The sequence below is a fragment of the Coffea arabica genome, chromosome 2e, assembly GCF_036785885.1.
Source record: "Coffea arabica cultivar ET-39 chromosome 2e, Coffea Arabica ET-39 HiFi, whole genome shotgun sequence".
In the NCBI taxonomy this organism is placed as follows: Eukaryota; Viridiplantae; Streptophyta; class Magnoliopsida; order Gentianales; family Rubiaceae; genus Coffea; species Coffea arabica.
Genome location: NC_092313.1, coordinates 58,790,744 through 58,862,832, shown reverse-complemented (window position 1 = coordinate 58,862,832; position 72,089 = coordinate 58,790,744). Strand labels below are relative to the sequence as shown.

At 36.8% G+C, this 72,089-nt stretch overlaps 2 protein-coding genes across 24 annotated transcripts; both read left to right on the top strand.

Annotated features, from left to right (window-relative positions):
• Positions 1 to 2,692: 2,692 nt before the first annotated feature.
• LOC113732585 (uncharacterized) lies at positions 2,693 to 11,955 on the top strand. Of its 23 annotated transcripts, none has more exons than XM_072080610.1 (14): positions 2,693 to 2,874; positions 3,070 to 3,121; positions 3,253 to 3,291; positions 4,067 to 4,140; positions 4,579 to 4,615; positions 5,784 to 5,844; positions 5,933 to 5,998; positions 7,658 to 8,417; positions 8,893 to 9,030; positions 9,169 to 9,414; positions 10,598 to 10,711; positions 10,909 to 11,091; positions 11,188 to 11,405; positions 11,492 to 11,955. In XM_072080610.1, the coding sequence occupies exons 8-14, from the start codon at positions 7,818 to 7,820 to the stop codon at positions 11,820 to 11,822; spliced, it is 1,830 nt and encodes a 609-aa protein (XP_071936711.1). In that variant the 5' UTR covers positions 2,693 to 2,874; positions 3,070 to 3,121; positions 3,253 to 3,291; positions 4,067 to 4,140; positions 4,579 to 4,615; positions 5,784 to 5,844; positions 5,933 to 5,998; positions 7,658 to 7,817; the 3' UTR covers positions 11,823 to 11,955. The 23 variants fall into 23 exon arrangements, with proteins under 23 accessions (XP_071936711.1, XP_071936714.1, XP_071936703.1 ...); XM_072080613.1 differs by having other exon boundaries at positions 2,693 to 2,939; XM_072080602.1 differs by having other exon boundaries at positions 2,693 to 2,948.
• A 22,817-nt stretch (positions 11,956 to 34,772) lies between these two features.
• On the top strand, positions 34,773 to 56,514 carry LOC113729211 (uncharacterized). Its single transcript, XM_072077738.1, has 3 exons — positions 34,773 to 36,176; positions 36,292 to 36,492; positions 56,206 to 56,514. Exons 1-3 carry the CDS (start codon positions 34,773 to 34,775, stop codon positions 56,512 to 56,514), a joined length of 1,914 nt encoding a protein of 637 aa, XP_071933839.1.
• The last annotated feature ends 15,575 nt before the right edge of the window (positions 56,515 to 72,089 follow it).

Genomic DNA, 72,089 nt, shown 5'->3' with positions numbered 1-72,089 from the left:
GCTATTAAGTTGCATGATAAATCTGGCAACGTGAGATGATGAATTTCCTCTATTCGCTTCTACCTTGCCGCCTGCCTTGCACGCATCGTTCGTGAATTTTCCTGCCAACTTTCACCTTCTCTTACTGTTTTACCTCCCAAAGCTACATACAGAATCAAACTAATCCTTCGATCTTCATTCAAAATGCTCCACAACACTCTAACTGCACTGTTTGCCTTCTTCCTTCTTCACGCAAAACCATACCCCAACTATCTCCACCTAGTTTCGTGTCAATTGCTACATTGACATACCAAACCCACTTTCTTCCCTTGGTTTTGTTTTGTGCAGCTAATTCAAATTTTTAACTTGATTTTCAAAATTTCAATTCTTCCGTTTTCTCTAAATGGATCCCGTTAGGGCTAAACTTTTTCTTTTGTGGAATGGCGACGTTTTTTGCCCATCAACAGAAGTAGTTGACATGGATCATTTCTCACCTCACGTCCAATCTTGTGAGGAGACCACTTGGGAATGGTCTATCTGATGATCGTTCCCGCCCTTAATCCCTTCGTTATGGGTCCGTTACTGTCAGCACTTCTTCTATTTTTTTTACCTCCTCACTAATTCAAACGTTGTTGTTTTGGTTCCTACTGAATGTATGGCCACGTGGCCCTTCCTTGTCCGCTCCTTTGTGCTTGTGAGAGAACCTCACAACTAAAATGGATTGATGAGGACTTCCTGAGCTATGACTTTGAGTTCAACATTTAGTTGACTTGCTAAATTTGTTAAGAGAATTGTCTTCACTTTGCTTGGAATATGTTTCTGTTGTTGTATGTGTAGGTTATTAGTTAAGATATGGAGATTAAAGGACCTCATTTAAAAAATCTAACACTTCTTTAGGCTTTGTTGTTCTAGGCCCAATCAGATATCATTATATTTGCTGCTATTTGATTGTGTGGTCTGAGTTCAAATTAAGTAAATTATTTGAGAGGATGCTTAAATGTTTGGCTTGTTTTGGTTAGCAATGAGTCAAAACCCGAAGAGTGAAAGAACTCTTACCGTTTCCCTTGTATTATCATGATAGAAGTGCCATGCACCCCTAGAATCAAGATCGGAGTTATTTCTATGTTTGTCTTACGTGGATCTGCAGTGATTATTTATTCTTCATTTTTGGCTACATATAATTGTAGAAATTGTGTACCCTTTACATTTTAAATAAGAGGTTTTGTTTGTAAATATAGTGAACAATTTTTGTTTCAATGCATCATATTGTGTATATTGGATCTATTGAAGAGTTGTACTCTTAATGACACTGAATTGCATTTTTCACTCACCTTTTTAATTCAATAATTCTTTTTACTAATTATATGCCTCCTAATTGTATGACCCCGAATAATTCAACATTTATCATCACAACAATTTGTAAGTTAGATCGGCAGGATTGGACAATTTGCATGCTTTCACCGTGCGATGCATGGTGTTCCCCGCATAGTAGTATATAGTAAAGCCACTGAGGGTTGCTCAAGGATGGTCGCCTTCTCACCTGCTCGGCATGTGATTTTTTGGGATAATTCCAGAAATTTCCACTAAAGTTTGTGATAATATCACTTAGCACTCCTAAATTTTGAAAAAAATCACTTGCTTTTCTTATTTTTAACTTTTTGTAACATTGTCAACTCATTTCAAAATATATTATTAAAAAATTCTTTTGTGAATAGAGAATATATTTTTATTTCAATATTGCTCTTTTCTTGTTAACCAATTTATTTGCATAACAAATCTAGTTAATTCCTTAACTTTTAAAAACTTGGTGGATATGATTTTTTAATTAGGAATTACAAGGTATTAATAAGGTTGAAAGTTCTATTAATAATTTTTGTATCATTAGTCTAAGCAAAAAAATATAATAAAATTTTGAAATTCTAAATAATTTAGAAAACTCATTAAAGTTACTCGAGAATTCTATAATGAAGAGGTAACACTTTGTACCTTGAAACCACCTCAAATAAATTTCTAAATATATGGTTCAAAATTTTATTTTTTTTCAAGTTTTCAAGACATTGATTTGGACAAAAATTAGAAATTAAAAAAAAATTGTATGCAATTCACAAATTCTTAAATTCATCCACCACACTTTCGAATTAAGACAATCTTTTTCGGTCTTTGAAAAAAGGTCAAATGAGTTTGTAAATATAAACATTGTGATGTCTTTTTTTTTTTTTTTTTGAAGCCAACAATCTAGACAACAATTTTAGAAAATTTTAAAAATTCTAAAAATTTGAAAAACTCCTCAAATTGACCAAAAACACTTTACAATAAGGGAATAATCTTTTTGGATTTCAAAACACTTTGTTTAAACAAAATTTTTTGTATGTTAATATATCACTGTTATATTAATTCCATCAATATTATACATTTGCACAGTTGTTTTTATTTTCAATCTTCTACTATATGCTTTCAATATTGAAAAAAAAAGTAGGATAACAAAGGGTTCATTTTAAATGAAAATATCTTCACTATTCAAAAATAAGTTTTTAAATAGTATATTTTAAGTTTTTATATAATATATTTTGAAATGGGTTGACAATGTTATAAAAAGTTAAAAATAGGGTAGGCAAGTGATATTTTATAAAGTTAAGGTGTGCTAAGTGAAACTGTTGAAAACTAGAAGGTAGGTTTCTGAATTTTTTTTGGGGCAAGCAGCAGCAATTGCCACTCTGTATTGCTGCCATCCTCCGGATAAAAAGGCTCTATTCAGCAGCCGCAGGGGTCTTTCTCCCCTCAATTTGTGGCTTTTGTTTGTACGGGAAAGAGATTACAGTCTAATTATCCAGATTATACTTTCTTGTGACAAGTTGGTGAAGGGATTTGGTGGACGATGGGCTCAAGACAGAAAGGGTTGATATATTCTTTCTTGGTTTTCTTCCCTTCTTCATCTCCCTCTTCCTTCGCTCCTCCCTCGAGTAATCATGGTTAATAATTCCTCGTTCCTAAGTACTAGAAAACTATTTCTTCTATGCTTCTTTTTCTTTTCCCCTCTCTTTTAACGATTTAGCTGACCTTTTTCAGTATTTTTTTTCGTTTGTTTTTTAGGTGGAAGAAGATGATGAAGATTGAAGAGGAAGTGATTATGATTTTAATGGAGGTTTCGACATTATTTTACCCACCAGCTGATTATTTTTTAGTCAGTTTTTTAATTTTATTTTACAATTTCCTTATTTTTCTTTTTCCTTATTTTTTTGGTCTTCTAAAACTGGCTTCTTGTTTTAATGGCAGCTATGTGATAGAAGAAGAATGAACAGCAACTAATGGCAGGTTTTTCTTTGTGATCATTTCTTTTTTTTTCTTCCATGCAAATGTTTGTTGAACTCTAGTATAAAAGGCATTCCTTATGGTTTTCTGGGTTTTTAACATGTAGAGAAATAAAGCATTTTTCATGTTTGTTCGTGTAATCTCTGTTTCCTAGCTCTCAAAGGTTTCTTTCTTTTGTCTCTTTTATCTTGGGCTTGAATTTTTTTTTCTTGAACATCTGGTCAAGTGGAAAAAATAGAACAAGGTTTTTTCTTTCTTCTTTTTTAGTATGTGTGTCTGTGTGGTTAAAAAGTAAATAATTATATTGAGCAAGATATGAAAGAATTGTAAATTGTTAGATTGGTTGATGCCAAATCTGACGAATGGGCAGAGGTGTTGCTGGAGTTATCCCATGTCAGTGTTCCTGCAAAAAATTGTCCGAAAGACCTCAGAGAAAAACTCTCCCCTCTCCTTTCTATTCAAAAAAACGTTATTTCCCTCTCTGCTGGTGGGTAAAATACTGGGAGTTGGAAAACCAGTGGTCCCCCATCAAATTTCTGTATCTGCAATAGAGGGGTTGGGCTCAATGCTGAGAAGACTAATCAATTCCGATCAAAAATTTTCCATAGCTTAATTCCCTCCTACTCGAAGCTTGTATGTCAACAAAACCCAATCTGTTCTTATCTTTCTTTCTTTCTATCTGAAAACTGCTGGCTTCTCCATTCTTGTTCTACGTGTACTTTTTTCTCTTGGTTAAATTTTCTTTTATTCTCTAATAAGTTCCAAATGTTTGCTATAGGTTGAGAGATAGAAATTTGATGCCAAGTATGAATGATTGGAAATTCTTTGCTCTGTGTCAAATGTTTGTTCTATGTAAGCACTTTTAGGTCTCTGTTTTTGTTTTTTGTTTTTTGTTTTTTTTTCGTATCAGAAGTCAACTGTAATTTTCTACTCCAAGAAATGGAGTATGGAAAGAAAGTTTTGCCTCTTATTGAAGTATTCCCTAAAATTCCAATGTAGTCATGATTAAGAGATTGTCACGTCTTTTTAAGCAGCTCCATTCAGTTATCATCCTTGATGTCCAATATTCTATGCTTTCACCCTTTTGCATTGGAACTTATGATTATTTCCTTAGATGCAATCGTTTAACTTCTTTTTTTCATGTTCTTGGAAAGTTTCATTTTCCAGTTGATATTGCCAGCAACTCTTTAAATGTAAGAAATTCAGAGTGAAAGGCTGTATATTGACTGTTTCTGTTAGATTGTTTTTGTTAGTTGGTAACGACTTTTGTCATTTTTTGTCTTTTTGCAGCAGTTATTACACTTCTTGGACAACATTTTATAGCCAAGTGAGTGAAATTCCATGGGGTCTCTTTTTTTGTTTCCTGGGTTTGGATCAATAATGTTTGATTAAGGCCTGGAATGTCACATTTGCTTTGCTAAGAATGCTATCCACATAATTTTTTCAACGTTTGGCTTAAAAACTCAACTGTTAATAGTTGAAGTAGTTAAATTTCAAACCATGTGAGGTGTGTGAAGTATGCCTCAATTAACAATGATTAACAAACTAATGTGGGTTGTGAAAATCAGGGAATAGTGAACTTCATGAATCTGCTTTGAAGCTTGGTGTTCTTGGTAGTGTTGAGATTAGGAAAACTTTATGACCACCCACATTGGACCAATTTTGGGATTTTTGATAAAAGAAAAAATTGGAGAGTAACTTGTAGAAACTTCTTTATCATTTGCCTTGCCTATATATGTTCATTTTTGTGTTCCATTTCTGGGAGTTTTCAATAGTCACATATTCTGTGGGAATAGAATAGATATCAAAGTTTGATTAAACAAGTAGTTGCAAAAAACAATAATCCATGTAATTCTTGTGAATATTGAATAGGAGCAACCCTGAAACAAAATTTTAAGTCCAATTTTTAAGATGAATATATTTGATTGACTTTCACTTCTCACTTGCTTATTATTTGCTTTCCTGTTGTTTCTCTCTTTGTCAATGCCTATTGTTTGACTGGCTTTTCCCAAGACCTCTCTATTTCCTTTTTGTCTTATAAAAAAATATCGCCTGACCTCCATTCGTTCCATGGATTCCCTCCATTTTTCTCTCTAAAAAAGAAAATTCTCACTTTTTTCTTCTTCCTTTTTTTCCCCATATTTGAAGACTACCCAGATAAACAACACTCAAGATCCACCTTTTATTTGCTCTGTTTTTTTTTCCTTTTTATTTTTTTAATCCTGATATAGGAGAAGCTTGAAGATCTGGTCAACCTTTTCTGCTCCACTGCTCGCATTTGGTTTTTCTTTTTCCTTTTCCGATCTCCATCTGTTCCTGATAAAAATATGATTTTTCCTCTCTATCTATCCAGAAAAAACCTGTTTTATCTCTTTTTTTTCTTTTTTGGAACATAGTTACCTTGGAGATTTCTCTTATCTAATTTATTTTCTCTCCATTGATCTCGCCGTTTAGACTGATGTCTTTGTATCTAATCAATTTCATGTTTGTTATAGGGTGCAAATTTAAGGTTTGCATTTTGTATCTGGTATCTGCAATCTCTAAAGAACCCGCCAGGTCAGAAATCTCACATGATGTTTATTTTCTCATGGTTTTTTTGACTATGCTTATTTTGTTCTTATGGATTTTTGTGTTACTATCTCAGGTAAAGAAAGACAAGGGAGGTCACTGAAGGAGGAATTACAGTTAGTTTCTTTCCCTTTATTTTGGGGTATGTGATAATATGGTTTTGTTTCTCATTTCTTCCTTCAATATATGTGAAAAATCCTTCTTGTTATCTGAGTATTTTGGTGTGGTGAAACTTTGTGAACATCTGGATTGATCTCATTCCATTGAACCAGAAAATGTGTTTGGGTGTTCATCCTTGTTCTCCAATTCAATGCTCATACACACAAATTCCGCAGCCTTTAGCTCCTATTATATGTAATTTCTGCTTTTAACCTTTTCTTTGCATTTAGTTCTGTGAATACCGTATTTTCTTCTGGTTTTTGTGGTGACTATTTTAATTTTTTGTCATGTTAGGATTTGTTTACAAGGGTGATGTTTGTTTACCTGACAGTGGGAATTTAGGAAAAAATAAATAAATTTTCTGCTCTTGCATTAAAATACACAATCATCATCTATGATGTCATTCTTTTTAATCTTGTCCTAAAAATACATACTTATTTTAATGCATTTGTTGGGGTTTGAGGCCAAATCTTCTCTTTGGGCTATGGCAGTCCTTGGAAGGTGAGACTTCCGTTGGTTGTTGTTTGGTTGTAAGACAAGGCAGATCATATTTGTGCTTAATACAGTGGTGTCTTCTTGATTTTGTGTATTACTGGGTATGATGTATTTTGATGGTATCTTGACAATGAATGCTCAAATTTCTCAGCTCTTGTTCAATTGTTGCTTGAGCCTACTCTTTTGTTCCCATCATGAGTCAGAAGTTTCAAAATTTCTTAAATCATCAATTTTCTTTGCTCTTGTTCCTGTCTCTGCCTTCTTTGATTTCCAAAGAAATTGAAGTTATTTCATCTTTTGGCGACTTTAGTTTGAAGTTTTAATTATAGTTTTGAATAAGTTTCTGCTAATTGTGGGAAAAAGAGATTAAAGTGGGAAAATTTGTTGGATTGGTTGGTGGATGAACACTTTGGCAATAAATGCCACTCTGAAAGGTGTATACCTACCATAAACTTTTTATTTAGAAGAAAAGTATCCCTTATACCTTCTCCTTCTTGTTTAACCAATATAGGTGGAGAATGTTAATCACCTCTTAGAAGTTTTCCGAATGCCATAAGCCTTTGGCTCTAAGTAAATGTAGGGAGATAAGTATGGATCATCACTTAAGCTGTGAGGAATGAATGGAAATAGCCTGCCTTGCAAAAAACTGCTTCCCATTTTTATTAAATTCTTTGGGGTACTGTGATTTCTTTCAGTTGCTGCTCCTTATGGAATCATCAAATAAATCTATGTATTTAGGTTGTCAAACCTGAACCCTCTCCTCTTTCAACTACCTCTGTTTAATCCTTTCTTGGACCTAAGCAGACCATACCTAAGGAAAAATCTGAAGCTATGACTAAGTAGACTCCTCCTAAGGATGGCTTTTGGAAACTTATTAATGGCGGGACTTCAAAATCAATCCTGGAGCTGCTGGAGCTGGAGCGGTTACAAGGAATTGGGATGGGCTTTGGACCGCAGGACCAGTAAAAGACTAGGAATAGCTTCCAACCTCCTGGCTGAACTTCTGGGATGAGAGAAGGATTGAGGATAGCTATAGAACACAACTGCTGCAAACTGGAAACGAAGTTGATGCTATTAATGTTATTAAGCTTTTAAACCAAGCTGGTACTTCCACTTACCAATATGCTATGATTATATCTGATTGCAGGTACCCCTCCTATTGTTGCAGCAAGTCTTGATCAAGCATATATCCCGTAAAGCAAATCTCTAGGCAGACCAATTATTGCTGAGATATAAGCGGGCAAGCAGCTAGTAATTTCTTGCAGCTGTAATTTACAATTGAATTACTGAGGAAGGGAAAGGAAGGGATGTCATCGAAATTTCTTGCCATCCCTGTCCCTAGAAATGTTTCCTTTGCAATCTCTGACCTGAATCATCACCATCATCATCGTCATCGTCATGCTTCTAGTATCTTCCTCCTACCAGCCATTTTCTTTAATTCCAAAAAATGGTCTCCAGCTTGTACCTCTCCTTTGATTTTACCAATTCCAAGGAAGATAGCCCTTCATCCCCTGCCCTCGCTGCCGCCATCATCGTCGTCTTCTTTCTTCTGTAATGAGGAGGAGGAAGAAGAGACAGCAAGAGAGGCCGTGCGGCAGTATCTTGAGCAAGAAGTCGGTGTTTCAAAGGATGAATCTCTTCGAATCTCTTCCAGCTCTCCCAAGTACATTGCCATGTTGATTCACAGTGTTCAAGACCTCGACCAACTGTCCTCCTCCTCTGGTGAACTAGCATTTTGGTCCTCTGGTGCCCCTCTATCCTTTATGGACAAGATTTACCAAATGGCCAAAAGAAAAGGCGATAAGGGTATGCTCCCCTACTTGGAGAGCATTGGACTTACTCTCTCTTCTGCTTCCCACTTAGCTCGATATCTCTCCTCCCGTACACTTCCTACCCTAATTCATCAGGTATGAGATAACTAACCAGAACAATTAAAAAGAAAAAAAGAAAAGAAAAACCCCTCCTTCGGCTCCACTGGTTGAGACGATTATTCAATAGCTCCTGACCTTAACTGTAACACTAATTTTATGGTATGAAGAAACTGCCTAACGGAGAGAAATGATGGAGCAACCTGCTATATGTAATTGTGTATCACAGGCATCATCTAAGTGTTACAATATCTAGACAACCTGTTATAGCACACTGATTGGGACATGGTTGTTATCTGATTATTCTTTCAAGATTGAAGTGTTTTTAACCTGCTAATTTCCACTAGTAGCATGTTCTCTACCAATTACCACTTAAAACTCTTCTCTTATGGAAAGTGTTATTCTGAACCAAGGAAAGCTGACCTTTGGATTAGGGGCATATTTCTTTCTTCTTCCTTAGCTTTCTCTTCCAACTTTCAGCTACAAGGCTGCTTATTTTTTTGTTTGCCTTTAGGTTAAGTATGTGAAGGAAATCTTCTTTTCTGACAGTGATGATCAAGGGCTTATTGGGAAGTATGCCCGCACCATGATGATGAGCCTATCGATTTCTGTAGATGAGGATGTGCAGCAAACTCTGTCTTTTTTCGAGAAGGTTTGTATGCTTTTCCAACAGAATTTTAGTTTTCTATAGCTAACCTCTTCCATTTCCATGTATAACTGTCTGGAATTCATTAGGATTTCACTGATCATAGTTATTTAGGAACATTAACCTTATACTCTGTATTGGTAGATTCAAGCACGGCGTGGAGGTCTGAATTTGTTGGGTTCCTGGGATGCGTCGTTCCCACAGCTTATTGAATCATTTCCTGGCCTTCTGCAGCTACCTATAGAATCCCATGTGAAGTTAATGGTGGAATTCCTTCACCATATTGGTGTTCCTGAGGGTTGCTTGGGAAAATTATTTCTGTTGTTTCCACCCCTAATATTCTATGACATTGAGAAGGAAGTTAAACCAAGACTGCTGGCCCTACGAAAGGTACACATTTCTCTGATGATACTAATCTATCTTCTCAATCGTGTGGGTGGAGCAAAAATTGCATTCCATATGTGTTTATGTTATTGCGGGTTGGTTTCTCTGTAATAAGTTAAGAAGGCTTTGTTTGTATACATGTGCAATATTTTCTAGGAGGAGGAGTATAATTTTTTTCTTGTAATCTCAAATTTCCTGGTCTTGTTGCTGTAATCAATTTAAATGACTAGATAATCACATGATGATGCTTTCCACAAAAATTATTTATTTACAATTCATGTAAATGTTCTTCAACATCTAAAACCAAAAGGAGAATGAAAAAGAATAAGATCAAAAGGATCACCATATTTTCATTTGACAATGCCAACCCAAGTCAGGAGTGTCATGCATATAAGTTGGGTTCTTAAAGCTTGTTCATGTCCTGTATTTAAAAGCCAGGATACAAAGCTTTGTATACTGAATGACAAATAGGCATCGGAGACTTTTGGCAACTGAAGTTGCAGTATCATACAACTAATGTAATTGGAGTGACAATCAATGGCCCTTTTATCCACCATAACTTATATAAATTTGTCTTGTGGCACTATCTCTTGTTGTTTTAAGTCTTCAGTTAAGGTTGAGTTATCAGTTACTTGCTGAGAGAATGTTCAGATGACAGTTCAGTATTGGGATTTGTTATATATGCATTTTTGAGTCTATGCAATTTTGTGTCCTCTAATCCATAGTGGCATGCCGTCTTGTTTTTTTGGCCCCATTAAGTAGGATTGTTTTTGGCTACTTTCAGTCTTCAATCTAGATAATTTCCTGGGGTATCTTTGGTTGGTGGACAATAAGGAGGCAATGCTATGTTAAATCACAAGTTCTTTTGCTAATTTCTGTTCTTTTTTCCTAAATAAGTAACATGTGAGCCACAGAACAATACCGCTAAAAATTTTTAAACACTGGTTATTGGGATGCTTGATTGTATAGCTCTATCCAGTTAGGCTGGTTCCTTTTTGCAAACATAATGGGGTATATTAGCTGGCTTTCTGCAAGTTGCACTGTTGGGGAACTAAGTAGCTTTTTCATTCTGGTGTGATATGCAGCCCAATGTCTCAACTCCAGTGCTTATATTTTTCTTTTGCTGTTTCATGTTATGCAGTTGAAAGCATACAGACTTACATGTTACCACTTTTCTGCTGTTGTCTAGGTTGGTGCAGAAGATACTGATTTTGGCATGCTATTGCTCAAGTATCCATGGATTCTTTCCACAAGCATTCTTGAAAACTGTGAAAACGTGTTAGATTTCTTTGATAAGGAGAAGGTACCAGATCCTGGTTTCACTTTTCATATATTTGTTGATTTATCAACAACCTGAGAGTTAGTCTGTTCTGATATTATTTCTGAATTGGAGAGGGTACCCCATAATGTAATTCTTCCTTCTGGTTATTATTATGACAGGCACTTTTAATATTGTTATATGATACTCATTTTGCTTCAATATGGTTTCTTTTTAAACAGGTACCACAAGACAGTGTTACTAATACAATAAAATTCTGGCCACTTCTATTGGGTTGCTCAATCAATAAGCTGAAGGTGATGGTGGAACATTTCAGTGAATTACACATTGCAAATAAAAAGTTGGGTCGAATAATTGCTAGGAGTCCTCGACTGCTGCTGCAGAAACCTGAGGAATTTCTTGAGGTTAGTGCAATAGTAATGTCCCACCAAATCTCAACCCTCTTTTTATGTCCTTCAATAGATTTGATGAAGTTTACTAAGTATGACCTGCATCTGTAGGTGGTATTGTTCTTTAAAGATCTGGGCCTTGACAAGGCAAGTGTTGGTAGGATACTTGCTCGCCGTCCTGAGATATTTGCTGGAAGCATTGAGGAAACTCTTAAGAGAAAGCTTGCTTTCATCTCCAGCATAGGAGTTTCTAGAAATCAGCTCCCACGAGTTATTAAAAAATATCCAGATTTTTTTGTCTGTGATGTTGATCGCGCTCTACGTCCTAGGTAATATTCTTTAGTTTGTCATCTTCAAAGAGTAGAATGCTTGTTGGGATTGTATTCTTACATAGCTTCACTGCTATGTTAAGCAGGATGATGTACTTGATGCAGATTGGTCTATCAAAGAAGGATGTGGGGTTTATGGTCCGTAGATTCTCTCCATTGCTTGGTTACAGCATTAAAAATGTTTTGAGGCCTAAGACACAGTTCCTTGTAGACGTTATGGAAAAGCCATTGAGTGACTTGGTTGACTATCCGAGGTACTTCAGTTACTCGTTGGAGAAGAAGATAAAACCGAGATTTTGGGTGCTGAAAGGCAGAAATTTGGAATGTAGCTTGAAAGACATGTTGAATAAAAATGATGAGGAGTTTGCAGCTGAGTTTATGGGTGTTGGAAGGAGGCTTGCCTCACCAATTGAATGATTATCGGGTGGTTGCTTGTGGCATTGCTGCAGATTTGTAGCTCTTTTTGTTTAGAGGTAAATACCCGCTTCTTTTACACAAGTAGGCATCATGTATTCTATTCGAATGAATAAAAAAACTTGTTCTGGCACAAGGCATCATATACTTGTTCGAAGAAGGCCTATTTTTTTCACTGTTTGTAAAACGTCATCCCTCCTCTCCACCTCCAAAAGAGGGAAAAAGTGAAAAGCAAAATGAGAAAAAAGAAAAGGAGACAGGACAGGTTCTTTAGTACCTGTAACCTCTCATATATGCATCCTCAGAAATAATAAATCCTTTTACCACCTGTTTGGTAATACTCCGGAATGATAATGGCAATGGATATCAAAAGGTCCTCAATGGTAATGGGTTTTGGCTATTTCTTTTCACTTGTTTGGCAGTTGTATTGCAATGGGAATCTATTAAGTATTCTTTAATTTTTTTTAAGGCCAAAATTAATTTCTTTTTTTTTTCCTTCAAAATTTTCCTTGCTTCCAGATGGGGATCCTGCAACATCACCTCCAATGTCCCCCTATCTGTAAAAATCACATACCCAAGATCACATACCCACACTTCCCAAACTTCAACGATTTCTCTCAAACTGTTCAAATCATCTTCATCAAGTTTGATAAAAGCAAACTTTCAATTGAAATTGGTCAAAGTTCTGTAAATATGAAAACCAGCACCATCAACACCAACTGCAACTCAAGATATCAAGTCACAATGGATATGCAACATCCCAACTACACCTTTTCCAAATTTAATCCAATTTTATAAAATCCCTTAGGGAATCCCCTCAACAATCACCCAAACTAAAAAAAATATAAAAATAAATATAATCTCTCGAGCTCCCGTTGCTTGATCCACTTTGGTGGGAGAGTGAGTAAGACGAGTGCAAGCTAGTGGGTAAACCAAGGAGGAGAGTTGGTTGATGGAGATGGAGTCTGAGTAGAAGAGAGAGAGCGACGGAGACAAATCTTCATCATGTTTTGTGCTAAGACTAGTTCGGCCTCTAACAAGGTGAAATAGAACCGGGCAGAAGCAGGGCAGGTTATCATCCAAGATGAAATTCATGTATTCAAGTGCTAATCCTCCACAAAACAACATCTAAAACAACTAAAAACCACTAATAAGCAATGAATTGAAGTAAAGAGGATGTTCTTGGCAAAATACCTTAAAACCACAAGAAAGGTAGGAGTTTAATCTTTCCTCCTCCAAAACAACTCCACCAACACCTTTAACTTCCCTAATGATCACTTGTATGGTGTAGTTTGTGATTTGGTTGGTTGAAACTCAAGATTTGGACAAGAATTGAAGTAACAAGATGAAGGTTTTTCCTCTCTTTTCTCTCTACATGTCTCAGCCAAGAGGGGTAAAGAAATGAGAAAATGTTGGTCAAAATTGGAGTTTAGGAAAATTAAATAAAAGTTAGGCAAGTCAACTTCCAATCGGATCGCGACACTTGACCCTTCTTAAGTCTATTTTTATCCCTTTGTCTCTCCAAGATTAACCATCTAAGTAACCTCTAATTATCTCTTAGCACCTTGTAAAGTAATATCACTTAATATTAAACTCCAACAAGTTGTCAAAAATATATCGCATTTACCGTACTAGCGGGTCCCACGTCCATAATACACTTCAAACTTAACGTGGACTAACTTGTATCAAGAAAATGATTTGAAAACTATATTTCCTTATAAAAATGTATAGGAAATTAATATATTGAAGAAAGGTACAAAATTATAAACAAGGAAACAAAATAATGTCTAGAAAATATATAAAAATTTTCGGCTTCTCACACTCATTCTTTCGGGGCGTCACAATGGTGATTGAAGAATGTCGTGTCTTTCGTTACTATAGATTCATTGCCACAGTAGAGTACCAAACATTATTAATCACTCTTATTAAAGGTTATATCCATTGATTACTCTCAAAAACCCCCGACGAAGTGGGTGGTTATTTTGTTGTGATTTGCTTTTTCTCGTCAGCTAAAACTCCTTTCTTCTTGATTCTCACTCGGGCATCTAGGGGTGGCCTCAACCGGAACCTAAGTACAAGATTGATCCGATCTAATTAATAATGAGGCATTCATTCATAAAATTTGTATCATTTTTTCTTTTTCCCTACATATGATAATATAATAAAACTAGTAATATGCGTGGGTGAAATTATTACTAGTTTAATTTTTGGGATGAAGGAATAAAATTTGAATTAGTTATTCTTGAAATATGTGTATTATAATGATATTTTGAATTAGTTATTTTTAAAATATATATCTATACTGAAAGGACAGATTATACCATGAAATGTATTTAATTTATACCAATCAATATAATAAATTAAAATCAGTTCTAAGAAATGGAACTTTGGCTTCAACCTTTGATCTTCCTTTAGGTTTTTGGCTTTTTCTAGAGAAAACTAATCTTCTCATCCAGATTTCTTTTAAATTATAGTGTATTACCTTAGTCACTTTAGAGTACATTATGTAAAATTACTTTCTAATGTATAAGCCTTCATTAAATAACTTTTGAAGTGAAGTATGATTTATGTGATATACTTTTTTGATGAATTTGTGTGAGCACTTAGAATAGAAGCAGAGTTTAAAAATAACGCATAATGAAAGAAAATTAAATAACTAACATGACATGTAGAGATGTGGATTTCTTCCTTTTATTTTATTGTTAGAAAATGCTTATTTGTGTTAAAATGAAAAACATATATTTTAAAAACTAATTTGTGTTATCTTTTAGGTAATTCACTTTTTTATTCATGATCAACTTTATGTATGGGAATGCACTGCTAGAGATTAAGAAGGCTTAAGTACTTAGTAATCAACGTGAAAGAACTTATGCAATTAGAAATTTAAGCTGTCACACCTCTTCGTATACCTTTTTTCTCCCTCTGTACTACATTTGACTTTAGTTATAATTTGGTAATTTTTGATGGCAATTTAGTCTTTGATTCCATATTTTAAGAAGGTGTACATGTCTCTTGTCTTTGTTATTACTTTAGAATTTTTGATATATGATATATTTCATATTCTCATTAATCTTTAATGAATTATAGTATATGGGTAGTTCTTATCCAAAATAAACTTACCAAATAATAATGTGTACTATCTAATTTAGATCCTGTTTGATAACCTAATTCAGCACTTAAATTTAATAGAATCAGATTTTAACATATTCAGACCATTTGATAACAAAAAATTGACATATGAATTAATTAAGTGGCACTGAATTTTCTAGACAAAACTTGTTTCCAAAATTAAGTGATAAGTGAATGTTTCCAAAATTAAGTGATAAGCTATTCACTTATCACTGAATGTGATATGCACTCAAATGTATTGGATTTAATATTTAATAATTCAATAATTAAACGATTCAGACTTCGGATTTCAGATTTCAGACTTTAGATTTCAGATTTTAGTTTTATCAAACACACCCTTAATATGTAAATTGAGATAGGAAACTTAAAAGGAAAATTGAGAAAGGAAAAAAAACATTATGACTAAATTGGAAATGTTGATTTTGAACTTCAAACTCCAAATGAACATATCATGCTACAAACTTTCAAATTTTCAATAGCTTGTTACTTTTTTTTGTTTTTTTGTTTTTTTCATAAAATTATCGTTTTATTTATTCCAAGATCAAGAGATACATTAGGTGGCGACTACCGCCTAACCGGGTACTAATCTAAGGGACGGGAATTCCCTAGCGTGCATGACCAGGCACCCGCGAACCTCCCTCGGCAGCTGCTGAACAGACTCAAAAACCATATTCGGATATCCTTGCAGAGCCGCTAACCTGTCTGCCACCATGTTTGCTTCTCTGAAAATGTGCCCAAATGACTCAGCCACCTGCCGCAGTAGACGGCGAATCCGTCGCAGCAGATTGCAATGCGCCCACCCTCCCAAAGCCGACGAGTTAACAAGAGATACAAGAACTGCCGAGTCCACCTCCACCAACACCGCCTGAACCCCCCTTGCCACACACTCCCGCAACCCCTCCTGTACTGCCATTGCCTCGGCCTCCAGGACCCCCTTCTCCCCAAACTCCTTGTAGAACGCGAAGATAAGCCTACCATCTGAGTCTCGCAATACTCCTCCTCCATTCGCCCTGCCATTGACCACACAGGCATCTGTGTTCAATTTGTACTGATAAGCTGGGGGTTTGGTCCATGCAACCACTATCGCCCGCCGTTGACGGGTGGCCGAACGAGCCAAACGTGCCCAATCGTCCTCCATGTCACCATAGAACTGCGCCTTCATCAGCTTCCCCGCCCTTCCCAAATCCTGTATGAAGTTGACCACCTCCCACCTAACCCTCTCCGCTGAGAATGCCTGTCCTTCGAATCTCGCATTGTTTCGCCCCTTCCAGATGAACCACCATATCAGTATCGGGAGGATACATCTGATATGATGTACCGGCAGGCGTGGGAGTGACGCAGCCCACTTCTTCCACAGAATCTCCAGCCCCTCAATTGGCTGGCGACCGACTCCAAACCTGTTCCCAAAGTAACCCCAAACCTCCCTTGCCACAGGGCCATTGACAAAGAGGTGGAGTACCGATTCCGCTTCTTCGAGACAACAGGAGCATCTGGACACCAAAGGCACCCCTCTCCGACGGAGCACCGAGTCCACTGGTACGTAGTTCCTTAACAGACGCCATGCGAACATAGACATCTTCAGCAGGACGGCTCTATTCCAAACCATCCCTTGCAACGAGGATCCACCTCGGCGCTTCCGACATCGCTCCCAAGCCGAACTTAGCAAGAACCCTGCCGATGATGATGATGACCACATGATTTGATCTTGTCCCTCCAGGTCAAACGGGACGTCTACTAACGTTTCCACGAGGTGCTCCGGTATCCACTGCAGGAGGCGATCCATGTTCCACCCCTCCCGCTCCAAAAACTCTGCCACCAAGAAATGAGGGCGGGCACTATCTGCCGCCACCAATGAATGAAGAGGTCCCAGCTCGCACCAAGTGTCCAGCCAAAAGTCAACCATACCCGGACCTAAGCTCCACGAAATATTAGCCTCGGCCAACTCCCGTATACCGATTAGGCGCTTCCATGTCCCTGTTGGTCTGGCTACTACTGCCTGCAGTGGATGCTGCTCCCCTATATACTTAGAAAACATATAATCCGCCCAGATAGATCTTCTCTGCCTCAGTCTCCACCACAACTTACAAGAAAAGGCCTTGACCATGTCCTCCAATGGCCTCACTCCCACTCCACCCTCCTCCGTTGGAAAACACAGTGTCTCCCAGGACGTCCAATGTATCCTTTTAGCATCCTGTGATTTGTCCCAAAGGAAAGCGTTGAATATCCTTCCCAGCGCCGCTAAGACTGCCTTGGGAGGTTTCAGCACTTGTAGCAAGTACAACGGCATCGAATTCAACACATGCTTAATTAGAATTAATTTCCCCCCTGTGGACAGCAATCTTGTGCTCCAGTGAGATACACGCGCCCGCACCTTTGCGACAATCCCATCGAAGGCTATTGACGCGCTCCTACCTCGAGAGATGGGGACCCCAAGATAAATCAGCGGAAAGGATTGGCGGTGAAAACGCAGAGTGTTAGACACAAGCTGTACCTGCCCCTCAGGTGTCCCTGACGGACAGACAAAGCAACTTTTGGCAACATTAATCTTCTGCCCTGAGTACTACTGGTATAGCTTGAAGAAATCCGCCACTGCCTCTAAAGCGTCCCTCGACAATCTTGTGAACACAATGACATCATCCGCGAAGGCCAAATACGGAACTTTCATGCCTCCAGTGCGAAAAAACCTATGGCGACCCTGCTGGAACAAGGCATCCAATCCCCTCCCGAAAAATTCAGCAACTAGTAGGAATAGAGTCGGAGGAATAGCTTGTTACTTTGAAAGTTTGTAGTTTAAAAAGAATTTGTACGGAATGATTCATATTTTAATTTTGGGTAAAATCTAGAAAACCCCCATGATATTGTTGAAATTCAGGAAACCTCCCTATCATTCAAAAATACTCATAAATCCTCAATGCGGTTCAAACTGATCTAAAAATTAACGTATCATCGGCCAGATTACTTGCAAGTGATTTGCACGCAAATAAAAAACGCACTTTAATCCATATTATATGTTTTTTTATCCCTTCATATTTTTTTCTCTTTTTTGTTTCACATCTTTTTTTTTTTAATTCATTCTTATGATTGTTCTTCCCGTTTTTCAACAGTAATGTTTCCTAAACACAAAGCCACCATCTCCGCCACCCTTGACTTTCATCTCCGCCACCATCTTCATCACTAGTCAGCAACTCCATTTACTTTCTCTTAGCCACTAATCAGTAATCACCACTACTAACACTACCATCTCCACTACTAATTAGTACCACTAACACCACATACAAACATGATTTCAAAATTAAAATTTCTCAAATAGCATAAAGAACCCCAATTGCATAAAAGTCTCCGCCACCCTTGACTTTCATCTCCGCCACCATCTTCATCACTAGTCAGCAACTCCATTTACTTTCTCTTAGCCACTAATCAGTAATCACCACTACTAACACTACCATCTCCACTACTAATTAGTACCACTAACACCACATACAAACACGATTTCAAAATTAAAATTTCTCAAATAGCATAAAGAACCCCAATTGCATAAAAGTCTATAGTGCCTTCGTTATTACGAAGTTCAAGGCCTGATTCGAGTAAAAATTTGATAGGAAAATAAAATCCAGACCCATGAATTTTGCTTGCTCCACCATCACTTCTACCACTCCGCCAAACTTTTTCTTTTTTTGAATTTTACCCTATAACTTTTTTACAGTTGCCTGGTATAATTCGATTATTTTGCAGTATGTTAGACCTTTAAATCATATTTAAAAGGATGCTTCATGCTTTCATATGCAAGGATATATGTTTGTCTACTATGATAGCTGAAAACTTGTGGACATGAAAGGTTATTCTAAAATATAACACAGATAGCTAGCAACATTAATGCAGACAAAAATCTAGAATAAAAAGATTATAAAACCTACTAAACTTTTAGTACGTAATGGTTAAAGTTAAGACTTACTTTGTGTTCTGGTTAAAATTTAGACTTATTTTTGTTCTTTTATATTCTTTTTTATTTTAGGATTTAATATATATCCTCTTAATTTGTGAGATTCTAGTTTGTACCTCGATATTGATTGATATATTTCAAAACTAAGCACTAATATTTAGTATCCTTTTTAAATTTTCCACACTTTAAGAATTAGTGGTATTTAATAATTTTTTTTCAAATAGTTATAAAGTACAAAAATTAACAATTAGTCAAAAATCCATTAGGAATATCATGACAAAGGCCCATGCTAAAATGGAGAAACAAATATATTGAAAAATATATTTTAATAAACATTACGCTTGATTACATGTATAAACATGACACTCGATTACATGTTTAAAAAAATATATATTGAAAATAGGACATTTAATTATTCATACTTATCGACCTGTGGAATTCATGGACCGTATTCTCGTTGAGGTGAAAGCTCCAAAAATGTAGATAATAAAGAGTTATTGACTCCAAAAATTCCCTCAACAGTCACTGTAATGAAGTTGAGCAAATAGATTAATAAGAATTTATAGATCTTTTGAAATAAAATTTTGCCTGCTAAAATAAATGGATCATTTTTGTGCAAAACTCTAAAACCGAGGGAGAAAGCCTAAGTGATTTATCACATAGCTGATGAAAGGACCAACAGCAATAATCTAATTGAAAAATCCTTCAATATGTTGTGCTTCTACAAATGTTCCAAAAAAATGCCTATAAAAAATAAACCTTTAGTCATCATTTTAAAATTGTATTTGAATTTGAGCTGTTTATAGTTTAATACTATAATTTGGCATGGGCATTACAAATAGTTTAATACAACAATTTGTCTCCCTAGATTTAGAAGTTGGTTATAACAACTTGACAGGAAAGAAATTATTTTTAATTTTTTTAATAGTGCAAGGACAAAGCTTTAATCACCGGCAAATTGGATTCCATTTAGGTCATCAGTGACTTTCAATGAGCAAAATAACTCTAGCATTCTACACTACAATTTATAAATCACACAATTTGCTAACAGTGGTCCAATGTACTTTTTAAAATTTTTTCCACGGGTCTAATCCTAAAGAGATTGACAACTTTTAAAGAATTGCTAGAGTTATTTAACGTGTAATAAAATAGACTAAGGGGTTCCATAATTGGGAAATTCTTTAACATCTCAGCACTAAAATATCTATACCTTTCGTTCAACCACCTCTCAAGAATTCTTCCTTCAGCTATGAGTTACAAGCTAAGCGATCTTGAGACTCTCTAATTGGAACAAAATTCCCTAACCGCGGATTGTACCAAATTCCATGTCAAATGTATCAACGTCATTGATTGTGCCTATCCTTTATCATAGGAGGTTCTCAAGTTCAATTCTAGAGTCTCTAGGAAATGAGTTTCATCACTTCCTCGTAGATTCTTAAAATATTTATTAGTGATTGGTAATCCTCTAAATCGTCTTCTTTCTACCAATTTTTAACCTGAAAACTTACTCCAGAGTTTTTAAGTGCTAGAAGTTGCAGACCAAAGGTAACATTCCAAACCAAGTAAAATGGGCAATTTGTATAGTTCTAACCTTAGATTTATCAACAATGAAGTGGTTCCTTCAAACAGCAAGAAATCACTTCTATTCCTTTCTCCTAGAACCAATTCATCACCTGAAATAGGGATTAAAAAAATGTGCTTGCTTATCTTTTACACAGTATATATATTTTTAAGAAAAGATAATTGCCAGAAAGTAGGCAATTTGAACACTTACAACCTTCGACCTATTGCACAATGTGCAGATCCCTTAAAACAGCAAAGAAATTCCCTCTATTGTTTTCTTTTATATCATTTTCCTCTACCTAAAAAGGGAAAGAAAACCACAGAATCACCTCTGTTCCTCCTTTTACCAATTCTACTCCTTTGGTGTGTCAACTTTCTCAATTAGATATTCATGTTTGCATGAGTTCTAGTTATGCAACAATTCATGAGTTCTAGTTAGATATTCATGTATGCATGAGTTCTAGTTATGCACAATTCAACTTCATATTTTTAAAACAAGGTAAATAACCATTATGCAATCATTAATTAAGCTCAAATACTCATAATATCCAGTAAAAGAGAGTCAATTATGCCATAATTTCGCGATTGCCTCTTGCCGGCATCTTGAGCTATCAGTTTGCTTTGTTTCTATGTTCTTTTAGCTTTTCTTTTCTTTTCTTATGTAGGGTGACATTAACGTTTTCTTTTGACTTTGATTTTTAGGCAGTTTTAGTCATTGTTTAAGTGTTTTGTGAAGGTTCGTGCGTCATGGTTGATCTAGATTTCATCCATTGTATTGGGGAGTACTTCTTTCTATCTTTTGTTATTTTTCTTTCTCTACACATTGAGAACAATGTGTATTTCAAGTGTGGGGGAGGAAATGTATAGTACTTGTGCTTTTATTGCTTGGACTTTACGTTGGAGATATGTTGGAGATGAAATGCAATTAAGTATAAAAGAAAAGGAGTTTGACAGTTTTGACATCTTTTGATATTTTGGCTATATCTTGAGTTACAGGCATGGGATTGAGGTTATTGTTGAGCCATTTGAAGTTAACACATAACTCTACATTTCATATGAGGACATGAAAATCTAGTTTATGAGTATTGCTAATCAAAAAGTCAAAATATAGTCGGTCATTTCTGTTGTCAAAAGCTGAAATAGGGGATTGACCAGTTAAGGGTATTTTGGTCATTTCATAGTTTACATAACTCCAGATTGTATGATTCTTGAAGTATTGGAAACCTAACGCAAAGGGCTACAACTTTCATGTTTTCTACAAGAGGTAGTTCAATCTCCATCATCGAGAAAATACTAGTTGAAGTTGGTGCAAAAATAGAGCAAAGTTGAAGGTGGACCAGAATTGAGAAAACCTGCAAAAGAGGAAATTGTGGGGGTGAATACGCGACCTCAGCCAGCATTTTCGGAGGTCGTGTATTCTTCAATTGCGGCTGCAACTTACTCTACAACTTGTTCTCTGTTCGCACAAGCTTTTTGACCAATTTTTCTACAAGAAAGCTAGATATGAGCCAGCGAGGAAACTTGTAGAAACAACTTTTGGGAGTTTCAAGAGCCAATTTTGCCAACAAGAAACAACTCACTTGTGGCTTGAATCTCTCTATAAATAGAGGCCTTGGAGAATATTTTAATAACTTTGGAAGGCTAGAGAACTTCACAAAAATATAGTCTTCATTAGAATTTCCTTAGTTTAATAGTTATGATAGATTAGTATAGTTAATGTAGTTTATCCATCTTGTATTTGTAGTTAGATTTGGATGAAAATTTGAGAAGCAAAGATGGAGAGTTTGAAACTCATGTGACAAAGATGACTATTCTCTTATCACTTTCTCTTTTGTATTTGATTTTTTGTTTAGTTATAATACAAGTTTGGTATTTGTTTTCATGTTTTACTAAAAGTTTATGCCTAGAGTATGGATGAACTTTCTATATCTTGTTAATGATGTTTATTTGGTTATTTGATGATATTATTTTGATCAAGTTATTTAGCACTTTTGCTTTTTTAATCATGATGAACTGGCCATTAATTGTGATAATTTTAAGGTGTTAAGTTTGCAATGAGAATTGTTGACACTAGTTCAAGGAATTGATACACTTAGGGAGTTCACTCACGAGAGTAGATGTGCACCTATGTGGCTTTAGTGACTTGTTTCATGTAATTTCATAGAAGAAATAAACTTGTTGTTAATTTCATAATCACGAGAGGAGGTATGGCTTAGTTACAAGTATAGTTGATTCACTACGAGAGTAGGTTTCACATACATTAAGAAATTACGCCATAACTAGCCAAGATTATAGCATTCACTTAACTGATAATTTTATTTGCAAGAGTAATGAGGAATTTCATACCTCTAGGAGATTTATATTGTTATTTTTATTACTTTTATCCCATGTTATTAGTGTAGATTCAATATCTAGCACTTTTATCCCATCAGTAATTGACAATCTTCCTTGTGGGTTCGGCTTTTAATACCCTATATTCAATCCCGACTCGTATACTTGCGAAAATCGTGAGTGGGGTATTTAGGATTTTATAAATGTAAAACTTGACTGTATATTGAATTTAATTATTATATGCATGCCCCGTACTCGTCAAACTTTTAGTGTCGTTGCTAAGGAAGATTTTGTTCAATATCGGTGCTAAGAACAACTTTATTAATTTAGATATTTTTACTTGCTTTTCTTGTTTTTGTTGTGTCTAGTGTCTTATTTGTCATTTTTAGTGTCTTGTTGAGTCTTGATTTTGTGTTCGTGTTTCATTTTGTTTGTGTCTTTTAAAGCTATTCTTCTTGACCAATTTTTGCTTTTCAGTCTTTGAAGGCATTTTTATAATTTAAGAAGGACAGTAAAAAAGAAGGATCAAGACTTGAGAGAAGGAAGCTTGACAATGGACCTCGACTGCTTCCAATGCTTCTACAATAGAGGTGATCAAGAAAAATCTGCATGTCTGTATAAAAATGATGGTATTAGTGCATTAAATGCTCAAATTGACATGTTAACATCTATGCTTGAACAAAAAAGGAATGACAATGCTTTTAATTCTAATTATATGATTTGTGACTTGTGTGGAGATTATCATGCTACTCATACATGTAAGCAAGCATAAAATGTGGATTATTGTGATGAATTTGGACATTGTAATCCTTATTTTGATCAATATGATCCTAATTGGAGAAAGTTTTATGCTTATGGTTGGGATAATCAATGTAATTATAGTGATTCTCCATTTTTTATGATTGCCAAGCCGAATTTGTCCAATATGAATCTAAACCATCTTGGAAATTGGCAATAGAAAAGTTAGCTAATGCATCTTTACCTTGGAAAGTAGAAAGTGAAATATTAGCTAATGATTCTAAACCATCTTAGGAATTAGCCATAGAAAAATCTTCTAATCAATTTGATTTAACTATAGAAGAGCTAGCTAATGCAACCTCCGATTGTTTTGCTAGTGCTGAAGAAAGGTTAGATGAATTAGCTTCTTATTTTGGTTGAATACAAGATCAATTACATGTTTTCTGTGAAGTTATTTTTTTAATATACAAAATGCCCTAGCATGAATGGTGGGAATGTTATATGTGAAATGGATTGTATTTTGATGAAAATGATGCATCTAATGTGTGTTTTAATGAGGAATTATCCATTTCACAGGATAATGCCTTTGGAATGAAGTTTGAACCTCAAGAGGCAAGCATGAATGATGTACATATAGCCCCTCTTGAGGAGTGTGTTACAAATGGAGGTTCCAAGGTCATAATCACCCAAGAAGGTTATATGGACATTCTTTTGGTGAGTACTCAAGTGACACACATTCAAGGTTGTGAGAACCCAAACCAACCCATATGAATAGATAAAGATATGTATTTTAGGTGTTACACCATTCGTTAAAACTATTTTTTTTTCTTGATTAGCCTTACTTTGAAATTTAGTAGTCTATGGATGACTTTGCTTTCTTTGTTTTTGGAAATGAATGTGAGTTGCACTTGTATAACCAAGTTTATTTTGATAAGTTAGTGGGGTAAATTATAGAGATAAGGAAATTAAAGGGGCTAGGTATCAATAATTTCATAGTTGGGAGATTTTTTTTTATTAAGAAGTAATCCTAGCAAGACAAGTGTTGCACATCCCTTAAGTCTTGACCAAGACATTAGCTACTGTATATCTTATAACTTGGTTTCTTGAAGAGTTAAAGAGAAAGGGAGAGGGCCGTGGGTAAGGAGAGAAAAAAAAAGAGGGAAAGCTTCATTGTTTTCATCTTGAGTTGTAGCAAAGAACTTGGAGGAATCAAGAGGGGAAAGCCATAGCACTTCAATCTTTCACTAAAACTTGAACAAGGAAGTGGTTTGCTCCAAGAAGAACCAAGTTTTTCTTGCTTCTAAGTTCCACCTTTGGTCAAGAGGTAAAACTAGAAACTCAAGCTTTCTTTCATGAACTTGAAGGGCCTTTGATTATTGATGTGATTAGAAGACTAAAGACATGATTTTTATGAAGTTCTATGGACTTGAAGTTGGGTTACCTTGGCTGAAATTGAGGGTTTCATTTGTTCATGTAACTAGTTGTTTGATTCGTAAGTAATACTTGCTAATTGATGGACCTCTTGTACAAGGGGAGAAGTATGGTTAAATTTTAGATGATTCATGACTAATCTTTCTATTTTGGTTGATGATTGATTGCTGAAATTTAGGGCTTCATTGATACGAGTGATTGAATGGTTAGTTTGCAAGTTCGAACTAGAGCAGGTACCTTGGAACAGTTTCAGGAGAATAGTCATAACTTGGTGTAGGAAGGTTGGAATTGAGTTCAGTTTGTTGCGTTGGAAACTAGATTCATGGGGATAGAAACCGTGAAAATTTCAGATCTTAGTTCTATTTGTGTGAATTATGGTAAATTTTCAAAGTTTGCTGATTTTTGAGACTGTTCTACTTTAATTTTATAGCTGCTGGACTGTATAGCTAAAATTTGACTTGGTTGTGATCCGAAGCTCGTAAAGTGACCTTCTAAACATATGTAGATCTTTGAATTTAGTTTTTTTTGTCAAAATTTGGTGAAGTTTGGACCAATGTAACCCCTGTTTCAAATTTTGTCAAGAATGTTGCCGGTGTGAAGGGTCTGGGTAAGTTTCTTTAACAGTTTAATTCTGCCCTGTTTTGTGACTAAAACTGAGCTGCGAATTTCTCCATGTTGTAGATCGAAACAGCTTTTGTCCAAAACATAAAAGTGGTAGAAAATTGAGTTATCTTTCTACCTGAAAAATTTCAGATGAATCGGATCATTGTAGCCTGAGTTACGGCCAGAATCCTAGTGTCCGCGCAAAGCCTTATTTCTGGTCATGATTTTGCGGAAGCCTCTGACCATGACTGTTCGACCCTGAAAACGTGAGAACTGGGTGTTGATGTCTTCATAAGAAATGTAGGTCTATTTCTTAGCTTCGAAACGGCATAAAATTTGCCTGAATCTGAGATGCGTAGCCATAGTAGTGCTCATAAAACCGTAGGGTGTCGAAACTGCCATGTTTTTACATCTTGATTACCTTTCTTTTACTCCCGTTTCCTTGGTCCGACTTTGCATGTACCTTATAAGTATCATAACCCTGGTTTCTTATGACCTAAATAAGTGTTCAAAACATGATTACTAGTTGCACCTATTGACTTTCAAATAGTGACAAAAAAAAACAAAAGCTAGAAAACTAGTTACGCTAGAGCCACAGTAGTGCTCATAACACCGTAGGGTGTCGAAACTGCCATGTTTTTACATCTTGATTACCTTTCTTTTACTCCCGTTTCCTTGGTCCGACTTTGCACGTACCTTATAAGTATCATAACCCTGGTTTCTTATGACCTAACTAAGTGTTCAAAACATGATTACTAGTTGCACCTATTGACTTTCAAATAGTGACCAAAAAAAAACAAAAACTAGAAAACTAGTTACGCTATATTTTTTTTCCCTAAAAGATCTTTTTGTTTTGATCCAAAGTGGCTTGTATGTTCTTAGAATGTGTTTAGGTATCTCACATATTTCTGGGATTTTGAATCAAGTGCTCTTGCATATGACTTTTTAATTTGATTGACTAAACCCTTAAATGTGGACGTTTTCTTCCTTAGTGTTTAAGTTGAGCTTGATGGCTATGGCTATCTTCTTATACGAGTATTGTGATTTGAATTTGATAAATTCTTGGTATAATATCTATGTACTTTAACCACAGAGTTCACGGGCGAGCCGAGGGATGATTCGGTGATTAGCTCCGATTACCTTCGCTAGTGGTGAGTGTTCCTTGCATGCATGTATGCTATGTGACTTTCTTGTATAATACTGGATTACTGTCATACCATTATTAGGCGGGTGTGTACTTTATCGCACTAGACCTACTCAAAACTAAATTTCTGTGTTTTCACTGATACTGACTACTACTGACCTACTGCACTGACTGATACTGACCTACTGCACTGTCCTTCTAGTCCGAGACACTCGAGCAGGTCCTCCAAATGAGCACCTATCTCCTGGACACTCGAGACACTGTTCAGTTGAGAGGCTCGAGCAGTGTTCTTCTCGAGAACACCATCTCCTAGTTGAAAGTGCCATTGCGCATGTGATTAAATTATGTGTTACAACGTCTGTGTGTTCATTTCATCCAATGATCTCTTATTAATTTTAAGTGTTTGGAACTGGCGGTCATGACGGACTGGAGTAGCTTCAAGAGTATCCTTTGACATAAATTGACTTATTTTGTCCTTGTTCAACTGATTATATTATGCAACTGGTTCTCGTTGTAACTGAAATTGTTTAACTGTTGCTTACTTCTTTCTCTAAATTGTGATATTTGCATGACTGTTAGGGTTCTCACTGAGCTTTAGCTCACTCCTTTAGTTTGTTTTCCTTAACAGGGGGCGGAGGACCCTGAGGAGCAAGTTGCAGGTCCTGAACTTTCGATACTTTTGTGTAAATGGCTTTAGAGAGCATTTTGTAGCTTTAGTTTTGTTACACTCAAGGTCGGGTAGTTAACATGAATGTAAATTTTGACGATATATACTAAGGTGATTGTAAATTAGAATTTTGTCCTTTGGAATTGTAAGTGGGGAGTTTGGTTGTAATGCAAGTACTTTGTTTATGTAAGTTTATCTTTTGACTTAACCTTGAAGTTTGGAAGGTTATTTGGTTTATTAATATCCTTTTGGAGTTTGTGATGTAATTTATCTGAGGACTGTAGTGAGTCCCGGCGAGAGTTGGGCAGGCGGTCCGCCGAACCCTTTGGTTCGCCTTAGGGGGAGATGGGCTTGTTACAAAGGTAATATCTATGAATTACTAGAGTTAGATAAGCCAACTCCACCTCCACCGCGTTCCAACTATCAGCGACTCTTCGACATTCTAGGTTGTCATCAGATTCAAGTCGTCAAACGACTTGATTGGATTGATGCCCGCCTGGATACCTATGATATTTGGATGCATCGTATAGAGGATCATTTAGGCATCACTCCTCCACCTCACGCTACTCTGGAGCTAGTGGTGATGATCAAGGATCCAGCGAGGGAGGCACTGGGCCGGCATCTTGAGCGGTCATTTTGCTTTGTTTCTATGTTCTTTTAGCTTTTCTTTTCTTTTATTATGTAGGGTGATGTTAACTTTTTCTTTTGACTTTGATCTTTTGGCAGTTTTAGTTGTTGTTTAAGTGTTTTGTGAAGGTTCGTGCATCATGGTTGATCTGGATCTCAGCCATTGTACTGGGAAGTACTTCTTTCTACTTTTGTTGTTTTTCTTTCCCTACACATTAAGAATAATGTATATTTTAAGTGTAGGAGAGGAAATGTATGGTACTTGTACTTTTATTGTTTGGACTTGATGTTGGAGATGAAATGCAATTAAATATAAAAAAAAGGGAATTTGACAGTTTTGACACCTTTTAGTATTTCGGCTATATCTTGAGTTACAGTCATTAGATTGAGGTTATTCTTGAGCCATTTTAAAGCTAACACATAGCTCTACATTTCTTATGAGACATTGAAATCCAGTTTATGAGTTTTCCTAGTCAAAAAGTCAAAATATAATCATTCATTTCTATTGTCAAGAGCTGAAATAGGGGATTGACCAGTCAAGAATATTTTGGTCATTTCATAGTATACATAGCTCCAAATTGTATGATTTTTGAAGTATTGGAAAGCTAATGTAAAGAGCTACAACTTTTATGTTTTTCACAAGAGCTAGTTCAGCTTCCATCATTGAAAAAATACCAGTTGAATTGGTACAAAAATAGAACAAAGTTGAAGACTGACCAGAATTGAGAAAACCTGCAAAAAAGGAAAACATGGGGGTGACTACGCAATCTTAGCCCGCATTTTTGGAGGTCACATATTCCTCAATTGTGGTTGCAACTTTCTCTGTAACTTGTGCTCTACTCACATAAGTTTTTTAACCAATTTTTCTGCAAGAAATTCGACTGGATATGAGCAAACAAGTGAGGAAATTTGTAGAAACAACTTTTGAGAGTTTCAAGAGTCAATTTTGCCAATAAGAAAAACTCATTTTTGGCTTGAATATCTCGATAAATAGAGGTCTTGGAGACCATTTTGATAACTTTGGAAGGCTAGAGAAACTCCACAAAATGTAGTCTTCACTAGAATTTCCTTAATTCATTAGTTAGGGTAGATTAGTATAGTTAGTGTAGTTTATCCATCCTATATTTGTAGTTAGATTTGGATGAAAATTTGAGGAGCAAAGATGGAGAGTTTAAAACTCATGTGACCAGGGTGACTTTTCTCCTATCACTTTCTCTTTTGTATTTGATTTCTTGTTTAGCTATGATACAAGTTTTGTATTTGTTTTCATGTTTTGCTAAAAATTTATGTCTAGAGTATAGATAAACTTTCTATATCATGTTAGTGATGTTTACTTGGTTATTTGATGATATTATTTTGAACAAGTTATTTTGCACTTTGTTTTTCTAATCATGATTAACCGGTCATTAATTATGATAATGAATTGGAATTTTAAGGTGTTAAGTTTGTAGTATGAATTGGAATTTGACACTAGTTCAAGGAAGTAATAAACACATGGAGTTCACTCATGAGAGTAGAGGTGCACCTATATGGTTTTAGTGATTTGTTTCATGTAATTTCATAAAAAAAATGAGTTTGTAGTTGATTTCATAACCATGAGAGTAGGTATGGTTTAGTTATAAGTATAGTTGATTCACTACAAGAGTAGATTTCACATATATTAGGAAATTACGCCATAGCCAAAATAATAGCATTCGCTTAACCAATTTCTTCATTTGTAAGAGTAGTGAAAAATTCCATATCTCTAAGAGTTTTATATTGTTATTTTTATTACTTTTATCACATGTTATTAGTGTAGATTTAATATCTAGCACTTATGATAGTCTAAATAATAAAAAAGTTTGAAAAAATCTTCAGTAATTGACAATCTTTCTCGTGGATTTGACCCTTAATATCCTATACTCAATCACCACTCGTATACTTGCGAAAAATCATGTGTGGGGTATTTAAGATTTTATAAATATAAAACTCGACTGTGGATTGAATTTAATTATTATATACATCTTGAACTTGATAAGTGCATATTTTGTGTGTTTAAGTGTGTTTTATTGTCTAGTTTTGGTGTGTTTTTATCTATTTTTATAACAAATTAACTAAGTTTCTAGTGAAGAAATGTTTTTTATGGTTTAAGTGTCAAAAATTGAATTTCTATGAATTTTAAAGTGGCGGCAACTTCATATTTTTATAGGTTTAATGATTCAATCATCAAATGGAGTTAAGTGAGAAGATAATTGGATGATTGTTGATAATATGAAATGATTTTACGAGAATATGAAGTGCCAAATACTCAAGAGATGAAATGCAAGCAAGTGTAAAAGAAATGGTGTTTTCTAGCTTTGACACCTGTTGGTATTTTCGCTATATCTTAAACCACAAGTATCAAATTGAGGTGATTCGTACGCCATTTTCACATAGATCTACATTTCTTCTGGAGATATTGAAATCCAGTTCATGAGTTTTCTAAGTCAAAATGTCGAAATACAGTTGGTTATTTCTGTTGTCAAAAGTTGAAACAGGGGATTGAGAAGGCAAGGGTATTTTGGTCAGTTCTAAATCTACAGAACTCCAAATTGAATGTTACTTAATGCATTGGAAAGCTAATTCAAAGAACTACATAAGAGCTAGTTTAGCCTCCATCATTGAGAAAATATCAGTTGAAATTGATGCAAAAACAGAGCTAAGTTGAAAACTGACAAAAAATAAGCAAACATGCAATAAGGTGTAACCGGGGGGGGGGGGGTTAATACGTGACCAAGGGTGCATTTTCAAGCCTGCATATTCTTTAATTGCGCTGCAACTTGTTCTCTGTTCACACAAGTTTTTTGATCAATTTTTCTACAAGAATTCTGGTTGGATATGAGTAAACAAGTATAGAATCTTGTAGAAACAACCTTTGGAGATTTCAAGAGACAAAAAATGCCAACTAGAAACAACTCATCTTGATCTTGAATCTCTATAAATAGAGGCCTTTGGAGAGCTTATGGAACAACTTTGGAAGAGTAGAGACACAATCAAAATATAGTCTTCACCAGTTTTTCTTAGTTCATTAGTATAGTATAATTAGAGTAGTTTATCTTTCTTATAGTTATAGTTATATTTGGATGAAGATTTGAGGAGCAAAGATGGAGAATTAGATCTCATGTGACAAGGGTGACTTCTCTCCTATCACTTTTTCTTTTGCATTTGAGTTCATATTTAACTATAATACAAGTTTGGTGTTTGTTTTCATGTTTTGCTAAAGTTTATGTCTAGAGTTATGGATGAACTTTCTATATCTTGTTAGCAATATTTATTTGGTTATATGATGGTGTTATTTTGAGAAAATTATTTATCACTTTTGTTTATCTAATCATGATTAACCAGCCATTAATTGTGAGAATCTTAAGGTGTTACGTTTGTAATAATAATTGAAATTCAACACTAGTTCAAGAAGTGCTAACCTTAGGGAGTACACTCACGAGAGTAGAGGTGCACCTTTGTGACTTTGATGACTTGTTTCAAGTAATTTCATAGAGGTAATTAACTTGTAACTAATTTCATAACTACGAGAATAAATATAATTTAATTACAAGTATAGTTGATGTAGACACCAAATTTTTAATTTATTTTTTAATTTATTTCTATTTTTATTTTTATTATTGATAATTATTATTATCTATTTTTATTTATTAATCTCATGATTTTGCTTTTAGACATTTGTAGCATTAAAATTTATCGGCAAAGAAAATTGTTCACAAAAATAGGCTTTAATTCTTTTAGATTCAATTTATGAAAATTTGTTGTTTATTTACCTAGATCAAGGAAAAATCATCAATCAAAATCAAAATTTTTTTTAGCATTTCATTTAATTTGGTTAATCTTGTTTTATTTCTATTTTGTTGTTAAAATTACTTCATTATTAATTAAATTAAAAAAAAAGAGGAAGGGAGAAGCGTGAGCTGCAAACAAAACCAACATTTTACAACGTACGAGCTGAGAAACAGAAACAGAAGATCGCAGCTGCGTTTTTCTCCATTTTTTTTCTCATCATTTTCTCTCATTTGTTAGCTCCGTTGGATTGCTGTAGTACAAGCCATTTGGCTTTAATCTAGAAAACTCATTTTGTCTTGGGCATCAAGAACCATCTAACGGTTCTGAAATCAGATGAAATAGGAGTTCATCCGCATCGTCCAGCCAAGGGTTGGAGGGTTTAAAAGGCAAATGAGAGAGGTTTTGGAGGGGGGAATCTGGTGACGGCTGAGAGAGGTTTTAGAAGAGAGAGGATGAAAAACAGCAAGCCAGGGGGTTCGGAGTTGAGGGTAAGCAGAGTAGAAAAAAAAAAGAAGAACGCGGGAGAGAAAAACCAGAAAAAGAGGAGATTGAGAGTAAGAAAGAAGTGAGTTGGGCGGCTGAGTGAAAAAAAGTGAGGGCTAGGAAGTAAGATAGGGTGACGGCTAAAAAAGGGAATGAAACAGTTGGCGACTCCACTGGGGACTTAGAGAGTCCCAGCATGTTGACTTAGTCAAACCTTTTCTTCTTTTTTACTTTTCTATATATCACATTTGGAGATTTAGGGTTGCATTTTTCTTTTTTAGGGTTTTTCCTACATCTACCACGCGCGTAATCACTCCTCGCACTTTGTGTATGTAATGAATGGATGGTTTATTTATTTATTTACTTTTACTTGTATCGCGTTTGCATCTTGGGGGGGGGGGAGTTACCCTAGAGCCGTCGACCGCATTTTGATGGTATTATAATCCCTCCCCTCCAAAGGGAACACTTTCATACGTGCATATGCTTTACTTTAAACCCTCATTTATTTTTTTAGTGGTTTGTCACGCCACTCCACCCTATTAGGATTAGGCGACCTATTTGGACATGTGATTGTGACACGATGTGTGCGTAGCATGATCTGAGGGATTACTCAATTTTCCGCTTTAAGCTTTGGGTTGATAGCCTTCTGCTTATGGTCGAAAGTTGAGGATTATTTGATAGATTCACTCAAACACGTAGCCGTGACACGATGTGTGCATAGCGGTGTTTGGGGAATCGCTCGAGCCACCGGCAAAGGGCCTTGGAATTGATGACCCTTGGCCACGAGTCTGAAGGCTTGGGGACCTGATCTTATCGAGTCTAGATGCATTAGTGAGCCAATACCTCATGCATCCATGATAGTTTACCTAGGGTAGAATCTGCCTTACCCTATTAGGGACACAATTCACGAGGGAAGGGATCCCACCTTTTTTTCATTATTTAATGTTTTGTATTGCTTCTATGTGTTATGTGATTGAACTAACCTTTCTTTGTTTCTTTTTACTGCATTCAAGAGCCTTAGAAAATAAGAGTCCTAGTATGGTACTCTTTAGGAGCCATCCTGTTTTGACACGTTTAAATTTCAATGCATTGCATTTATAAATTAATAATGGCATATCATTCTAGGCCTACCTTGGCATACAAAGGGTTCCTTAGGTCATTTAAATTGCATATTTAATTTCTTTGATAAATTGGCATCACGCATAAACCTTAGAGGGAATGCCATTTAGGGGATCCCACGATAGGAATAAACCACCTCGTGTCTCGGATCAGTAATCCAATGAGATTTGCATGTTTATATTTTTTGTACCGTCCGAAGGAGTGGTGTACGAGATAAGGTAGGATCCGATCTTTTTCATGATAATAAAACAACTTTTGCACATTAGAATATGAGCATCTAACAATCATCTTTTGGCCATTTTTAACATAATTGGTAAAATCCCTTGCGTAAAAGGACATTAATTTGAAAAAATCCACAAGTAACTCCTCATTGTTGAGATGACAAATATATTGGGGCCAAATCTTGATTTTAGAAGTCTCATAGACTGATATATCACAATGAATTTTTTTTGAAACTATCAATGGATAGACAATTCAATCGATTTTCAAATAAACCATCAAATTCATCCAATCCATTTTTAATTCATTCATTTTTAAGACAATCTAGTCATTTTTGAACAAATTCCTCATTTTGGAATAAATCATTGACTCCATTTGATCAATTCATTCAACAATAAATCACTAACTCAAGCCATTCATTCATTTTTAGGACAATCTAGTCAAATTTGATTAAATTATCAATTTCTTTCAGTTGATCAATTTACCCTTTTTAGGGTGATCCAGTCAATTTTGAATAAATTATCCAATTTCATTCAATTCATTTGACCAGTTTACCTTTTTATAGGGTGATCTAGTCAATTTCGAATAGTTCATCAATTTCATCTGATCCATTTGAAAACATTAGGGTTTCGATGTCAAATTTAGAACTGGAACGACTAGTTGTTTTTGAGAAAATCACCCATTGCATTCATTTCGTTTGGATAGATTAGGGTTTCGATCCATGTTAAAAAAAAAATTCAATATCAAGTTCGTCAAAATTAAATTGATTTGTACGAATTCCTGTGCCAATCAAAACCATTCATTCATTTAGAGGTCTCCCGCTGTTCAATTGGCCCAAAATTTTCAAATTGCTTTCCAACCAACTGTCAATGAGTTGATCGGATCCATCAGGTATGGTACAGTGCCTACCTCAGAGGATTACATCATGATAGGCCTACCCTTGGCACAAAAAGGGTCCCCCAATAGGACATGCATCCGAATTACTTTGATTGTTACTAACTCATGTCTTTTTCTTTTTCTTTAACAACAGTTAATCAGAAAGGGAATTTAAATAGGATTTTTTCCTAAATTTTCAGGTAATCGTAAATATAGCTACAAAGCCCTATCATTACACGATCACATAGCCAAGCTTTGAGAAATCGTGTAAACATGAGCGCATTTCCGAAATCATCTGATAGATCAGCCACGGTACCCCCAATAGACGCTGCAAATCTGGGAATTCAGTTGAGCGAGATGTTAAACAAATTCAGTGAATTGAGTGAAGAAATGGCAACCCAAAGGCGCATGATTGACCAACTGGTTGCTAGCAGTGGCGGTATCCAACACAACCCCATGTCTATCAATCAACCTGAAATAGAACACCAAACACCTCTTCTGCCCCATACCCAAGTTACCTTTGTACCATCCTTGACAAACGTACCCGAAGAGACTTTCACTTACCCCGCTTCTAGTTTTCCATCTACTTACCCCCATAACATCCAAGTCAACTCGGCCAGTATTCAAATGCCTCAGAATTGTCCAGACTCTCAAATACCTCATCATACCACCACTGAGCCTTTCATGTTGGATGTTGCCCAAGGGAAGGTGGAAATGGGTGAATCCTTCGCCCCAATAGACAAAAATCTGTTGAAAAGATTGGATAAATTTGATGAATTCATGAGAAAAAATCAAAGATTGAGCAAGGTTGGAGGATTGGGTTATGATGAGTTATGTCTTTTCCCAGACATGCAATGGCCTTTGGGTTTTAAAATGCCCAAATTTAGTAAGTATGATGGAACCGGTAACCCCAAGACGCATTTAAGACTATTTGCAAATAAGTTGGGAAAACCAATCCATGATGAAAATTTGCCAATACGTTTATTCCCCGAGAGCTTGGAAGGCGATGCCCTGGATTGGTATTCCAATTTAAAGCCGGAGGAGATGAGAACTTGGTTGGACTTGTCCACAGCATTCGTAAGGCAATATGAATACAACTGTGAGCTGGCGCCAACGAGAACCACACTTGAGAGTACTAAAAGGGAACCATCTAAAAATCATAAGACATATGCCAAACGATGGCGAAGATTGGCGGCCAAGGTGGAACCTCCAATGACAGAAGAGGAAATTGTCCGTACATTTATTAAAGCCCAGGATCCACCGTACTTTGAGGAGATTTTTCGCATGACTGGATGCTCATTTGCGGCCATTGTTAACAAATTGGAAGAATTTGATGAGTTAGTGAAGGCCGGAAAAATTGTTAATGTGTCAACATTAAAGATGCAACTGGAAGCTCTGCAAGGCCAGAATAACAGTGGGAAGGAGTCCCAATTTAAGGAAAAAGAAGGGGAAACTGCTTTTGTGTGGGATCAGGGCCCCTTGACCAGACCTAGATTTTCGAACCGCCTCACTTATTCATCACCCTACCCATATTACCCAAACTCCCGTCCTATCTACCATACTACCATTAACCATCCTCGACCTCGACCAAACTATCCAAATGTACCCACACCACCCTTTCAAATTTCTCAACCCAATCTTCAAACTCGACCTCGTTCTCCTTATAATCCAAGACCTGTTCAGCCAAAACAACCGAACTTGTCCTCTAAACAGAAAAATCCGAAAACCAAACCCATATCGAACTTTCACCAACCTGGGTCGATCTATCGATCAATTATACGAGCAACTCAAGGCTGCTGGTAAAATTGGCATGGTGCCTCCTCAAACCTACTCTAGGGGCAAGCCTGCTGGCTATGATCCTCAGGCCATTTGTGCACATCATTCTGGAAATCCTGGCCACTCTACCAGAAATTGTCAGGCACTAAGGCATAAGATCCAAGACATGATTGACGCTGGGGACATAATTTTAAAGAAAAATGGGAGTCAGGAACAAGTACGAATATGAATCCCTTTTCCGAACACAAGGACACCACTTTTGAGGCATTTATCCCCAGTAGGGAAAGTTGAGAATCCTGGAAGGATTAGAATTAGTGAGATTCCTCCCTCTTGAAGGGAATTTTTGATAAATTTGGGGGGTTGTCTTTGGTTAAAATCCATGAAAATCATTCATACATGTGTTTTTTTTTTAACCATGTTTTTGTAAATAGTTTTCAATCAAGTGACTTTTGAAGACACATCTTGTTTAACAAGTAACATGCTATTAAGTTTGATCTTTATTTTGAAATGCAATAAAATGTACAGTTTTATATATACTGTGCTATTTACACATTCTTTTCAAAGGCTGCCAAAGTTTTTTAGTTGAGGGAAGAAGAAAGTTCCCAGCTTTATATGTTTTCCTGAAAGTTTTTTGTTGTTGTTGCAGAAGCTTGTTCATTCGTAGCTTTGCATGCATTTTTGCATGGAAAATGTTCAAGAAATTATACTTTAACCCCTTAATTGATGTCTAACGCTACTATGGCCTATAAAATTGGAAAAACTAATCGATTTGGTCCCTCTAACATGTTACTTCTTTCTTTAACATGACTTAATGTAGACTTTGGATTGATTTTAGTGAATTTGTGTGATGTTTTAAAGGTTTAATATTTGTTAATAGGTTTATGATTTTTGATTTGGTTTTTTAGTAGAATTTTGGATAATTTGTTGTTTAAATATAATGAATAGGTTTCAACTCCTCTGTTATTCTTGGTTTTGATGATCACAAAGGACTTTGAAATGTTTATCTAACTCTCTTCAAATATAAGTGTTTTTTGCCTATCAAAGAATCAGGTACGAATATGTCAAGAAATGAAAATCAACCAAAAGAAGAAGCAAAAATAGGACACTCATGTCGGACGTCCTAAGGAATTGGTCGGACGTCCGAAAGGATGAAGATCATTAAGAAGAAGATTCTGTCGGACGCTCGTGAGAAAGCATCGGACGTCCGGATGGATCGGACGTACTCCTCGGACGCACATCGAACGTGTCGGACGTCCTAAAAATTCCACAAAATGTTGATGACTCTCTGCCAAGACTCTGTCTGACGCTCGTAAGGAAGCATCGGACGTCCTGAAGGATCGGACGCATGCTTCGGACGCACATCAATCTCATCGGACGTCCTAAAAATTCCACGAAGATTTGATAACTCTCTGGACGACGTTCGGACACAGAAGCTCGGACGATAAAATACCATCGGACGTCCGAACAACAACTTGACTGATTTTCGGACGATGGGATCGGACGATGACTAAGACGTCGGACGTCCGACAGCTCCAACGGCTAGCTGACTCTTCATCTGCCTTCTATCCGTTGGAAGTATTAATGAAGCCCATTTTTGGCTCCCTTTAAATACAAACGATTCTGATTCAGAAGAGGACTTTTGCACACTTTGTTTACAAGATCTCAAGAGATATTTTAGCTAGAAAATAGTCTCCAAAGCTAGATTTGTTCTCCAAGTGGTGTGAATTTCTTGTGAGCTTTTCTCTTGTGGTTGAAAGTTTCATTAGTGTAGCTTTGTTGAGGGTTATCTGAGTGATTGTAAAACTTCTTAGCTTGACTAAGTGAGGCTTAGGGCAAGGAGGAAGTGCTCCCTCCATTGTACATCTAGTTGATCATCTTTCATCAAAGAGAAGTTGCTCAACCTAGTGATTGGTCTTCAAGTTTGAGGAAAGCTTGGTAGACAATCGGTTTGATATTCTATCTTATTCTTTTTGTTTAATAAAACTCTCATTGCTTATCTATACTTGTTTTTCGAATCAATATTGCTCTCTTCTTCTAATCTATTTGATTGATCATTATTAGAAAAGAAGGTAAATTTTATTAAGCAAAAATTGCATAAATTTGATTAAGATTTTAATCAACCTAATTCACCCCCCTCTTAGGTTGTCTTTGGGCCTTACAATTGGTATCAGAGCTTGGTCTCCTAGAGATTAAGCTCTAACGGCTTGGAGTAAAGATGACAACCAGTCATGCTATGTTTGTTGAGGGGCAATCTGTTACTAGGCCTCCCATGTTCAGTAGCTCCAATTATGTTAGCTGGAAAGAAAGGATGATTATCTTTTTGCAATCTATTGATATTGAGCTATGGTTTATTGTGAGTGAAGGACCGCATGAAACTAACTTTCTTGATGCAGATACAGGGTTGCTTCGGCCAAAAAGAAGAGCTGAAATGAATGCTCAAGATATGACTAATCTCACATTGAATGCCAAAGCCATGAATGTTCTGTATAGTGCCTTAGATTCAAATGAATCAACTAGAGTAAAAGGCTGTAAATCGGCCAAAGAAATGTGGGATAAGCTAAGAGAAATCCATGAGGGTGGTGACAATGTGAGAGAACAGAAAAAGGCTATCTTGGTCACAAAGTATGAATCATTTAAAATTGAACCTCTTGAGGATATTGACAAAATGTATTGCAGGTTCAATGACTTGATCAAAGATCTCGAGGTGTTGGGCAAAGAGTACACCTTGGGAGAGAAGAACAGGAAAATTCTCAATGCATTGGGCAAAGAATGGGAAAATAAAGTGACTGCAATAGAGGAGGCTAAGGATTTAAATTCTGTGCCTATTGAATCTCTCATTAACTCACTAACCTCTTATGAGTTGAAACTGAAATCTAAAGTGCAGGAGGAAGAGGATGCTAGAGCAAAGAGAAATATTGCTCTGAAGACTACTCAAAGTGAAGATGATCCAGCTCACTTGGATGATGAAGACTCGGATGGTGATGATAATGATCTTGCTCTCATCACAAGAGGCTTCAAGAGAATCTTGAATAAAAGGAAGTTTAGAAAGGGAGGACCTAGCAATCAATTTCAAAATTATTCATCAAATGCAAGGAACAAAGGAAAACAAGAATTCAACAAGAAGCTAGTGGACAAATGCTATGAATGTGGACAGCCTGGACACTATGCAAACGAATGCCCCATGAAGAAAATGAAAGATGGGAAAGCTGATCGAAAGCCAAGATTCAACAACTTCCAGATTACTTGGAATGAATGCAACTCTGAAGGGGAAGTTGAAGAAGAGGAAGAATCAGCTCAAATGGCCTTCATGGCTATTGGAGATAATGAGGTAACTTCCATACACTCTCAATCTGAAAGTGATGATGAAGAAGATGATGATCTTGAATCCTTTGTTGAAAAACTGCATAATGCCTTGAAGGAATCTTATGATAAAAACAAGCAGCTAAAATAGAAAATTACTTTTCTCATTCATGAAAATACAAGTCTTCTTCAACAAAATAACCAACTAAAGACTGACAATGATTGTCTTGTAAGAGCCGGATTTAATGTTCAAAATGAGCTTGATAGAAAGACAAATATTTGTAGAATGCTGAAGGAAAGACATGGTGATTTGAAAAAAAGAATAGACAACTTGGATGACACTTTGAAAGCAAGAAAACAAGATTTTCTCAAAAAGAACATGTCATCTACCTTTCTTACTGCTCATCAAAGAACATTAGCACGCAACAAAAATGCACATGGTTTCACTACATATAGAAGAAATGGATTGAGATATGTCAAACCAGTACATGTTAAGGACTCTTCCATTATGTGTGATTTTTGTTGTCAAAAAGGGCATTTGAAAGGAGATTGCTATGTGAAAAGAAATCTGAACAGAGGGATGAAATGCATGTGGTTAGTGAGATACAATGCTAACTATTGTGGACCCAAAAATTAAAAAGGGTACCAAACATTTTCTCTTTTCAGGAAAAAGGCTCAAACAAGTCCAAATGGTTTATTGATAGCGGCTGCTCAAGGCATATGACCGGTGATCCCTCTTTGTTCATAAAGCTAAAATCAAAATCAAGTGGAAATGTGACATTCGGTGATGATGTGAAAGCTAAGACAATTGGAATAGGTGATGTTGGTAAGGATGATGAAACTTTTGTTCATAATGTGCTCTTAGTTGATAATTTAGGTTATAACTTGCTTAGTGTTAGTCAATTGTGTGATAAAGACCTGAATGTGTTGTTTAAAAAGCATGAATGCATTGTGCTTGATTCCAAATATAATGTTGTGTTCAAAGGTAAGAGGTTTAACGACATATATATTGTGGTTCTTGATAAAATTGATTCTTCTAGCTTCAAATGTCTTAAAGCTTCAAATGAAGATCCTTGGTTGTGGCATAGGAGGCTTTGTCATTTTAACATGGATTTACTAAAGGAAATTTCGAAAAAGGAGCTGGTTAGAGGCTTGCCAAAAATCTGTTTTGAAAAGGATAAAATTTGTGATGCTTGTCAATTTGAAAAGCAAACAAAAGTTTCTTTTAAACCAAAGAAGTGTGTTTCAACTTCTAAACCTTTAGAACTCTTGCATCTTGACTTATTTGGTCCTACTCAAATCACTAGCTTGGGAGGTAAGAAATACTGCTTTGTGATTGTGGATGATTATTCTAGATATACTTGGGTGATATTTCTTGCTCATAAGGATGATGCCTTCAAGAATTTTACTTCATTGTTTGCTAAAGTGCAAAATCTGCTTGGCTTAAAAATTGTTAGGATTAGAAGTGATAATGGAACGGAATTCAAGTATTGTGGTTTTCCAGATTTCTGTGATCATAATGGCATAACACATGACTTTTCAATTGCTAGAACTCCACAACAAAATGGTGTTGTAGAAAGGAAAAATAGGACACTACAAGAGGCTGCTAGAACTATGTTGAGTGAATGTAGTTTGCCAAAATACCTTTGGGCTGAAGCGGTAAACACTGCATGTTATGTGATGAACAGAATCCTTTTGAGACCCATCTTGAATAAGACTTCTTATGAACTGATTTTTGATAAAAAACCTACGGTTGGATATTTCAAAGTCTTTGGTTGTAAATGTTTTATTTTAAATTTAAAGGAACATCTTGGTAAGTTTGAGAAAAAATCTGATGAAGGAATATTTTTGGGTTATTGTGAGAACAAAAGAGGATATAGAGTCTTTAATAGAAGGACTCTTGTGATAGAAGAAGCCATTCACATAACATTTGATGAAAATAATGATGATAATTCCAAAAGGTCGTGTGAGGATGATGATGTAGGTGTTCGTGAAGGAATGGAAAAGCTGAAAATTGGTGATGAAGGAATTTCTAAACCAGCAGCAATGGAAATGATGGATGAAGCTCATAATGATCAAGAAAAGGGTGATGAAGATGAGAATGATGATTCAGTCAAAGACCTTCCCAATGCTTGGAAATTCAGCCAAAATCATCCAAGAGAGCTTATAATTGGTGATCCATCCGAAAAGGTAAAGACTCGTTCTTCATCTAGAATATTGATAGACAATTTTGCTTTAGTTTCTCTTTTTGAACCCAAAAATATCAATGATGCTTTAAAGGATGATAACTGGATTTTGGCTATGCAAGAGGAACTTAACCAATTTGAGAGAAATAAGGTTTGGACACTTGTTGATAGACCTCAAAATCAACCTATCATTGGCACAAAGTGGATATTTAGAAATAAATTGGATGATAAAGGTGTTGTTATAAGGAATAAAGCCAGATTAGTTGCTAAAGGATATGCACAAGAAGAAGGAATTGATTTTGATGAAACATTTGCTCCCGTAGCAAGATTAGAATCTATTAGAATGCTTCTTGCTTTTGCTTGTTTCAAAGGTTTCAAATTGTTTCAAATGGATGTTAAAAGTGCCTTTTTAAATGGTTTTATTGATCAAGAAGTATATGTGGATCAACCTCCCGGTTTTGAAAATACAAAATTTCCAAGTCATGTGTTTAAACTATCTAAAGCATTATATGGTTTAAAACAGGCTCCAAGAGCTTGGTATGAAAGATTAAGTGGTTTCTTGATTGAAAATGGTTTCAAAAGAGGTTTTGTGGACACCACACTGTTTACTAAGCAAGTGTTAAATGACCTTCTTATTGTGCAAATATATGTTGATGATATTATTTTTGGTGCTACTAATGAGTATCTATGCAAGGATTTTTCCACCACTATGCAAAGTGAATTTGAAATGAGTATGATGGGAGAATTAAATTTCTTCCTTGGACTTCAAATACATCAAGCCCTTGAGGGAATTTTTATAAATCAAGCAAAATATACCAAGGAATTGCTGAAAAAGTTTGGCATGGAAGACTCAAAGCAAGTTGGAACTCCAATGTGCACTTCTACAAAACTTGACAAAGATGAAGAAGGTAATCATGTGGATGAAAAGCACTATAGAGGTATGATCGGAAGCTTACTCTATTTAACCGCAAGTAGACCTGATATTATGTTTGCTGTTTGCTTGTGTGCTAGATTTCAATCTTGTCCAAAAGAATCACATTTAAATGCTGTTAAAAGAATTTTTAGGTATTTGAAAGGTACATTAGACTATGGTGTTTGGTATGATAGATCTTGTGAATTTTCTTTATATGGATATTCGGATGCGGATTTTGGTGGTTGTCGTGTGGACAGAAAAAGTACTAGTGGAACTTGTCACTTTCTTAGTAATTGCTTAGTTTCTTGGTTTAGCAAAAAGCAAAATGCAATATCTTTGTCTACAACCGAAGCGGAATATATTGCCGCTAATGCATGTTGTGCTCAACTTTTATGGATGAAGCATACCTTGAATGATTTTGGATTGTTATATGACTGCATACCTATATTCTGTGATAATACTAGTGCTATTAATTTGACCAAAAATCCAATTCAACATTCTAGGACAAAGCATATAGATATAAAGCATCACTTTATTCGAGATCTTGTTCAAAAAGGTGAAATTTGTGTAAATTATGTTTGTTCTAAATATCAATTTGCTGATATTTTTACCAAAGCTTTGCCATTAGATCAGTTCATTCATCTAAGATCAAAATTGGGAATAATCGAAAAATCATCTTAAAATTTCTCAAAGTCTTCGGACGTCCGAAAGAAGATGAACGGACGTCCGATAATGTTCTTCAGCTATTTTTTCCAGAAAACACCTGTTCGGACGAAGATGTCGGACGCACGACTTCGTTCGGCCGTCCGACAGTGCAACGGTACACTTTTTAAAGTAACTTTCTTTCTCATTTGCTTCAAACTCTTCTTCTTCTATTTCCTCTCGGACGAGAACTCTCTCATCTCTCACTCTCAAATTCATACCATTCTGAAGCTTTCATTCCCAAATTGACTCAACCAAAACTTTTCCTGATCGATTGCGACTCGTTTCTCCTGATCATTTCACCGAATCGCATAACATTTCGTAAAGTCCCAAATTTCCCTCAAAACCCTACTTTCTCATAACCGCTCTGTCAAATCTTGTTCAAGGTCTTTTTGTCCCATAATTTCTGTGCGATTCACTTCCCTACTACTGTGTGCATCATTTGCATCCTTTATTCCACACATTTCACACAATGGTGAATCTAAGAGGAGGAAAGGTTACTGCCGGACGCAAGCATCCACTCAGGGATGAGGATGAGGATCTTCCTACGGTCAAACGTTCATCCAAACGCTTCAAGAGAGGTGCCGTAAAGGGTCAAATGTCGCGGCCTACTCCACAACCCACCTCTCAGCCTGAATCTGGACAGGGAACCTCTTCTCAACCGCCTCCAAAATCAGCCACACTCCCTACATTCTTTGATGATGCTGCAAAAGACAAACACTCCTGGATATCCCAGAAAGGTGTCATCCCTCAACGAACTGTAAACTCGTCTGAATTTCGCCACATAGGTTTAGAATCCATTCTGAGTCTATTTGCTTTCCAGAAATGGTCACATCTCGTTTCTATGCCCAATGTTTATTACCCTGAAATGCTGTATCAATTCTTTGCTAATCTTAGGAAAGGCACTGATCAGACTGAGATTATGTCCAGGGTTAATGGGGTAGACTTAGTCTTTGATTCTGAAATTGTGAATGATATTTTAAAAACTACTATTGAACCTGGATGCAAGGACAAAATTGCAAATTTCTTTTCCTATGAAGAGCACCCTACTGCTGATAATCATTTTGATGGGGCTAAAATGTTAACTTATTTTAAAAGAAGTTTTTCCTCCCCTGCTGATGCTAAACTGAATGATCTTGCTCCTGTGAATCTAATTGCCTTTTCAATCATTTCAAACCTGCTTGTACCCACTGATGACCATAGAACTGATGCAAACAAAATGGAGTTGTATCTCTTTTACTGTTTTCGAGAAAAAATTCGTATTAATTTTGGTTTTGTCATGTGCAAGTTTTTACTTCGCTATGCCACTGATTCTCGCAGAAAATTATTTTATGGAAAGTTTCTTCAAAAGATTTTTGAGTTTTACAAAGTTCCAATTCTAGGTGTTTGTCCCAAAGAAGCATCTTCTTATGCCTTTACCAAAGGATATTTTGAAAGGAAAAATCTTGTTTTTAAAGATAATCTGTGGGCTTATAAGGGGGCATCATCTAGTGAACAGAGGTCTAAGAATGCACATGATCCTTCATCTGTTTCACTCACTCCCATTCATCCCAAGAAGTCTGCCACTAAAGCAGCTTCCTCCTCCAATGATGAAGTGATTGAGTTCCTTCGTGAACTCAAACAGCATGTTCTTCTTCTAGAACATGGTCTAATGCTCACCATGTCCTCTGAGAAACAAACAGCCTTCCTAGACAAAAAGAACCTTCTTTTTCCCCCACCTGTGGTTGAGGAAGTTTCCCATGACAAAGAACCACACCCCACTGATCCAAGCTCATCAATTCCAGACCCTGGTTCATCAACTCCTGTGACTCCTCATGGCCCTTCCACATCAGATAAAGGCAAGGCACCAGTTGAAGAGGCTGCTGCAGATGATGAAGAAACTGAAGAGGAGGACCTCTCCCAATATCAGCTCTCTCGAAGAACACCTGGATCCACATAGTTCACCATTTAGGACATTTGCATTTTGTTTGTCTATTTCATGTGTTTGTGGTGTTCAACAATGGATATGTAGATGAATTCAACATTTGGTTATGATTATGTTTATGTTTCTTTTGGTACTGTTTAAGTATTTTGAATGATGATTGTGTGGATGTAATGAATTTTGTGGATGATTGTGTGGATGTTCAAGTATTTTTGAATGATGTTTGTGGATGAGATGGATGTGATTGATTGCCCTTTTGTGATGACAAAAAGGGGGAGAGGACTGGATTGATTGATGATTGATGATTAATTGATTGATGATTTGATTAAATTTGGATTGGTGGTAAAATGTTGGATGTTGGCTGCTTAATTGTCATATTTTGGATAATTGTTTAATTCGGTTGGGCAGCCAAGTGAGGGGGAGTTTTTCAAAAATTTTTTTTATTCACTAAGTAAGGGGGAGTTCTTGTCTATTGAGAGAGGGGGAGTTTTTATTGCAATCATCAAATCTCATTTCAAACCTTTGTTTTGTCATCATCAAAAAGGGGGAGAATGTTATTCTTGGTTTTGATGATCACAAAGGACTTTGAAATGTTTATCTAACTCTCTTCAAATATAAGTGTTTTTTGCCTATCAAAGAATCAGGTACGAATATGTCAAAAAATGAAAATCAACCAAAAGAAGAAGCAAAAACAGGACACTCATGTCGGACGTCCTAAGGAATTGGTCGGACGTCCGAAAGGATGAAGATCATTAAGAAGAAGATTCTGTCGGACGCTCGTGAGGAAGCATCGGACGTCCGGATGGATCGGACGTACACCTCGGACGCACATCGAACGTGTCGGACGTCCTAAAAATTCCACAAAATGTTGATGACTCTCTGCCAAGACTCTGTCGGACGCTCGTAAGGAAGCATCGGACGTCCTGAAGGATCGGACGCATGCTTCGGACGCACATCAATCTCATCGGATGTCCTAAAAATTCCACGAAGATTTGATAACTCTCTGGACGACGTTCGGACACAGAAGCTCGGACGATAAAATACCATCGGACGTCCGAACAACAACTTGACTGATTTTCGGACGATGGGATCGGACGATGACTAAGACGTCGGACGTCCGACAGCTCCAACGGCTAGCTGACTCTTCATCTGCCTTCTATCCGTTGGAAGTATTTATGAAGCCCATTTTTGGCTCCCTTTAAATACAAACGATTCTGATTCAGAAGAGGACTTTTGCACACTTTGTTTACAAGATCTCAAGAGATATTTTAGCTAGAAAATAGTCTCCAAAGCTAGATTTGTTCTCCAAGTGGTGTGAATTTCTTGTGAGCTTTTCTCTTGTGGTTGAAAGTTTCATTAGTGTAGCTTTGTTGAGGGTTATCTGAGTGATTGTAAAACTTCTTAGCTTGACTAAGTGAGGCTTAGGGCAAGGAGGAAGTGCTCCCTCCATTGTACATCTAGTTGATCATCTTTCATCAAAGAGAAGTTGCTCAACCTAGTGATTGGTCTTCAAGTTTGAGGAAAGCTTGGTAGACAATCGGTTTGATATTCTATCTTATTCTTTTTGTTTAATAAAACTCTCATTGCTTATCTATACTTGTTTTTCGAATCAATATTGCTCTCTTCTTCTAATCTACTTGATTGATCATTATTAGAAAAGAAGGTAAATTTTATTAAGCAAAAATTGCATAAATTTGATTAAGATTTTAATCAACCTAATTCACCCCCCCTCTTAGGTTGTCTTTGGGCCTTACATCCTCTTTTGTAAAGTCTAGCATTTGATTTTGGTAGATTCCATTTTGAGTCACTAATTTTAGTACCTCATCTTAGAAATTATTAATTATTTTAATTAGGTTCTTTTTCGCTCTAATTTCTTGCATATAGATGATTTCTTTTATAAAATACGTGAAGTGATTTCATTTTGTGTTTAATTTTCATTTCATGTTTAATTTTCATTTGTGTGTTTAATTTTCGTTTCATATAATTAATTGTTAATTAAAATGATACCTTGACCCCTTTTTATTATTTTGGAGGGTAAATAAGTAACTCGTCCCATTAGAACATCAACTCAAGGGAGGTACACTCTACCCCTTATTTTCTAATTTATTTGACCTTATGTGTCCCTATGTGACTTTATGTGCTTAATTGCATGCCTTTTGAATGTGTTCATTTTATTTATTTATTTATTTGTTTTAATTTTTGTATATTTATTTAAATTTAATTTGTAATTATTTGGGAAGGCAATTAAATGCCACAATTGTAATAGTTAGGTATTTATTTTATTTTCCCTTTTAGATTGTAGTAGGCCCCCCTCAAATGTAATAGTTTGGGCTTATTTGCTTTGTGTGATTTACATGCTTATGTGCTATGTGTTACCGCTTTCTTAGGGCCTTGCATCTAGATATCATGATTATGTGTTTATGTGATATTATGTGTTTACATTCTTTTATTATATTTCACATGATTAGTTAGTTATGTTTAATGTGTGACGTTATCACATTAGTCCAACGCTAGTTGTGATTCATTTCTCGATACCACACTAGTCCAATACTAGTTGCGGTTCCTTTGTTCGACTTCTCACTAGTCCAACGTTAGTGAGAAAATAGAAATATGGGCTAGTCCAATGCTAGACCCTTAGGAGCCCTTCGAGCGTTAGATCATGATTGTGTGATAAACTCACTTCATCTCATGCATATTTTACTTTCTAGGGTCTTTTATCATTTTTTGCATGTTCCCCTTATACACACATCCCTTATCCCACATTCCCCTTATGTATATCCCCTATCCCATATTCCCTCCTATCCCCTATTTTTATATTTTCCTTTATATAATCCTATGCATGAGACATGACATTAGATTTGCATTTCATATAGGGAAAATTAGAGATAGGTTAGTACATTTGCTTGATAGATTAGGAAAGTACCCCTTGAGTATGGGATATGGACGAGTTTGGCTTTCTACCCTTAGCACGCTCATATTTCCTCTGTTAAAGGGAAAATTGAGTCACGAACATTAGTCCCCCGTACCCGACATGATGCATTCCTTTAGGACATGTATATTTGTATCATTATGATTATTTTTATTATTTTTCTTTTCTTTTCTTAGAGTCTCATATTTTTACGTTATTCGTGACTTCTTCGAAGAGTCTTTATTGGGCGTCACAATTAATGTGATTGGTACCAAGTAAGGTTTGAAGATACATTTCAACCTCCCGACACCCTCCTAGGTCCAGGGTTTGCATTCATATAGTATATCCAAATGTGATAAATCTTTAGGTTAAAATAAGAAAATCTTTGGCTAAATCACGCAACTAGCCTTGGCTAGGTCGAAAGGGTGCCTCGGATTTTTATCCTTGCCTTCCCTTTCTTCAAATGTGACTCCCGAACACTTTCTCTGATTTTCGTAAACTTAGGAGTCGTTTAAAAAGGGTTTTCCATAATTTTATCTGAAAATTCTTTTTAGATGACTTGGTACACCTTAATTCTATACCAAGTGGCAACTCCGATTTTTGTTCAAAAGCCCTTTTTAAACTAAAATTTGGGCCCAAATCGTCGCACTTTCAAACCCCATTTAGGCCCTTTTTCTTTATTTATTCTTTACAAATCAAAAATCATTTATTTAAAATTGAATTAAAAATTTATTTTTCTTATAAAAAAAATGGGGCGCGACAGTTGATTCACTACGAGAGTAGGTTTCGCATACATTAGGAAATTATGCCATAACTAACGAAGATAATAACATTCAATTAACCGATAATTTCATTTGCAAAAGTACTTCAAAATTTCATACCTCTAGGAGCTTTCTATTGTTATTTTTATTGCTTTCATCTCATATTTATAGTGTAGATTTAATTTGTTGCACTTATGATAGTCTAAATAAGAAACAAGTTTGAAAACCATCAGTAATTAACAATCTTTTTTGTGGGTTCGACCCTTAATACTTTATATTCAATCACGACTCGTATACTTGTGAAAAATCACGTGTGGTGTGAGGACTCATACTTTTATTCTTAATTTCACTTATTTTAAAATTATTTGCGTTGGTGTTATTTAATTTTATCATTTTAGCATGAATTTTACTTAAATTGTATTTTTACCGTTTACGTGTCAAAATTTTTCAAAAGTCGCACCGGCATGACTAATTGGGGATTTGGAGAATTTATCTTGGACTAGTAAGAATGAGTATTAGTGGTGTAAGAGAAACTACCATGGAAGATTAGTATTTGAGTGTAGCAAACAAGAAGGAAACTAGTAGTGCATGGCACTATTCGAGCTACTATTCCTAGTTGACCTTTTACCCACCAAAAAGCTAGCTTTCTTCTCACCTTCACATCACAATTCAAGCTTCATCTTTTCTCCTTTTTCTCTCTCATTTGGCCGAACTTCCAAGCTCCAAAAGAAGAGGAGAAAAACTCCAACTTCATCCACAAAACTTGCTCCAAGAATTCATACAAAACCCTCAACCTTTTGGAAGTTGATCTAGCTAGAAGAAAGCTCTTACCTTGTGGTAATTTCTTGGTGGTTTGGTGATGCAAATCTTGGCTCTAACTAGGGTTCAAGAAGCTTTGGAGAGGTAACAAGTTTCACTTCCCTTGATCTTTAGTTTTATGCAAGAGTTAGTAGTGGTTTTTGGTTGTTATGCAAGGGTATTTGAAACTCTAACCAAAGCTAAGCTAGATGACTTGAGGAAATCTTTGTTTTCCTGATTTACTCTTAGGTAGTGGCCTTGAGATGGACTTTTAGGTAGTGGACTTGAGGATTCTTACTTGTTTGGTTGTTATTTTGTGATTTCTAACTTGATTTTTGGCTTGAAAGTTGGAGAGAAAAATGTGAAGAGGATGAGAGGAGATGTTGTCCGAATTTTACTGATTTATTTCCCTTGGTTAAATTTCAAAATTTGTTGCTAAAACTACTGCAAAAATGCTTTTATATGTTGGATTGTATGTGTAAAAATTATTTCTCAAAAATCATTTCATTTGAGTGGGTGAAAGATAGGCTAAAGAGAGAAGAAACCAAATCTGGAATTTTAATCAGGGAAGTCTGCTTGTCCACACTTAATAGAATATAAATTTTTGTTCAGGAGTCAAAATCAAGTGTCGTTTACAGAATTTGAAACCAGACTCCGAGAGCTTTCAACGGTATAAAATTTTCCCTACTAATTCGTTTTTTGTGAGTCGTAGTGAACCAGCAAAGTGGACTGATTTGCTCTTACTGTTTACCCGTGAGACTTGTACAGCTGCATCTTGTAGCTCATTTTCACTCCTCTTGTGAAATGAATTTGAACACAATTTTTTTTGATGATTTTTAGTACTTTGAATGTAGTTTTCAACACCGTAAACCACACTAAATTTGGCCTTGTGTAGCCCTAGTTATGCCTTGATTTCCAAACTGTGTTGATGCTCTAAGGCTGGAAATCCGTGGATCAGGTTTCAAAAACTAGTTTTCGTAAAACTGTTGTAACTTGGTGTAGCGAATTCCAAATTTTATTCTGCTTATTGTGGTTGAAACTAGACATGAAGTTCTTTAAGTGTTATGAATTTCAGAGGCTAATTCGGTTCCTATGAATTTTGCTAAAATTTCAAATTTCACTGAAAAATAGAGACTGTTTTGCCCTGTTTTAATGAAGCAGCAAGTTGGAGCTGATATTTGAATGATTTCTGATTTGAATCTGGAAAAAATGTCTTCTAAAGAGTTTTATTACATTGAATCTAGTTTCCAACAGTGTAAAGTTTCCAATTTTTGGACTTACGAAACTCAAGATGTGATTTTTCAAGTATTGTCTCACAATGTTGGAATTTTCTAGTTTCAAAAAAATGCCCTTCTTAAGAACTTCCAACTTTCCTTTGAGATTGTTAATCCATTTTAAGTTTGATTTCATGGATGGATACAAGGTTTCTTGTAACTTTAGACCTTCATTTTGATTTAAGCCTCTCTTGATACGTTTCCTTGGTTGCCTAAACAAATGAATTTTCTCTCTTGTATGCTAAGCGACTTAGTGTATACGTGAGTGATGGATTAAGGGGAAAAATTGGTCTAAAAGTGGTTTGCATTTAGTGATGGCTGGTTGATATTTCCTTAGGTGTTCAAGAAGGTTTCGAAAGGAATCCCAGTGCGGACAATTAAAGGACTTACTTGCTCGCTTGCTTTTGGATTTGGTGAGTGTCAAGTGCATGACTTGTTGCATAATACTTGGATCGCTTCTTGTTGATTATGTGAATTACTTGTCGAGACGAATGTGTACTTTATCTCACTCGTCCTCTGTTGCTTGACTTGATAATTGACTTGTTCATACTTGACAATTATACTTGTGCTTGTGCTTGACTTGGCGCCGATTTGAGAGCAATCTCATCGACTTATACTTGAACTTGTGGGCCCCAAAATCCAATGGTTAGCCATTCAACTAAAGTCGGCAAGGGCTTGGTTGAGGAGTTTGGTGAACCTTGGGCTCGTGTACTTGACTTGTTTGGATATACTCGAATAATATCACATCTTGTTTGACGTGCGGGCTCGGCAGGGGGTGTAACGGTGGACGGAAAAATTGGGGTTCTACGGACTTGTTACTTGCTCGGTTGACGGAGTGTCAACACTTGAAAATTGTGTGACGAACCCACTTCTCCTAAGGGCGAATCCTAGGGTATCGGCGGGCCACCTGCCTAACTCTCGCGAGGGCTCAATACGAATCAATTTTAAACTTAAGGGTATCTAACCAATAATAAAAGTCAATATCAAGAAAGGAAAAGTCGCTTCCTTAACTAAATATTCAAATCTTACATCACGAAATTTCCAAAAGTACATCAAATCCCCAAAAATATACAACCACCATAAGTCGACTAATCAATTACATCCAAAACTCTAATCAAAAGGTAATCAAGTCAGTTTCCCCAAAAATTCTTTTCATTCCGAGCTCCTGTTAAGAAAAACAAACTAATGGGGTGAGTTAACGCTTAGTGAGGCCAAGAAAATCATGCAAGCATGTAATAGAGCAAGTAGAAGAGAGCATGAAAGAAAATCGAGACAATAATAGTAAAGCTAGAAGTTTCAAGTAATTAACATTTCAAGTAGGAAAAGTAAGCAGAAACAATTAAGGATACTGGAGCTCTCAGGAGCTAAATCCACGCAGTTTGGTCAAGGTCTTGATCCAAATATCTCACGTTGACTCTCCATCAACCGAGCAAGTACCAAACCCGTCGACTCCACTTTCACCAAATTCCGTCCACCGTTACACCTCCTAACCGGGCCGAACGTCAAAGGTTTTGATATTACTCGAGTATATCGTGGCAATACTACGCGAGTATACCAAACAAGATCTCAAAAGATCAAGTTTATGATTTCTCATGGTTCACCAAACTCCTTGATCAAGCCCATGCCGGCTCGATTCACAAAGTTAGCTAATGAGTTTGGGTGTCCCCTACGAGTACACGTATAAGTCGATGAGATAGCTCTCCAATCGACATCTAGTCAAACACAAGTAAAATTTCAAGTATGAGCAAGTCAATTATCTAATCAAGTAAAAGAGAACAAGTGCGATAAAGTACACACTCGTCTCGACAAGTCCAATTCACATATTCAACTAGAAGTATTTCAAGTATTATGCAACAAGTCATGCACTTGACACTCACCAAGTCAAAAGTAAGTGAGCAAATAAAGTCTTTAGTTGTCCGCTCCGAGATTCCCTTCAAAATCCTCTTGAGCGCCTGAAGAAATAGTGATCAACCATCACTCACATATACTCACAACCACTTATCATTCAAGGAAGAAAGTGCACTCGCTTAAAACTTAAGACAATGGCTTACAAGAGCTTTAAATCCCTCGAAAATCGAGATTCAAAAATGAGAATTTAAAGTCACAAGGGAAACTTGTATCATCTATGAAATCAAGTTTAAAACGGTCTATCAATATCTAAAGGGAGTTGGGTGTTCTTTAAAAGTTCATCTCTTAAGGAATCCGGAATTTTCAGCTTTGCGCGACCATACTTGGAAAATCAGATCTTGAGTTTGGTAAGTCCAAAAATGGAAATCTTTATACCTTAGAAACTAGATTCAAATTACTAAAACTTCCCTAAAAACACTTTTCCAAGATTCTAACCAGAAACCATTCGAATTTCAGCTCAAAGTTGCTGTTCATGAAGACAGGACATAACCAGTCTTGGTTTTTCAGCAATGTTTGAAAATTCGGTAAAATTCACAAAAAGTGAATCAGCCTCTGAAATTTATAATACAGCAAGAGTTCCAAATCAAGTTTCAAACACAATAATCAGAATTAAATTTGGAGTTTTGAGCAACAAGATATAATAGTTTGAAATCAGGGGATTTCCAGTCACCAAACTTCAACATAGTTTTGAAATCAGACCATATCTAACTCTACACAAGTCCAAATTGAGAATGGTTTATGGAGTTAGAAAATAGATTCAAAATGCTACAATTCATCAGAAAACATCATTTTTAAAATCCTTTCACAAGTGAGATAAAATCGAGCCACAAGATGCAGCTTCCCAGTTGCTCTCGGATAGACAGGCAAAACAGGTCAGTCCACTTTGCCGATTCGCTATGGTTTACTCAAAGCGAACTAGCAGGGAATTCTTATACCGTTTGAAAACTCTAAATGTCTAGTTTCGAATGCCCAAATGACACTCAATTTTGACTTTTGTACAAAGAGTTATGTTCAGACAAAGTACCCCTGTCCACTGTCCTGGTGACCATTTTCCAGATTTCTTCCTTTCACCAAAACTCAAGTTTTGTGTAGCCAATTGAAATGATTTTCGAAAAACACTTTCTACACACATAATACAACATATATCAATCAGTTTAGCAGCCAAATAATCAACAAAAATTTGAAATCCAAGCAAGGCAACCAAACAGAAATTTCAGCCAGCACCTCTCTTGGTTTTCTTCCAACTTTCACTCCACTACCAAGACAATATCAAGTTATAATTCACATAAATAACAACAATCAAGAAATATCCTCAAGTTAGCTACCTCATAGGTCACCTCAAGGCCACTAGCTTAGAATATAAAGCAAGATAAAAGTTTCCTCAAGTCCACTAGTCTAGAATCTTGATTAGGGCTTCAAACCCATGAAATCCATCCACTAAACTTTGTATAAATTGAAAGATTAAAAGAGGTGAAGGGGTTAATTTCCAAAGCAACTAAACCCTAGTTGGTAGTGAGAGTTTCCTTCAATATTTCACCAAGCAACATCTCAAGCTTTCACCTTTCTTCTAGTTGGAGCAAAAACCCATGGAATTGTGAGTTGGATGACGAAGAACAAGCAAGATTGGAGTGTAAGAGATGAAGTTTTCTTTCCCCCATTTTGTTTCCCTTGCTCGGCCGAAAAGAGAGAGAGGTGAAGGAGTGTTTGTGGTTTTGAAATTTGTGGAAGAAAGGTGTTGGACAAGCTAACTTAAAGTTGCAAAAAGTCAACTCTTAATAGTAGCTAAATAGTGTATTGTACTTCTCTCTTGTTTGGTACACTTATACACTAATCCTCTAAGGTAATTCCTCTAACACTACAATTACTCATACTTATTAGTCTAAAATTAATTCTCCATGATCATTGCACTCTTGGACTAAACATTGCCTTGAAAAACGTGTGTTCCCTATTCCGTACTAAACGAGCTGTAGAAAAATTAAATTTACTAGTGAGACATTTTAAAAATATAAATGAGGCATTGTTCCATGTAAATGGATTTAAAATGGTTGAAATAAATTATTCGGAGTAAACGGTTGAATAAATAATTAAATAAGCCAATAAAATAAGATAAAAGTAAGCAAAATTCGGGTCTTCACATCCTTTTTTCGTCCTCGAAATTCACACATGGGATAACATCATACCCCTTAATAGCTAGGTTTATCAAATCAATCAACAACTTATACTCTCCAACCCATATTTCACAATTTCTATTACCCAATTAGCAATTAAACTTTGATCCCCGATAGGCATTTCAACTTCCAAGTCATAGGGTAATTTAATTGGCCTCACGTCTATCCCACTCTTGAATGTAGGGTTTGCAAAAGTGTGTGTCGTACCATGGTCTCTTGGAACCTTAGCTAAGCAAATTCCACCAGTGTCAAGTACTTACTCCAACTTTCTCCAAAATCCAAAATACATGATCTCAACATGTCCTCAAGGGTCTGAATTATCCTCTCTGACTGTCCATCAGTCTGTGGGTGGTAGGTAGTGCTAAAACTAAATTTAGTTCCTAGCATTTCTTGCATCTTCTGCCAGAACCGAGAAACAAACCGAGGGTCTCGGTTAGATACAATACTTATTGGTATCCCATGTACCCTTATAATCTCGTCCAAATGTAGCTTAGCTAGCTTCTCTAGTAGGTACTTCATATTAATCGGCAGAAAATGAGCAGATTTGGTCAATCTATCTACTATCACCCAAACGGTATCGTGACCTCTTTCAACAAGTGTAATTTTTTGATCATCAATCCTGTTACTTGCACTTGATGAATTAAAGTATCGGCTACCACATTAGATTTTGGAGAAGCTGATTTTGATTGTATTTTGGTTTAATTACGGATATAAATAAATTAATCGACTTTTGGTGGTTGTATTTTGGAAAAATTTGATGTAACTTTTGACAATATTATGATGTCGACTTGAATGACTATTGAAGGAAGCGACTTTTCTTTATATTAATTTTCTTATTAGTTGATTAGTTCTAAATTATAATCTTGACATGTATCGAATCCTAGCGAGAGCTAGGCAAGTGGCCCGCCGAAACTCTAGGGTTCACCCTAAGGAGAAGTGGGGTCGTCACAGGTGGTATCAGAACCTATGTTTGAATTAGTTGGACAATTAGGAGTCCTGATCTTGTAAAAAGCATACGTGATAGTATGAAGCATTGGGATCTAGTTTATTGAGTATATTTGAGTTGTCTAAACTTTTAATTGTAATTGTAGGTCATGGAAGGAAATGGTGGAAATGAGCCATCTTCGAGACGTCTTCCAGTGATCCGTTATCGAAAGAGGTCCGGGGGCGCTCTTTGGATGTGGAATCCAGTTCGTCGAACTAGGCCTTCATGTGATTGTTGGAGGACTTACTTGTACCCTGACAACGTGGTGCTAGTATTATACGATGAGTGTAGGCAGTTATCAAATGCGAATGGAATAGTCCAAGAGGATAATCGAGAACTGAGAGGGCTGTTGACGCCCAGACTGCTAGGATTCATGAACTGGAGACGGATGTACTTGAGGAGCGAAACAGAGTAGAGGCTCTTTGTAAGTAGTTTCAAGAGACTAATCATCGGCTTACTAGGGTAGTACAAGAAGTAAGGGATCGAACTGAGGGAATATTGGCTGAATGTGTGACCTTGGTTGAACAAGTAGTAGATGGCAAGGTATTTGACGGGTGACAGGAGAATGCAACTCCTAGTGCTGAAGATAAAGATGACCCTACTGAAGTAGTTGAAACTTCTGGATCTGCCAATCACTAAACTAGTAGTTTATTCTACTTTAGCAGTTTTTGTCCAGAATAGTTGGGGTGGTGCTTGTTCTAAGGCTATTGTATTTTGTGTAACTATGCCACTTATCTTTTGAAGCACTTGAACGTTACTTATGATGTGTTTGACTTTGTTGTTCTATGACTTTTAATCTATGCTATGGGATGTGCATATTTGCAATTATTTTTGTGTCTTACCTATTTATTTTTCGTCTTGCATATTTAGAGTGTCACTTTAAACTTCACTTATGCATATTTATCTTACGTCTATGCCTTTAGAAAATACTAAAATTATGGACGGTCTAAGAAGTGGAAGGGGTCGAAGGCGTGGGTTTAGGTAAACCCAAACTCAAGGGAATGACCAGGGATCGGCAATTGGACTGAACCAAGAGCAAAGGAACAAAGGGGATAACCAAGTAGCTACCGCTATTAATTGTATGACTGATATTTTAGAACGGTTAGCTTATCGTCAGAGTCCAAGACCTGTTAACCAACCTGGGGTTCAGGAGAGAGGAGAGGATAGAGTTTTTGAACGATTCTTAAAGTTTGTCCCGCCTAAATTTCTTGGAGGGCCTGACCCAGAAGTAGCAGAGAATTGGTTGGAGAGAATGACTAATATCTTTACCGCCTTAGACTATACTGAGGAGAGGCGAGTGAACTTCGCTAGCTTCTAATTTGAGGGCGCGTCACGTGCTTGGTGGAACGTGATTAGGAAAAAATGGAAAAGAGCACTGACTCCTTGGATTTGGAAAAATTTTGTGAGAGAATTTAATGAGAAGTATCTCCCGCCCATGATTCAAGAAAAGAGGGAGGAGGATTTCATAAAATTGAGACAGGGGACTTCTAGTGTGGTTGACTATGAAGAGCGATTTACTAAAATTTTTAAATTTGCTTCGGAGTTAGTGGCCATTGAAAGAAAAACGATAAGACGATTCGTACAAGGACTAAATGTTAAGATTCAAGAGGGGTTAGCGGCAGCCCAAATTTCTACTTTTACAGAGAGTTTAGAAAAAGCACAGCGGGTTGAGAGTGTAAAGGTGCAAGTTAGGAATTTTCGTGCACAGAAGAGAGGAGTTTCTAGTAACCTTCTTGGACAAGTGAATAAGAGTGCTCCACCTCCTAAAATGGGAAGAGGAACAGGAGTGTCGCGCCCCATTTTTGAAAATAAAATAAAAATGAGTTTGATTTGATTTTTGATTTATTTTAACAGAAAAATGAATTTTTGATTCAAAAAGAAAATAAGTAAAGAAAAATGGGTCTAAATGGAACTTTGAAAATGCGACAGTTTTGACCCAAAATAAAGTTTAAAAAGGGTTTTAAATAAAAACAGGAATCGCTACTTGATATTGAGTTAAGGTGTACCAAGTCAGCTAAAAAATGAATTTTAAATAAAAAGTAGAGAAAACCCTTTTTAAATGACTCCGAATCTACGAAAATCAGATAAAAGTGTTCGGGAGTCACATTTGAAGAAAGGGAAGGCAAGGATAAAATCCAAAGCACCCTTTCAATCTAGCCAAAGTTAGTTGTGTGATTTAGTCAAAGATTTTCTTATTTTAACCTAAAAATTTATCACATTTGGATGTACTATATGAATGCAAACCCTAGACCTAATGTATCGGGGTCAACATGTCTCTTCGAATTTTAGTTGGTGCCAATCGCATTAATTACGATGCCAAAAAGTGATTATCTGAAAAGGTCACGAATATGCAAAAATGTGAGACTCGAAAAAAAGAAAAAGAAAATAACAATATACAAATATACATGACCTAAAGGAATGCATTATAACGGGTGGGGGCTATGACTCGTGACTTCAATTTTCCCTTTTGTAAAGGGAATACGAGCGTGCTAAGGTTAGGAAGCCAAACTGGTCCATATCCCATACTTGAGGGGTATTTCTCCTATCTAATCATGCAAATGTACTAACCTAGTTCTAATTCTTGAATGGAATGCAAGTCTAATGTCATGTTTTCATACAAAAATGTAAGGAATATACATAAAAGGGGAAATATGGGATAAGGGATATAAGTATAAAGAGGGATGTCATGCAAAAATGATAAAAAACCTTAGAAAGTAAAAATATGCATGAAAATATAGTGTAGTCACACAAACATGATCTAGTGTGTGGAAGGTCCCTAAGGGTCTAGCATTGGACTAGCCCATATCTAAGAGTTCTCACTAGCATTAGACTAGTGAAAAATCGGAACAAAGGGCCACAACTAGCGTTGGACTAGTGTAGATTCGGGAAATGGACCGCAACTAGCGTTGGACTAGTGTGGTGACGTCACACATTGATTATAACTAACTAATCATATAAAACATAATAAAAGCATGCAAACACATAATATCACATAATACATAATCATGATATCTAGATGCAAGACCCTAAAAAAGCGGATAACACATAACACACAAGCATGCAAAACACACCTAGCAAATAAAACAAATAAACCCCTAACTATTACATTTGGAGGCCCTAACTACAATCTAAAAGGGGAAGGAATAAAATAAATAAATAAAATAAATACCTAACTATTACATATTCTATCTAAATACATATCTTGAACCCCTAACTATTACAACTTGGCATTTAAATGCCTTTTGAATAATCAAAATTGAACGAAATTAATTAAAACAAATAAAGCGAATAAATAAATAAATGAAATGAAAACATTCAAAAGGCATGCAATTAAACACAAAAAGTCACATAGGGGCACATAGGGTCGAGTAAAATCAAAATAAGGGATAGAGTGTACCTCCCGTGAATTGGTACCCTAATGAAATAAAACTTTATTATTTACCCTCTAAAAACAAAGAAAAGGTCAAGGCATCACTTTAATTAACAAATAATCATATGAAATGGAAATAAACACGAAATTGAATCACTCAAGGTATTCAAACAAACTAAACAATCCATATTCATCAAATTAAAACAAACAAGAACTCAATTGAAAGAATTAAAAAAACTTGAGGGATCAATTTATTATTATTACAACTATTAAGGATCTAAAAGGAAATAAATTAGAATTAAGGACTTAAGGTGAAACCTACCAATCAAAGATAAAAATCATAAAAATTAATGAAAACCAATTTGCTACGATTAAGCCACAAAAACACCAAAATTCCAAAAAGAATCAAATTAAAACTATAAATCTAGAAAAGGTTACTAAACCTTCAAATTCATCCTAAAATTTATTAAAAATCTATCCAATAATCATGTTAAGACAAATTAAAGAGAAATGGCATGTTAAGGGGACAAAATTGATTAAGTCATTTGATTAGTTAGGCCAAAGTAGCATTAGGCAAAAACCAAGGGGCTAGAATGCAATTCTTGGAAGATTTCCATGCAAACTTCATGCAAAATTTTTTTTACGAAGAAATCTTCTACAACACAAGCTTTTGGCAGCTGATGAAGCTTTCTGCAGCCCAAAAAACCAGCTGCAACTTTCATTTTCAAACGCGGACTTTAGCCTCAAAACACAATTTTGAGCAAACCTTTTCAACCAAACATTAAAGTTTTAATCTAAACAGTAAGACCACAGGAATTTAACATCCAAACATGCAAAAGGAACCTCAGAATAGGATCACGAAGCTTTTGTAGCTTTCTCCTTTCTGGTTTCCTTCCACTGCAACGTGCGGCATTCACAAACCCAGCTTGCAAACACAGTCAAGTCCCATTTGAACTAAAACAAACAAAACTACCACCTAAACTTCTCACTTTGTAACATGAAATTTTTGGATTTAAACACAAAAAAATAGAGAAAAGGGGATGCAAGCATCGAAATAACATTCTGAAATTTTTCCAGCTATCATTTTCTACCATTGCTGTGTTCATGGTGATGCGATTTTTCCATCCAAACCCAACTAAATACAAAAGCAATGACTCCGAGCCCATGTTGCTAACAATTACCCAAATACAATTACCTATTTTCGACACATTCAATGATGCAACCAACGTAAAAAATGCAGCAAAGATGAGAAAGAAAAGAAACTTGTGATGAACGTGTTAGGGTGGTTATCTAAATTTAGCCTTCGGTGAAAACCATCACCTATTAAACCCAAAATCTATATGGTGATTATTAAGAAATAAATTAACAGGAAAATAGCGGAAGTGTACCTGAATCCATATTGACAAACTTGATACTTGAATCCTTAGAGAATTTGGGGTGGCCTTCCAGGTCAAGACGTATTCGCCGATCCTTGAGAGAGCCCTTTAGTTTCTCTTTGGTATCTTTCCTGATGATGGGATATCAGGGAAGAGATATTTTGTGGTATTAGGAAATACGACAACTGGAATAATCCGTGTGACCTGAGGACCATAACTGTGACAGCCCTACCTTCCCCTAAGGCGAACCAAAGGGGGTAGCGAACTGCCTGCCTAGCTCTCGCGAGGACTAACGGGACAGTGTAAAACGATCTAACACGTTCCGGCACATACAAGCGCGCTTAGACAAGTCAAAATTACGAAATAAAAAAAAAAACGAAAACGGAGTTGGCAATGAATAGTAACTGACACGTCAAAATCCAACCAAGCATCAATCAAACATATACATCTTGAAATTTAGCATTTACATACCAAAAGGACATACCCAAGTTGTCCAATAAGTTTATACAAGTACGGTTTACAAATTACAACTCAACATTTTTGGTTGGATCCAAAATGCACTTAGAGTTTGTTCAAAAGGAGCTATTCAAAATTACATTCACATAAGCTCAACTCGGCAACCAACATTCATGGACTTTCCAAAAGTATTCAAATTCCTGTAAGGAAAACAAAAGGAATAGAGTGAGCTTACGCCCAGTGAGATACTATCACTCAAGCAACCAAGTTCATATAAGCATAAGACTTTTCACCCCAATTCATTCAATAAAGAAGTAAACCAAGATCACACATTAATAAAATTGGTAAAAGGATACGGATGGCTCTCAAGAGCCCATTTCCAGTGTATTCATATACCATCAAGTAATACAGTAAACAGTCGTATAGAGGACATAAAGAGTGAGAGTGATCAAGTACACTCTCGCTTTAATCCATTTTCATGGTGCAAGTAACATTCAAAGCATCAATTGCAAGTATAGCAAAGCCACATAGTAACAAATAAGTGAGTAGTACACTCACCAAGCAAGTAAATGATATTTCATGCACTTCCGCCCAAAGAGCGTCCCGACCCACCGTCACGTCCTAAAACATTCAAATAATCACAATAAGACTCGATTACAAGTCATAACCCAAATCCACATACTACCAAAATAAGGCTCCAAATAAACGTATAAGTACCAAAGTAAGTTAGGGAAAATCCGGAAATGCAAGTTAAGCTCCAAGACCTAAAAACAGTTTTGACGCCATTAAGCGTATTGGACACAACTGGCCCTACGAGTATCAGATGGATGTATACTATACACTGTTTTGAAGCTAACAGAAAGGGCTACAATGTTGAAGAAGGCCACTCAGTCCAGGTTGTAGTGCAACTAAGTCAAAATCGCAATGTACCAAACCAGAACCGTATAAACAGGTTAACAAAGCGCATTCTGGTTAACCAACCATAAGTCAGGCTACCAAAGTCCAATTCAAGTGATTCCAAAGCCATCCGAAAGCTAAGATACCAGGATATTTTCTTAAGAAGACATCAACAACCAAATCAATCGTATTCCCAATCAAATTAACCAAATACCAAAGCTGATTACCAAGTTCGGACAGAAACAGGGCAGCAGGGATATTTCAGTCTTTTCACAGGCTACGCTTCTCCGATTGTCCTGAAATTTTGCAGGCATCTATAAAATATCATTCCATACAACTTTCATGTTTTAACCCAAGGCTAATTCGGCCTCTAACTATGAGGAACAGTATCGGGCAGAATGGTTGAATTGAAACCCTAAATCCGATTTTTTCCGTTCAATGCGGAAATTTTCTGCAAACAACCGCAATTTACGCATTCTAGCTTCATTCTAGATCATTTCCAACCATCATACATGGCCACACAATAGTAATCATATGAAAACAGAAAAAATCATGATTAAATAGAAAATGCACCAAATTCTACCAAAAGTCATGAAACAACACCTAAAATCATCACTTCACCTCACACATGTCAATAATTAAGCATTATTGAGTTGCAAGAAAGGTCCCTTAGTTACTCACCTTAACAACCCAAGAACAAGAGCAATTTAGCACCTTAATCCTCCAAACAACTTCACTAATCACCTCACAACCACTCACTTAAGGGTTTTTATGGAGTAAATGCAAGATTAAACGTTTGGTTTGTTGGATTTGAGCAAGATTGAAGCAAGAAATTGGAGAGCTTTTCCTTTCTTTCTTCCTTGGAGAGGGCCGGCCACAAGCTTGCAGATTTTGGGTGATTTTTGGGTCAATTTTTTATTTATTTGGTAAAAGGTGAATAGTGGTCAAAAGTAAGACTTAATCATATGGTGACACTTGTCACCCTATTTAATGCATGCATATCCCTTTGTTTCCTCAACTCTAATCCATATGGTATCCTCTAATTATCTCATAACACCCGGTAAATTAAACCCAATATCCAAAACTTAACCTAACTGGCCGAATTTTATCGAACTTTTCGCACTAGCGGGTCCCACGTCCGATATACGTCCTTAATTTCTCAAAAACTAACCGATACTAGAAAAATCATCTAAAAACTATATTTACTCATAAAAATTATCTAGAAAATTTTCTAATAAAGAAAATGCAGAAAAGCATGCAATTAAATAAAATAAAACCTAGAAACTGAGAAAATTTACGGGGTCTCACACTCTCTCCCCCTTAAAAGAATTTCGCCCTCGAAATTTCTCACCTTAACTCACGAAAAGTTCTGGATATTTCGTTTGCATCTCTTCTTCCATCTCCTAGGTAGCTTCCTCTACCCCGTGGTTTTTCCACAGTATCTTCACTAACGGAATTTGCTTGTTTCTCAGTTCTTTAACTTTCCGGTCAAGTACTTGTACAGGTTTCTCGTCGTAAGTGAGCGATTCATCTATGTCAAGCTCCTCCGGTTGTAAAATATGGGATGGGTCGGGATAGTACTTCTTGAGCATCGAGACGTGGAAGACGTCGTGAATTCGAGAGAGACTGGACGACAGCTCTAGTCGATATGCTATCGTACCGACTCTCTGGAAAATCTTGTAAGGTCTGACGAACCTTGGTTGCAATTTCTTTCCTCTACCCGCCGTAATGCTCCGTAATGGTGTGACTTTAAGAAACACATGGTCCCCAATTTCAAACTCCAAATCTTTTCTTCGATTGTCTGCGTAGCTCTTTTGTCGGTTTTGAGCAGTTTGGAGTTGTTGCGGTATTAATTTGACCTTTTCTCGCGCCTCCTCCATCCATGGAATAGTTGTTGGATCTAATGCCTTTCTCTCGCCAACTTTGTCCCAGTAGATCGGTGACCGGCATTTTCGTCCATATAGTGCCTCGTATGGAGCCATTTGAATCGACGAATGGTAGCTGTTGTTGTACGTAAACTCTACTAAGGTCATGTGTTGACCCCAGTTGTAAGTGCCCGGTGCAACCCAATGAGTACAAACAAATTCACAATGATGCACAAAGATATATCAAATTTAAGCACAATAAAGAAAACTTAATTAAAGAGAAAGGATAAGAAATGCAAACCAAATATCAAACCAATAGCCTCTTCAATTGATGGCGATGCTAACCAAGATGTACAAGTGAAGGCTCACTCCTTCCTCACCCCAAACACACTTTGGTTGAGCCAAGGAGTTTAGAACTATTCTAGTTAACCCTCAACAACCTACACTTGAAAGATCACTCACCCAATTAAGAACTATTTTATACAAATGAGGCAACCTTCACCAAGGTTTTACCACTTCAAGTGATAGGTTCACCTTCACTAAGGTTTTACTTCTCCTAGAGAGAAACCTTCACTTGAGCAACCTCACAACCCAACTTCCCCAACCCCTTATACAACCAACAAAGAATCTTTCTACTCAAAAATCTCACTTGTAAGCTTGTATTTTGTGTTGGCAAAAGTCCCTTGTCTTCTTGTGCTTTGGGGTATTTATAGAAGGTGAGAAATGGCTTCAAAAGGCTCTCTAACGGTCAAATATTAAATGCTGTCAAAACTAGCCGTTGGCCTGTCGGACGTCCGAACCACCTGTCGGACGTCCGAACCCTGCGTCCAAACCACCTGTCGGAGAGTCATCAAATCTTTGTGAAATTTCTCGGACGTCCGATGCGATCGATGTGCGTCCGATGCGTGCGTCCGATCCTTCCGGACGTCCGATGGTTCCTCACGAGCGTCCGACAGAGTTTCCTTCTTGATGTTCTTCATCCTTTCGGACGTCCGATAGCTTCCTTTCGGACGTCCCACATGAGTGCCCTGTTTTTGCTTCTTCTTTTGTGCCACAAGAATCTGTTCTAACAAATTGCTCACATAAAAACATTAGCCCAAATCTACATTTTAGTTTGTTAATCATCAAAACCAAGGATTGATCGACCAAGGTCAACAATCTCCCCCTTTTTGATGATGACAAACAAAATGAAGATTTCTTTGATCAAATAAGTTCAAATAAAACTCCCCCTTAGAAAATGCCAACATACAAAGAAATTTCAATAAATCCTACTCCCCCTTTTGACATCAATCAAAAAGCAAACTCCCCCTTTATTTTCCAAATCAAGACCATATAGAATGACAAAACTTTCATGATACCAATTGTAATTTTTTATAGGGTTCTTGGGAGTTAGTACAACATGATCTAGCAATCCACATGGATTTCATACCTTTTCTCATAATTTTCTTTACATAGCAATCATTTTGCATATGTCCAAATTGGCAACAAAAGTGACACATGATAGAAGTATTTTGCACATAGGTGGATTTAATGCAACTAATTTTCTTACTTCTTATCATAGCAAACTTATTTGTACCTTGAAAAGATTTGCTTTCTTTTGTTTGAGAAAACGTTTGTTTTTCATTTTGGAGAAACTCGCTCAAGTCATTAATTATTTTCTTTAACACATTTTGTTCCTCCAACATTTTTTCATAAAACTTTGTTTTCTCTTCCAACTTCCTTTTCAAATTATTTTTGCAATCAAAAACACTTTTTTGATTTTTTAAATCATCATTTTCCATTCTCAAACATTTGTTTTCTTGAAAAAGTTTGGAGTTTTCTTCCAACAAATCATTTATTTTTGTTTTCAAATCTTTATTTTTAGCATAAGATTTTCTCAAACTTTTATGCATTTTAATCATAAGAATTTTCACATCATCATCTTCATTATCTTCATCACAAGAAGAGTGATAAGAACTTACCTCATCTTCTCCAACGGCCATTAGTGCCATTTGGGCCAACTCTTCTTTTTCTCTTTTTGAATTGCATTCATCCCATGAAATTTTGCAATCTCCTCTTGAACATCTCTTGTTGAAGATCTTCTTGAAACTTTTGATGTGAGGAGTTATATCATTGTCCACTTCCATGATTTCATTTCCCATGAAGGATGGGTTATCCCCCACTTGAGATGCTTTAAAAGCTATGCCTCTCTTATACATTCTTGCATTTTCTTCCTCTTGCACTTTGAATTTCAGCTTTAATTCATAAGAGGTTAGGGTATCCACAAGAGATTCAATGGACATAGAATTTAAATCCTTTGCCTCTTCTATAGCATTTATTTTGTTTTCCCATTCTTTTGGCAAGGCATTCAAAATCTTTCTATTTTTCTCACCCAAAGAATATTCTTTTCCAAGCAATTTAAGATCTTCAATAATGTCACAAAATCTACTACACATCTCATCAACATTTTCAAGAGGATGCATTTTGAAAAATTCATATTGAGAAACAAGCAAAGATTTCTTTTGTTCTTTAATATCTTGGTTACCTTCATGAAATACACACAATTTATCCCAAATATCTTTAGCTGATTTACAACCTTTAATCCTACTAGATTCATTTACATCTAATGCATTGTACAATATACACATGGCCTTGGCATTCAAAGAAAGGTATCTCTTGTCTTTTTCATTCAATTCTTGTCTAGTCTTTAATCTACTCAAATTGGTGGTAGAGTCAACTATTCTAGCTTCATAAGGACCATCTTCTACCACATACCATAATTCAATATAAACGGATTGTAAGAAAATCATCATTCTTTGTTTCCACATGCTAAAATGAGAACCATTAAACATAGGTGGTCTATCAATAGATTGTCCTTCTAAAAAAGAAACTTTTATGGTTGCCATGATCTTTACTCTAAGCGGTTAAGCTTGATCAAAAGAGACCAAGCTCTGATACCAATTGTAAGTGCCCGGTGCAACCCAATGAGTACAAACAAATTCACAATGATGCACAAAGATATATCAAATTTAAGCACAATAAAGAAAACTTAATTAAAGAGAAAGGATAAGAAATGCAAACCAAATATCAAACCAATAGCCTCTTCAATTGATGGCGATGCTAACCAAGATGTACAAGTGAAGGCTCACTCCTTCCTCACCCCAAACACACTTTGGTTGAGCCAAGGAGTTTTACAACTATTCTAGTTAACCCTCAACAACCTACACTTGAAAGATCACTCACCCAATTAAGAACTATTTTATACAAATGAGGCAACCTTCACCAAGGTTTTACCACTTCAAGTGATAGGTTCACCTTCACTAAGGTTTTACTTCTCCTAGAGAGAAACCTTCACTTGAGCAACCTCACAACCCAACTTCCCCAACCCCTTATACAACCAACAAAGAATCTTTCTACTCAAAAATCTCACTTGTAAGCTTGTATTTTGTGTTGGCAAAAGTCCCTTGTCTTCTTGTGCTTTGGGGTATTTATAGAAGGTGAGAAATGGCTTCAAAAGGCTCTCTAACGGTCAAATATTAAATGCTGTCAAAACTAGCCGTTGGCCTGTCGGACGTCCGAACCACCTGTCGGACGTCCGAACCCTGCGTCCAAACCACCTGTCGGAGAGTCATCAAATCTTTGCGAAATTTCTCGGACGTCCGATGCGATCGATGTGCGTCCGATGCGTGCGTCCGATCCTTCCGGACGTCCGATGGTTCCTCACGAGCGTCCGACAGAGTTTCCTTCTTGATGTTCTTCATCCTTTCGGACGTCCGATAGCTTCCTTTCGGACGTCCCACATGAGTGCCCTGTTTTTGCTTCTTCTTTTGTGCCACAAGAATCTGTTCTAACAAATTGCTCACATAAAAACATTAGCCCAAATCTACATTTTAGTTTGTTAATCATCAAAACCAAGGATTGATCGACCAAGGTCAACACCAGTTGCCTCCAAAATCCAGAATGCAAGTCCGTAGCATGTCCTCGAGAGTTTGGATTGTTCGCTTCGATTGGGCATCCGTCTGAGGGTGATAAGTCGTGCTCAAGTTGAGTTTAGTCCCACAGAGTTTCTTGGAATTTCTGCCAAAACCTTGATACAAAACGGGGATCTCTATCGGCGACGATGCTCACAGGAACACCATGTAGTTTCACTATCTCGTCCATGTACAGCTGGGCCAACTTGTCCATGAAATATTTCATGTTTACCGGCAAGAAATGAGCCGACTTGGTTAATCGATCGACGATCACCCAAACGGCATCGTGTCCTCGTTGCGTTCGCGGGAAACCTGAAACGAAATCCATTGTGATAGTTTCCCACTTCTATTCTGGTATCTCAAGGGGCTGTAACAAGCCCGATGGTTTTTGATGCTTCGCCTTAACCTATTGGCAAACGAGACATTTTTGCACGTATAAAGCGATTTCCTTCTTCATATTGTCCCACCAATAGGTTCCTTTCAGATCTTGATACATCTTACTACTACCCGGATGGATCGTGTACTTGGACCGATGAGCCTCCTCTAAGATCTCCGTCTTCAACATTTCATCTTTAGGCACCACCACTCGGTTCCGGTATCTTAAAATACCTTCAGGACTGAAGTTGAAAGCAGTCGTTTTCCCTTTTTTCACCTTCTCTCCCCATTTCCGCACCATAGCATCCTCCTTTTGAGCTCCTTTAATCCGCTCTAATAGGGTGGATGTCACCCTAATGTTACCAAAAATCACTTTATGGCTCTCTAGGCAGGGTTTCCACTCGCAAACCGATTCTAGCAAATCCCACTCTTTAATCATTAACCCTGCTACTTGAGCCTTGCGACTCAAAGCATCGGCAACTACGTTCGCCTTTCCTGGATGGTAGTTGATGGTACAGTCGTAATCCTCCAGAAATTTCATCCACCGTCGTTGCCTCATGTTCAATTCCTTCTGTGAGAAGAGGTACCTAAGACTCTTATGGTCCGAGTAAACCTCAAAGGTCACCCCATATAGGTAGTGTCTCCACTTTTTCAGCGCGAAAACCACGGCGGCTAGTTCTAGATCGTGGGTCGGGTAATTCTGCTCGTGAAGTTTCAACTTCCTAGAGACAAAAGAGATCACATTACGATTTTGCATTAAAATGCATCCCAGGCCTTCTCGTGAAGCATCAGTATAAACGGCAAACCCATCAACTCCGTTAGGCAGGACTAAAACTGGCGCCGTAGTCAATCTTTTCTTTAATTCCTGAAAGCTTGCGTCACATTTGGCATTCCACACGAACCGACCATATTTCTTCGTCAGGTCGGTTAAAGGACCGGCCAACTTAGAAAAATCTTTAATGAAACGCCGTTAATACCCCGCTAAACCTAGAAAGCTACGAATCTCGGTGGGGTTTTCCGGCCGTTTCCAATTGGTCACAACCTCTATTTTCGCTGGGTCAACCGAGATGCCTTCTTGGGAAATTACGTGCCCTAGGAAACTAACTTTCTCCAGCCAAAACTCGCACTTACTGAACTTGGCGTACAATTGATGCTCCCTTAGGGTCTGCAACATAACTCTCAGATGCTGCTCATACTCCTCACGAGTTTTGGAGTAGACCAAGATGTCATCAATAAAAACAACGACAAATCGATCCAAATAGGGCTTAAAAACCCTATGCATTAAGTCCATGAAGGTGGCAGGAGCATTGGTTAGTCCAAAGGGCATAACAGCGAACTCGAAATGCCCATATCTCGAGTTAAAAGCGGTTTTCGGAATATCCTCTCTCCTAATCAACAACTGGTAATACCCCTGTCGGAGGTCCAGTTTTGAGAAGACCACTGCTCCCTGCAGTTGGTCAAATAACTCATCAATGTGGGGCAGTGGGTACTTATTCTCAACCGTGACGTTGTTCAGGCCCCGGTAATCAATACATATCCTCAAACTTCCGTCATTTTTCTTTACAAACAACACAGGGGTTCATCAAGGAGACCCACTCTCTTGAATGAATCCCCGCTCCAGAAGGTCTTGTAATTGCAACTTTAGCTCCTTGAGCTCTGCAGGGGCCATTCGGTATGGGGTTTTGGAGATAGGTGAGATTCCAGGTAGCAGGTCTATCTTGAATTCTATCTCTCTTTCCGGAGGTAGAGCTACTAACTCATCAGGGAATACATCCAAAAATTCCCTTACTGTATGTACATCCTTTACCTTCACTTTATCTGTGGGGTTGTTGATTAGAAAGGCTAAAAATCCTTTTGCCCCTTTACTTAGCAGTTTTAGCCCGAATGCCCGAAATCAAAGCAGATGAGGCTAACCTACCCCTTATATCCAACCTTAGGGTCGTCTCCCTAGGAATACGGAACTCCACCACTTTCTTCTTACAATCTAGTTGGGCATTATACTTAGCTAACCAGTCCATGCCCCGAATCACATCATACCCCTTGATGGACAGGCTTATCAAATCTCCTAATAACCTCTTCTCTCCTACCCACACTTCATAATCCCTATAAACCAGACTAGTAACCAACCGATGATTCCCCGTAGGGGTACTAACTTCTAGGTCGTATGGTAAACTAGCAGGTTTTATATCGATGCCACACAGGAAATCAGGATTAACAAAGGAATGAGTGGCACCTGGATCTACTAAAACTTTGGCAAAGCGGTGGAATACATGGATCGTACCTTCTACGACCTCGGAGGAATCTGGGACCTGTTGGGGTTCTAACGATATACTCGAGCTGGCACCTTAGGTTTGGACCCATCTCCTTTAGCTGGTCCAGCATTGGTCCTCGGCGGTTGTTGGCTCCCTTTTCCATTTTGTTTTAGGACCGGGCAAGTGGCCAACTGGTGGTCTGCGCTTCCGCAGCGCAGACATTTGCCCTCCTTCTTCCAACAATTATCCTCGGAGTGATTAGGCTTTCCGCAGTACCCACAAGGCCCACGGGACGCCGAACCTGAACCCTTCTGGAAGTTTCCGCCTTGGTCTCTCCCGGCTGAGCCATCCCTAGACTGAGCCCCTCTGCCAAAACCCGTCTGTTGTCCACCTCCAGCTCCTCGTCCGAACTTGGAGGGGGTACCTTTATCCCCTTGTCCCGAACTGCTTCCAGGAAAGCCGCGCTTCTTTGCCTGGAAGTTCCTTACTTGCAACCTAGCACTTTCTACCCGTTGGGCCTTTTCCACGACCTCGTTAAAAGCATTGATTTGAGCTACTGTGAGGTCCTTCTGGATTTCAACATTCAAGCCCTGGATAAAACGCCTGATCCGCCGTTGCTCGGTGATGATCAGCTCAGGAGCAAATTTGGACAGGCGGGTGAATTGGCTCTCGTACTCCGCCACAGATTGACCCCCTTGGCAGAGTCGGATAAACTCATCTTCCTTCCTCTCCTGAACTAGAAGAGGAAAGAATTTCGCGTTGAATTCTCTCATAAAATTTACCCAAGTCCTGAGCGTTTGTTCCCGTTCCCATTTTTGCCGAATGACATTCCACCAAGGACGGACCGCCCCTTCCAGCTGAAAAATGGCAAAGGTCACCTGCCGTTCTTTGGTGTAGTGCAGGGCAGCGAAAATGTCTATCATTTTCTCAAGCCACCTTTCGGCGACATCCGGGTCGTGCCCCCCAATGAATTTCGGTGGGGCAAACTTCAGGAATCTTTCAAGTGCCCTGTCGTCGCTCTCGACATGGTTGCCAGGGTTTCCAGGGTTAGGGTTAGGGTTCTGACCCTATTGCTGCACCACTTGTGCCAGCAGGTTGGTCATTTACTGCATAGCGGCAGCTATCTGCACGTTGGGGTCAACCCTCGGTTCAGGATTAGGTCCAGAGAAGGTTTCCCCAGCACCCTGGTCCGACGTAGGTTGCCTACTCCCACGCCCATGCCCCCATCCACTACGCGTACCTTCCATGAACTCTACTTGATCTAAGCAAACGTACTAGAACAATACAATAACAATGCATGTAAGTAAAATCCCAAAAGCTTTTACAAACACATCTATATACATTCCAAACAAAATCAAACAACACACATATCAACAACCAGTCAAGCCAAGTACAGTCAAATCAAGTACAGTCAAGTACAGTCAAGTCAAGTATACACATAGACAATCC

Excerpts from the sequence above, each read along its gene's own strand:
- LOC113732585 (XM_072080609.1), top strand. The coding sequence starts at position 7,818 with ATGTCATCGAAATTTCTTGCCATCCCTGTCCCTAGAAATGTTTCCTTT. Across the intron at positions 9,415-10,597 it reads GACTGCTGGCCCTACGAAAG|GTTGGTGCAGAAGATACTGA; the intron begins GTACACATTTCT and ends GCTGTTGTCTAG. Across the intron at positions 10,712-10,908 it reads ATTTCTTTGATAAGGAGAAG|GTACCACAAGACAGTGTTAC; the intron begins GTACCAGATCCT and ends CTTTTTAAACAG.
- LOC113729211 (XM_072077738.1), top strand. The coding sequence starts at position 34,773 with ATGAGCGCATTTCCGAAATCATCTGATAGATCAGCCACGGTACCCCCA. Across the intron at positions 36,177-36,291 it reads CTCCTTATAATCCAAGACCT|GCTGCTGGTAAAATTGGCAT; the intron begins GTTCAGCCAAAA and ends GAGCAACTCAAG. Across the intron at positions 36,493-56,205 it reads AAAATGGGAGTCAGGAACAA|GTCATGGAAGGAAATGGTGG; the intron begins GTACGAATATGA and ends TTGTAATTGTAG.